The following is a 72089-nucleotide window of genomic DNA, read 5'->3' as shown; positions in this document are numbered from 1 at the left end:
GTTTGGCTTACCGAAAGTTGTTCTTATTAAGACGACGAGATGGGGAACGCACTGACCGTCGACGTGGCTGACCCGATCGTGAGCGACGACCCCCTGCTAAATGTACACGTGACAAATTATGTGATGAATGACGCGATCTGAATCTTATGAATATCGTGTTTTTTGAAAGGAATATAAAGCAGGTTAGTGCGAGCGTGAGGGCGAGACTTGCAAGGTTTAACTGTCTTCTTTTTCTCTAGCAACATTAGATGATTTTCGTGATGCGAAGGAGAACTTTGAAACCTTGCAAGGAACTTTAGGAGACAAGATGAATGTCAATCCAGAAGAGTTTGATGACATTTTCTCACTCATCTGTCAAGATTCACTCGAACATTTTGCACTTTTCGACTCGTGGGAAGTCGGCAAGGCAAGTCAATTATTTCTTTTCTTATAAAAAAACTTTAAAAAAATCTTATAGCTTTTCTTATTTAAAATCAGGTGGATGTGACGGAAGTGTTTGCTGTGATCATCGTGTACTGTAACGCGACGATGGAGGAGAAAGTCCCATTTCTATTTGATCTCTTCGATTTCGACCACTCCAAGATGATATCACAGGATGAATTGGTTCTACTGATGCTTTGCACGACTAGAGGGCTCTGTAAAGTGGTTGGTAAGCCCAGACCAGCCACAGACAGTCTTGAAGCCTTGCTACTGACGCTTTCTCGCGCATTGATCGGGATCAGAATGGGAAAATTTCACTTGACGAACTTACTGAGTGGATAGTACACGAGCGAACAGTGGTGACTTATCTTGCGAAATTCGCGAATACTCGAGTAATTTACGAGAACCAAGTGCAGTATGACTTGATGCTGAAGGAACTATCTACCGCATTCCTGAATTTTGCCGAACCAGAAAAAGATAAACTGAAATTCCAGTGCTCCGAAGATGTCTGTGAGGAACTAATCCAGCGCTACTGCCCCGCAGCTGGGAAATACGAGATCGATTTCTTACTGCAGAAAATGAAGAAAAGTATGAAAAATACGCGGTCACTCGTAAAATACGGAGAAAGCAACGTTTCAGACAATGCGATCTCCATGGACGCGTTCTTTTTCGTTCTTTCACCATTTATCGCGTTCCTTGCTGCTGACGATGACGGAGAGCACTCGATCAATATCAAAGAGCTAAAAATATTGCTCTGGCTTATGTTTGGATCGGAACCGAGCTCAAAAATGGTCGAGAATTTCAAGAACGCGTTGGATAGCAACCACGATGACTCTCTTAACGCGATGGAGTGGGTCTCGTATGCTCTTGAGACCAATGAACAGACCGGAAGCCAGTCAATCGTCAACCAGATCCATCTTCTCTTCGCGACGTCGGACGTCAACGGAGACGCCATATTGACTCTACCAGAACTTCAACGTGGTCTGATTTCTATTTTCACAGACCATTTAGAACCTGTAAACACGCCGTCTAAACCAGTCAAAAGTGTGGAAACGCGACGCCAAGCGCAGTTTTCTACCATTTCAAGTCTTGCCACCGATCTGGTCAAGGAAATCATGGGGGAACTCGATGCAAATGACACGCGGCGTATCGAATGGTACGAGTTCCGACAACATCTCGAGTACCTTGACCGCCGCGTGATGGAGATCAAGACTTACATCGAAACACACGTTTTAGGCTAAATACATACGCTCTATAAATGGAACAGACAAAAGATTAAAAATAAACTGAGGTAAAGCACCTGGAATCTGATATAAATTGTTGCAATTTAAATACCTATCAGTGATAGCTATTTTGCATGTGACATGTACCTCCCGATTAAATAGGCAGCCAGTCAGATTCCACATTGGGGGTAGTTTGGAGGACGATCCAAGACCCGGACACTCCGTGAACGGCCAGCGACAAACAAGCAGCACAAGCTGAGAAAAAGCGTCAAGAAACGCACACAGCAAACAGCTCCGTCGTCTTCCAACAGACAAGGGCGAACCTTTGTTGCAAGCGTCGTGACTGCATCCAGCACTCAAAAATGAGGCCGAACACAGTCGAACGGCAACCCTTTGGAAGATCTCAGCACCGTCACCATGTGCAGCCCCTCGCAGCAATTCCTCTGCACCTCCAGCACCATTTGCACTGAGTTTGCACTCGCCATTCGCCACTCCATTGCGCTCCCCGATATTTGGCAAATACTTGGTGGAAACTTGCAATAAAGTCGAGGAACAAACTCCAAAAGACGCCACAGCAGCACGTGACACACCCGAGCCACAGCCAACCGACATGGAGCCAAGCAGAGAGCAGGATAACAGCACTGTGTATCAATCACCAGACACACTCCAAACAGCAAAACGAGGTAACAAGAGACACTTGGAACAATAGTAAACCAATGTGTAAGCATTGTCTACAACGGAGCAGAGAGCACGTAATATACACATCGAGTCCTACACACACCACTGAAACCCCATCATTTCTTTCTCCTTTTGTCACTTAAATCCTCGTTGTGACCCGAGTGTGAGGAGAAGAAAGAGGTCAACAAACAACATGCAACACACTCGGACGAGGTTTACCCCCTTATTGAAGCCCCAACAAATCGAAGAGAGCACCTACAATAAATAGGGCTCCCCTCACTCTTGTCTAGGGTTACAGGCAGCCCATCAGACCACCTAATATCGGTCGCAGTGCGCGCAAAGCCCAAACTACATGTAAAGTACTGCTCCACTCAATGTAAAACAACACAAATACACCGGTACACTTTGTTCCAGATCTCCACCACCCATCGCTCTGTGACAAGGAGACTCCAATCCCCCTCTCCACTCCATACCGGCAGCCACAAGGTCCAGACGACGTACACACACCACCCTGGCGTCCCTGCAGCAAGTCCATGAGTCTTAAAGTCTCCACACGCACGCTGTCCCTCGCTATAAAGTCTCCATCATCGGCCGCCATGTACAGATCTGCACAAAAAGTATCAAATATCTGTTTCTTAACCGGTTGTCAGAATAGAAACCTGATAAATCGGATTGAATGCAGCCAGACTGACTAAAATGTTTAGCGCTCGTAAATAATATAAACAAATGTTATGATTTCAAGAAGTGGATTCTACAAAAATTAAATTACATTGGGCTACTGGTTCTGCAATCTGTACAGTATTTGCCATTGCAGTTTTGTTTCTTGCTCTCGTAGCCAAACAAATATCACGCTAAGCACGAAGCTCGAGTGTAGATGTAGGTGCATCGGTGGATGGTCTTTCTTCCATATTCCTCAAATGTAGACATTTTGAAGCGTCGTTGGCTGAATCCTACTACGTAGTACTGGAGACGATGACCGAGCCAGCAGTGTTTCCTGCCTTGGCCAGAGCTAAAAAGCTCTTTCTACTTCGTAATCAATCCACAAAACGTCACGAACGGGAAGCCACAGTGTATCATCAAGCTCAAGGTGTTTCGAGCTTCAGCAACCCAAAGGGAAGACGAGTTCGCCCACAAGAACCACATCGTGGTGCAGGACCGCGTCGATACACTCCTGCACTCGCTGAATTCTGCTCGGATTTTGATGATCATTTACGGCTCATTGACAGCGACTTGTCGCTACTGAATACGTCGGTGAGACGGGAGTACCAACGCGAATCGTTAGCTCTCGAGAAGCTAACCTCGGCGCTGCTGGATTCGAAAGTGAACGTTAATGAAGTACCTTACGTAAACCAGGCGGAGGTACGTGTTCGTCGTGTTCGACTACGCGTTAGGAGGCCGCGCATCAAACTTCGAATCATCCTCCAGTCTACACCTAAAATGTCAACTGCAAAGCAGCCACAGCCAAGTCCTAACTCACTTAGTCGAGCTGCTATGCTAGCACATCAAGCGATGAAGGCGTGTGTTCTTCAGTCATACGCTCGGTTTTACCTTTATCACTGCTTGTACTGTGGGGGTCCCAGCCAGCTCGTTGCTGCCAGACAACTAGCCACTCGATGTCGTCGAGCACACGCATTTCGTCACTGGAGACGAATTGTTACTCAGCGTAACAAACTGCGACTTCGCTGTCTTCGAGCTCAACAACGTATCGACCGCTGTGCTGCCTCTTGGGCTCATTCCAGAGCTTTCCAATTTGTTGATACAGAAGGTAAATACGCCATGGCCAAGAAGTTCCACCAGCTCAAACTTCTTGCAAGCAGCTACCACTCGTGGTTGGGCTGGTATCAAACGTAGATTTTTCTAAAACTACTGTTGTGTAAGGCCGCATACACACAACAGTAGTTTTAGAAAAATCTTGCGGCCTTATTTCGACAAACGCGATGCATCTCAATAAATGATATTCTCAAATTTGTGTACTGTATGTGTCATTGTACTACAGCCAATTAATATTATCTCTCAGGTATTAATGCTACTTATTTTGGCGAATTTAAATGTACTACGATAGCTTCCCCCATTTCAACATCACCGGATAACGGATACCGTGGACGCCATGGCGACGGTATCGGGCCAGACGACGCGAGCGCGCTCCATCGTGACAATAGATGGGTACGTGAGTCGCGGAAGGGCTCCACCCGATTCTGTGCCTCGAGATCACGCTATGCTGCAAGATTTCGCTGCGTATTTGGAGCAGCGCCTCAAGTGTGTGAACATGTTGATGCTGCGTCGCATCTTTGCCGATTTCCTTAACGAACACGAGAACACGTTGGTCCCCATGATGCAACACGGCTGTACCATCATCACCATGTACCCGGTGCTGAGCACCAGCTTCCAGAGACGTCGTGAAGCGGCACTTCTCCTTGCCAAACCAAAGCATCATCTGGACACTCGTGGGTGCGTCTTCCTGTATCTACAGCAGCGCGCAGCCACTCGGAACATGGCGCTACTTAAAAATTTGTTCCTTGAGTTCGTGTACAAACGGGAGACGTCGCTAATGGCGTTCGTGGAGAGAGGGTGCCAAGTGATCAGTGTCATCCCCTTTGAACTGCCGCAGATGACGCAGCTGCCACCGCCTCCAGCACCTCAAGAATATCCTTGCGTCGTGGAGAATGCAACTGAGCGGCCGCAAGCTGCGTCGGAGTCTGTGGCGAAGACAAACACAAAAAAACGGAAGCGCAGGACAGTGCAAAGCCGTCGACAGCAGTAGCGTAGATGCCTCGTCGTTGCAGATGAAGTAGCTCCCTTGGTCCACCCAGAAGAGGACGAAAGGGAAACAGAAACAGCTGGGAGTCGGGTGCAGCAGACACCATCCGACACTTGTGATGAGGCCGAGGTTTCGACCAAGCGTAGACGCATAATCAGCAAGAATGCTAGTGTGGCACCAGCCTCTAGTCCTGTTGAATCAACCCCAAAGCGCCCTAAACCGGCAAAAGAAACTACGAAGCCACTACAGGAATCGGCTTCTGGACCTGCTACTAGCTCAAAGCCAGTGCCTGGCAAGACGAGAAGTACTTCGTTGTCGGCTGCTACGTCTACAGTTATACCGGAATCGGTCGAGTCAGGCGAGACGGAGGTTTCTAAGAATACCCCAAAGCGGGGGAGAAAGTCGAAGGCTACCACAGAATCAACACAAGATGGAGCCTCTGTAGCCACAACGGAAGTGGCCAAACCTGTTGTGACACATGCTTTACCACCCGCATCCAAGCGCTGCAGGAAGTCAAAGACTAGCAAAGTGTCCATGCCGGATCTTGTCTCTGCAGCCGTATCGGATTCGGTTCAACCTGCTGCGGCGGACACCTCTACGCCAATTCTGAAGCGTGGAAGGAAGTCAAAGACCTGCACTTTATCCCTGCCAGATGAGGTCTCTGTAGCTACAGCTACTACGGCACCAGCTAAGCCCAATCGCGACAGGAAGGCTAAACCCAACGCATCGCAACTACAGGAGGCAGCCTTTATACCACAACTGGTGGAATCTGTCGTGAAAGACGCTCTAACGACCGATGCTAAGTCGCCCTCGAAGCATGTGAGAATGACAAGGGCTAGCACAGCAGTGCGACAGGATGCAGCCAACATGGAATCTACCATGACGGTAGCTTCTCCGACCCCAAAGAGAGTGAGAAAGCCAAAGACTACTAAGACGTCACTACAAGATGCAGAGTCGGTAGCTGCAGCGCCACCTGCGGAGTCTGCTACGATAGAGGCTTCAAAGGCTACCCGAAAGCGTGGCCGACCATCCAAGATAAGTATTGTGTCAGCCCAGGATACAACATCTGCAACCGCACCAGAACTGGTCGAGCCTGTCGTTACAGAGCTTGCGAAGTGCACTCCGAAGCGAGTGAGAAAGCTAAGGGCTGGCACTGCGTCACCACGTAAAGTTACAACCTCTGTGGCTGCAACGGCAGCGATGGAGTCTGTCGTGACAGAAGATGTGGCACCTAAATAGACTCCAAAGCGTCGAGACAAGTCAAAGGTTGCAACGGTGTCCGCTTCTGTAGCCACATGGATATCAGAAGAGCCTGCTATGACGAACACTGCAAAATCGACGCCAAAACGTGGCAGAGGAGTGAAATCTATCGATGCGTCACTACAAGACGCGGCCTTTGCCACAACGGAAATGGGTGATGCAGTTTCAGTATCTGCAACCGAACCAATCGAGCCTCCGAATACAACTTCAGTCACCGCCGTAGCCACGCCGGAAGTGGTGAGCGCTGTGGTGACAGACGCCCAACCCGCTGCTATATCGACTCCAAGGCGTGGTAAGGAGTCAAAGACGCAGACTGCAGTCGCTACAGCCTCGTCGGACACTGTAAAGCCTACCGTGAAACGGGGTAGAACGCCGAAGATTAGTACTTCGCTACTACATGATGTCGTAGCCACGACTGCAATGGCGAAAGCGGTCACGACAGAAGCCCCATCCTCAACTTTAAAATCAACTTCAAGGCGTAGGAAGAGGCCACCAGCGCGCACTCTACTACAGCAAGAAGAAGCTACAACAACCATCACGGAGGTAGTCCAGTCTGTTCTAAACGATCTCGTATCTCGAGTTTCTGGCGAGTTCTCGCTCCCCACGCGACATCGGAAACGCAAGTCCAACGTAGACAAAATAACATCTAGTGAAGGATCCAAAGAAAAGTCACGAAAGCGACTCAAGTCAGCCAATGAGAAACCAGCAAAGCGAGGGAAACCAGTCATGAGTGAGGAAATGTGTCGCAGCCAGCGGGAATTGGCACGCAAGATGGAGAACTTCGAGGCCCAAACACCGTGGCAAGCAGCCTACAGCAACGTGTCGCCTCCATTTGACGAGGAAAAACACCCTGCACTTGCCAAAACGCTCCGCACTTTTTGGCTCAGACACTCGCGCGCTGTGTGGGAGCGCAACTTCTGGGGCCCCATGTCTCGCAAGCTCAATCCCGCCGAGTTCAACAAACGCAACAATCGTCAGCTCAGAGCCAAGACGGCGTTCGAGTCGCTCATTGTTTCTGCGCACGAGGAGCTTGGAGCGGCGTTTTTCGTCACGTTGGACTCGCAGAAGCCACGACATCCTGGCTGGTGGTATCGTGGCCCCGTGGTGGCTCTGTTCGCGCTGCAACAGATCAAGGGCGAGGAGGCAGTGTGGAGCTACGTCATGAACGAAGCTCGTAACCGCTTCCCAGACTGCAACCTGCCTCTGCCTCTGGCAGCTTCGAATTCTGGCGCAATGCGGGTTCGCCACAAGCGGGAGAGTGCGTCTATGTGGGTTGGCAACCACCAGCAAACAGCCGGAATTCTGGAAGAGATGGCTGCACTTCTTAACGCACAGGAGGAAGTGGGTCAAGCGACAATGGAAGCTGGTAGTGCGGCAATGGATCCGGTCGTCGTGTAGATGTGTGTAGCAGTGAAGAGTAAATACTGAACAAAAAAGAGTGCAGGTCGTTGAAGTGGATCAGCCTATAAGAAAACATAGTATTGGGACGTTCTGTACATATGGTTTGGGTTTTCTGTATATGGTGTAACAACTTTGTGATGAGCAAACCAAGACCGTACTTACACAGGATCATTTCTATAGTACCTTCTTTTCTACTTGACTTTCCTCGTAGACAATCTCAATAACTTTGATGATCGTATTCGACTTCATTCATTGACTCGGGATGTCGGTGGCTGCAGTGCTGGGTTCTCTTTTGAACTTGGTCTCCCCCATTGATGAACGTCCGCTGTCGCTATTCCAAGGCAGCGTGAGTGAGTGGAGTGATATGAGAAGTTATTGATATCTTCTTTTTAAAAACTATTTTTTTTAATTTCTTCCAAAAATATTAATTTAGCAGTATTAAATTATGTATTCACAGCTAAAACAATACCTAACCTGCAAAATATGTGTCGCGAGCCCTTGTAACGCATACTCACAGAGAAAAAAATTATACATCAGTATATGTAAATCGATGCCGTCTTTTCTCGTCGCGCTTAGCACCAATCTGTGTCTGATGATATTTAGGTATTTTGCTCATTATGAAATCTGCTGAAAATGATGGAATGCTGGCGTAAAGTACTGCATTACTACGGAGTATTATCTAAATAAGTACTTATAAAAGAAATGTATAGCGTACTTTAGTCGTTGCAAACGCTGTCTCCGAATACGCGGACTCGTTGTGCGATGTTAAACCGCAAAGTGATGTCAAATCAAACATGGAATGGAACACTTCCAAGAATTAAAAAAAATCACAAATGGTCCGCAGAATGCTTAAATTTAGACGTTGATGTGGATTACTCGTGTACTTGATAGCCGGTCGCCGTGGCATTGCATTCAGCCGAACCCCAAAATTTCCAAGTTAGTTGTCAATGGTCACTGACTAAAGTGCATCTGTAGTCACAGCTCGTAGTCTACAACGCTGAACCGAACTGCTTCATCAGTTGAGCGTTGTTAGCTTATTAATCCTATACTAGTACTCTATAGACAGGGCTCGGACAATTAGATATAAAATTAAGCTAGTTTCGAAATAATAAGTATTGCAAAAATATTTTATTAAATCATCGCTAGAGTCAGAACACTAGAGTGGTTTGGAAGCTACCACTAATTCACTACACATGGGCCCGAAATCCGCACCTGTTAAATGCTTGTGGCTGTCAGTAGGCCCTGGTGGTCCTGGTTAGGGTCCCCCGTCAATAAAATGAGCCGACGACGGCACAAGACAGCCAACCAGCGGATATGGGCTTTGTACAGGAAAGTAAATGACCGCCTATTGACCTAAATTCTATTATATTCAAGATAAGAGGTTTATCAGGGTCTGGAATACACCTCCGGGCTGCAGAACGTGAGCATTTTATCTACTCAGTTTCTTGGCTGTCAGAGCTGCTTAATCCCAATAGAGTGGTAAAGTCCCAGAGCTCACGGTTAGCATGCAAGAACATTATCATCCCGAAGTTTGGTGGTAGCTAACTAGAAAATAGAGGGCTCGGCACCAACTTGCACTGAGAGAAGAGGCACTCGCACCAATTGCTGAAGGGGGGGGGGCGAAGTAGGGATGCGTACTTGGTCTCGGTACCGCGGCGTGGTCGTTTTGCGTGTCGCAGTATTTCCGTCACAACGTTCGCCTTAATATGGGCCTCAGCCGGGAAAGGAGCGGGGAGAGCAAAATGGGCGACAGTCTCCTCTTCCTTAGCGCTCATGGCTCAGTCCGTTAGCAGCTTGACCACAGCGCTTTCGCGGACAGGTGAATAGATGATTACATCCAAAGAACTGGCGTGGTGTGAAGTAGCTGGATACGTCGCTATAACAGCATCAAATAGGAGCCTCACATCGCTTATAGTACAATCCTCCAATTGGAGCTTGACACAGACGTTATCAAGAACTTTCCAGATTGCAGACAAGTTGCACAATCTTGCGATGTGTACGCGGGCGAAGAAGCAAATTTTCGACCACAGCTACCGTCTTGATGGCATCGCAAATTTACATGAACGGGCGAGCATCTGGTCGGTTGACGACCACCGACACGCGTTTGCTTATAATGGCTTGTAATCGGTATGGCGAGCAAGCTCGGCGTTGTTAGTGCAGTGTTCCGAGGTCCAGCCGTCAAACATGATGCCAAACTTGTCGCCCATATCCACAGCAATCCGCTCTCCCATCTTAGCAGCCACGTGGCGCATATATCGCACAAATATTTTCGACAAGACCGACTTAGCCGCAACCAACGACCGCGTCAGAGGGTCTTCCACCTCACTGAGGGTCCGGTCTCGGTTAACAACCCGCTTTATCTACTTGAAGATCTCTATGGTGCATTGGTTTACGAAGCTATGGGCTTCGAGCGACTAGTCGTACGAATGTGGCGCTCCTGGAAGGTATCATTGTAGCCTGTGTGGCACGCCGCAATATGGCTGATGCGATTCGTGTAGCCCAATCCAGGGGCCTGCTTGCGGACTCTGTCGCAAAGCTTGCAGGAGAACTGGCTGCTACCGTAGTGCATGGTGCTTGGACTTCTCAAAATTGAGAATACGCAACCCGGGAAGGTATCATTGTAGCCTGTGTGGCACGCCGCAATATGGCTGATGCGATTCGTGTAGCCCAATCCAGGGGCCTGCTTGCGGACTCTGTCGCAAAGCTTGCAGGAGAACTGGCTGCTACCGTAGTGCATGGTGCTTGGACTTCTCAAAATTGAGAATACGCAACCCGAGTTAGTGCTAGACGTTTTTGCTTGCTCTCGTATGAACCAGTCATTTTTGGATTGACCACCAGCTTGCTGCTGCCATAGGTTACCTTTAAAAAGGTCAGCATAACTATTACGGGTAAAAATTGCAGATTTTACTGAAACCTTTGCTTTAGCTATCCGTTATTTCGTCAAAACAATAATTCATTTACTATTTTTAGCCCTGTCTATAGTTGTATTCAAGCAAGTACCACTCTGGCCCACTTAAGAATCGACATTTTAATTTAACGTCATTGTAATGTGGGCCACATTTGGCTTTTTAATTGGACAAAAGATTGGTCTATATCATATGATTGGCCACACGTTTCGGGTTTTCCATGTGGCATCGAAATTAGCCCAAAAAACCTGGATCAGTCTAGTGAAGCCCTAAACTACGCTAGACAAATATCACGTATATGAGCATGTAGGAAAATGTATCCGGAATAAATGGATATACGTTTCAATTAATGTCATTAAAAATTGATGGTACTTCGATAAATATCTAATGCTATCCAAAATTGTCGACGCAAATTGAGCCTTTGCATTCAAATTTTCAGCTGTTATCGACAGCCAATTATATCACGCGAAACAGGATAATCTCAGTATTATTTTGAGGTATGGTAGAATATGAAGTTATTTCGGACCTCCCTTAAATTTTGTACTGGTATCTTACAGCCAATGAGATAATTTTGCTGTAGCACTAACCAATAGATTTCAAGATACTAATGTTATTTAACCAATCAAATTGAATAGGGGTAGGCGAGTCCCCTACGGTCGTTGGCATATCACCTGCATATTTTGCTTTTATCGGACCAGTGGGCCAGTGACATGGGCTTAGACGAAGTACAGCTTGGTGACACCGTTTGGGCTAAGGCAACAGCCTTCGGTGCGCTCGTCAAATTTATCAAAGAAGAGGAAGTTGAAGAGGAATACATAAGGAAATGCATAGATAGTGACGAGAGCGGAAAAAATGGTCGTGTGTGTGATGGATAAATTCGGTATGTATCTTGCATTTAAGGAAGGAAAGAAAGATAAGTCAATAGCTTGCAGCACTGCCATGCAGTACTATGGGCAAGCCAAGCTCTGGCTGCTCAATCAGTTCCCTTAGCACCGAACTTCATTGGAAGCCCGGTTGCTGAAAATGAGGAAGACACTAAACAGCTTCTGTCTGAAGCGAGATGGTGGTGGGCTCGTAGCGAAAGCACTACCTTGTACGGAAGATGATTTGAAAAGAATGATGTTGTATTGGTACACTTATGCTAGCTCAGAAAGTGACTATCAAGATGCAATTTTACTACTTCCTCTGGTCGGAAATGATCACGCGAAACCGACAAAATGACCAATCGCTTCAGCTCTATTTATCCAATACGGCATCTGATTGGACCAAACGGAAGCCCTGCACCTCCTCTTTTTAAAGCCACTGGTTGTGCGCAGAACGGACTTCTATAGCCTCTGCAATTTCAGTTTTAGCTCTCAAGGTTTCAAGCCTCGCCTGGAGTGCGACCCGCCACGCCTGCGCTACGCTGTTTCTTCCTCTATAAACATGCCGAAGTCCAACCTTATCGACAACGAGCTTAAAAGCCGTCATTGACGAGCTTCTAAAGATCAGCAACAACCGAGAACTACCCCGTGAAGCGTTTGATGTTCTTATGAGCCGACTTCCGGACACCGTGAAGTTAATTGGAGCTGTACAGCTCTGCAATGACGGCTGGTGTCGTAGGGGTGAGTGACTTAACCGGCTTAAGAAGAACAGCGGCAGAAAGCGGAAGAATCGAGACGAAGTACGTGACAAACTGAAGAGCATTCCTATCGTGGATAGAGCAGTTGAAAGACGTGTCAGTTAGTATAATAGGTTTTTTCAAATTTCTATCGAGGATTGAACAGTTGAAAGACCTATCATACTAACTTCGCGTGATCATTTCCGACCAGAGGAAGTATGTCTTCTCTAGTACTTGCTCGGTCGCGCGTCTGACCTAGCCATCGTCCGCAAACACAACATGTCCGTGGACGCAGGCGACGTCTTATTCCTGCGCTTGGTTCGCGTGAAGACGTCTGAGGAGCAGGGGCTGTCGCTCTTTCCTGGCGCGGAATTGGCTACGTGCCCCTTGCTCTCCATTGCGCTCGCCTTGATTATCCAAGCCGCCCCAGGCTCAGCCATCGTCAGCATCCTCCCAGAACAAGCAGGCCTCGCAAGCACCACGCTTTCTATCGACGTCCCGCTGATCGAGCTGCTCAACGCTCCACAAGTCACCTCTGGTCTTGCCACTCCAGTATCTCCGCCGCGCGTTGCCACAGCCCCTACATTATACGCGCACGTTAGCCGGGTGCTAGACTGTGTAGCGTCTGCTGCTGGTGTGGATGTCGCCTTGACATCGCACTCGTTTCGAAGAGGAGGCGCTCAGTACGTAAACGGCTGTGACGAGATTACTGCACGCTGGATCTTTGACAGAGACACCTGAAATCTAAGCACGACGAACAAGGGTTCAATTACATTTACAATACAAGCAAGAAAGGCCACAAGATAGCGAAAGTACGCAGCGGATACAAACCCAGAACCGCGGTGCCGCTGCAAGACTTGACTGGCTTCGATACACAGACGCGTGAAGCGATGAATCGGGTGCAGCGTGTCCTGTTCGCTACCGGCTTTCAGCTCAAGACCGACAGAAGAAGGTAATGGGTGTCGTCACCGCACGCGTCTTCCGTCACTTCCCGCTACTTAAGGACCTGAACCCCACACGTCCAGCTGTGAAGCGCATCGAAGCGGCTGTTGATCACGCTGGATTCTCACCAGCTGAGCTGCTTGCCCGGCCCTCGCACCTGGCAACCCCATCACTACCTGTGAGGACACCAAAACAAGTAATGCAGCCACTCACAACGACGATGAGCAGCCAAGAGAATCAAGCGAGAACCAGAAGACCATCGACCACCAAGCGGCCGTGATCAAGCATTTTATGGAGCACATCAAGCGACAGAACGCTCGCATAGATGCACTCAAAGCTAAGCAAAACAGCAAGCCTACACCAAAAAAGCGAAGCTGTTCAGATGAAGGCTCAGATGAAGTTAGCACGCTGAGCAAGAAACAACGCCGGGGATCTCCAATTCACCTTCATGTGACCTGGTTTGCTGGTACGCTCAAGATCTACGCTGGTACGCACTGACGTCAAAACAAAAGCGGTCGAGAGCGAAGTTGCTGGTGACCTTCATGAAGCTTTTTCTTCAGGATGGCTTTGTTCTTGTCCAAGATGCTGACGACTATCGTGAATGTGTGCTTGAGGTGGGCAAGAAAGCAGAGAAAGCCGTACTTGCCTTCTTGGATGGCGAGAAGAAGATCAGCTCGCGTGGGTCGAGCGCCGTCCATAAGCATTTGCAGGCTATTCACAGCAAAGGAGACCTATACGACAGAATCAAGCTCCACCAAAAACACCTCCAGTCTGCATCCATTCGCAACCCCGCTCCTGTCTACACCTGAGACGTTTTAGAAGTTTAGGATTAGCAACAGAAATGCATAGCTAGCAAATTCATCATACACGTTTGCCATAACGCACATAGCGTAACCACATCTTACTTAACCCAGATACCTAAGCAGATAGAGCACCACGTTTTCAGCCACGAGCCGCCACCCCACAATAAATAAAATGACGACGGCTGGATTTGAACCAGCGTCCTCAAGGCATAACCCTGTGCTCTTCCACTGAGCTACGTCGTCGTTGGGTGAGGGGTGGGGTGGGGGAGGTGGGTGTGTGGGTGGGCGGGTGGGGTGGAGGGGGAGGGAAGGGCTGAGGAGCAATTCTTGATTGGCCGACAGCCTGAGCTGTGGGGCTTAAGCGGTCGAGTTGGAGGTCTGCGTAGTTGGGCGAAAAAGGTAAGACTGAGCGTTGAGGTCTCGTTGTCGGGGCCAGTTTTGTGTGTTTTGAGCTCTGCTAGGCTGTGAGCCACAGGCTGTGTGCGAGTCTAAACATATTTAGGTGGTAGGATAGGATTGGTGAAAAATCGGCCAACTAGTGCATACATCTGTAACTGGCTGTCGTTGGTGCTCTTAATAGTGGACCTCGGCACGAAAACCGGCGGCTTATTGTTGAATTTACCAGACTAAGAGCACATGGCTTCTGGTTGCAAAATGCATGTTTTTTTTAAAGCTTTTATCAGCCCACAGGCGGTTTCAGGCCATTTCCTTGCGCCTATAAACATGGTTGAAAGTCTCTCTGAAGTTTCTCCTTATCTCGGGGTGTCTCCCCTATCCCCACGCAGTACAGCAGCTATCAGTAAAATGTACATTCAGAAGTGTTCGTATTGTCGTTCGTATTGTTTTTGCACTTTGTACCAGCTTTGAGGTACAGGTCCGATGGTCCGATAAATTTTGGTATGGCAGCTCCCAAACAAAACATTCTGGAGAATCTTATGGCTTGAAACCCAGAATGTCCATTCTTAAGTAGGCATGACTGGTAGTTAAAAGCAGTTAGAGTCAAAATCTGACAGCGTCAAGTATTGAGCTTGACTTTTAAAGGCTTTACTAGCAAAATCCTGTCATATCAGAGCCGTGTACGTGAATTGAAGTACTGTTAGCTGCGAATATCGCAGTCTAATAGATACGGTCAGCCGCCATCACCGGACAGCTATTGTATCACGTTCGCCATCGACAGGTTGATCGGGAATTAATTAAAAGATGCGTTTAGTTTGTATTGTCATCAAAAGCAGCTGTATACAATCAAAGTTTCGCCTTGAAACTTTGGAGACTGCAGTGATCTTTTTAATGATGTTGGTGTGAGTAGACAAACTCAATTAAACTTTTGAGACTCTTGAGTCTTTACTGAGTTTTTTGTGCCTCGTCGGAATTCTGTATCCTGATAAGTTCAAATTATTTTTTACATAAAACGTTTCGTAACATCCCTATTTCTAAATTCAGGAATAAGACCTCGAGTCGAAGAACCGGCATTTACGACTAATAACTGAGAATCCAATTTTGTGTCGGCGACGTACGTGATGTAAGAAGTCTTTATAAAGCCTTACTGCTAAATACGTGATCGATGATAGCAAAGATTTCACAACAAGAATTCAATTATGATACTCGAATAGCTTGCATTGATTCAGTGTGTATTTGTTGAGCGTACCTGGCGCTATCGTACGTTTGGACAGCTGCGAGCAGAGCTGTGGAACTATGTATTGTTTATTGATTAAAATAATCGATCGTAAACAATCAATGATTGCAATCTCAACAATCAATCAACTTGAGACTGCAATCGATTGACAAAGCCTACCCTTGTACGCTAGTTTTTGCTAGGCTTGGATAGGTCGATTGCCTTCGACACATTTACAAGTGTACTAGATCCCAGTTCATCTTCAAGAACAAGATAATTTTGAGTGTCTCTTTGATCAGACGTTTCCTCAGTATCCTATGGTGCTGCTGACCGTTAAAACAATTCGCCCAGCAGCAACAGATGTTGGAGCAATCCAGCTGTATCGATGAGCTTCGACCGTGGCCTATAATCCATGTGAGCCTTTTTATTGATCTTTTCTTCCAGCGCTCCAGCTATACGTTTCCTCGTCGACGTTTTGGCGTCGGCAAAAGCGGAATAGCTGTTTGAGGTTGAGCTTGCCGACTTAACATCTTCCTTTCGTTTCAATTTAGCCTTGAATCGACGTTGACTTGGACGTTTGCCAGCCCACTTTCAAACGCGGGAAATTCAACAATATCAGCGTCTACCGTCAGGTACTTCCCCATGCCGTCATAATCATCCAGAACAGCGTCAAATATATCGCAGACACTTGCTACAGTCATGTCATCGCGGTGTAATTTTTCTGTGATAACGTCGAATGTCGTTATTTCATCCAGAAAAGTACATAATTTCTCTGTTCACTCCCAGACGGTATAAGATCGACCAAACTGACGACACAAAGCTCGTCATCGACAGTATGTAAGCGAAGACTTTGTTCCACCCCGGCTTCGGCTTGGACAAGGTGCAGAGAAGGGAGGTAGACTTCAAAGTGCTGCAGCATCCGATTACAGCCGGTCCAACGAAGTTCAGGTAGGGGCACAGATTTGTAGTCACACCTATTTTGTTTGAGTTTGGAAAAGCATTTCCCCGTTATAAGCTCTCGCATCCGAGCACTCGCCTTTCTGCTACGGTGGAAGAGCGGATTGCTGTGGATATGGGCGACAAGTTTGGCATCACGTGTGACGGCTGGACCTCGGAACACTGCACCAACAACGCCGAGCTTGCTCGCCATACCGATTACAAGCCATTATAAGCAAACGCGTGTCGGTGGTCGTCAACCGACCAGATGCTCGCCCGTTCATGTAAATTTGCGATGCCATCAAGACGGTAGCTGTGGTCGAAAGTTCACTTCTTCTCCCGCGTAGTCCGTGACCATTGACAACTAACTTGGAAATTTTAGGGTTCGGCTGAATGCAATGCCACGGCGACCTTTGCTTCTTCTCCCGCGTAGTCCGTGACCATTGACAGCTAGCTTGGAAATTTTAGGGCTCGGCTGAATGCAATGCCACGGCGACCGGCTATCAAGTACACGAGTAATCCACATCAACGTCTAAATTTAAGCATTCTGCGGACCATTTGTGATTTTTTTTAATTCTTGGAAGTGTTCCATTCCATGTTTGATTTGACATCACTTTGCGGTTTAACATCGCACAACGAGTCCGCGTATTCGGAGACAGCGTTTGCAACGACTAAAGTACGCTATACATTTCTTTTATAAGTACTTATTTAGATAATACTCCGTAGTAATGCAGTACTTTACGCCAGCATTCCATCATTTTCAGCAGATTTCATAATGAGCAAAATACCTAAATATCATCAGACACAGATTGGTGCTAAGCGCGACGAGAAAAGACGGCATCGATTTACATATACTGATGTATAATTTTTTTCTCTGTGAGTATGCGTTACAAGGGCTCGCGACACATATTTTGCAGGTTAGGTATTGTTTTAGCTGTGAATACATAATTTAATACTGCTAAATTAATATTTTTGGGAGAAATTAAAAAAAATAGTTCTTAAAAAAAAGATATCAATAACTTCTCATATCACTCCACTCACTCACGCTGCCTTGGAATAGCGACAGCGGACGTTCATCAATGGGGGAGACCAAGTTCAAAAGAGAACCCAGCACTGCAGCCACCGACATCCCGAGTCAATGAATGAAGTCGAATACGATCATCAAAGTTATTGAGATTGTCTACGAGGAAAGTCAAGTAGAAAAGAAGGTACTATAGAAATGATCCTGTGTAAGTACGGTCATCACAAAGTTGTTACACCATATACAGAAAACCCAAACCATATGTACAGAACGTCCCAATACTATGTTTTCTTATAGGCTGATCCACTTCAACGACCTGCACTCTTTGTTCAGTACTGGTCAATACAAACATCTACACGACGACCGAACCCATTGCCGCACTACCAGCTTCCATTGTCGCTTCACCCACTTCCCTCTGTGCGTTAAGAAGTGCAGCCATCTCTTCCAGAATTCCGGCTGTTTGCTGGTGGTTGCCAACCCACATAGACGCACTCTCCCGCTTGTGGCGGACCCGCATTGCGCCAGAATTCGAAGCTGCCAGAGGCAGAGGCAGGTTGCAGTCTGGGAAGCGGTGACGAGCTTCGTTCATGACGTAGCTCCACACTGCCTCCTCGCCCTTGATCTGTTGCAGCGCGAACAGAGCCACCATGGGGCCACGATACCACCAGCCAGGATGTCGTGGCTTCTGCGAGTCCAACGAGACGAAAAACGCCGCTCCAAGCTCCTCGTGCGCAGAAACAATGAGCGACTCGAACGCCGTCTTGGCTCTGAGCTGACGATTGTTGCGTTTGTTGAACTCGGCGGGATTGAGCTTGCGAGACATGGGGCCCCAGAAGTTGCGCCCCCACACAGCGCGCGAGTGTCTGAGCCAAAAAGTGCGGAGCGTTTTGGCAAGTGCAGGGTGTTTTTCCTCGTCAAATGGAGGCGACACGTTGCTGTAGGCTGCTTGCCACGGTGTTTGGGCCTCGAAGTTCTCCATCTTGCGTGCCAATTCCCGCTGACTGCGACACATTTCTTCACTCATGACTGGTTTCCCTCGCTTTGCTGGTTTGTCATTGGCTGACTTGAGTCGCTTTCGTGACTTTTCTTTGGATCCTTCACTAGATATTATTTTTTCTACGTCGATCTTGCGTTTCCGACGTCGTGTGGGGAGCGAGAACTCACCGGAAACCCGAGATACAAGGTCGTTTAGGACAGACTGGACCACTTCCGTGATGGTTGTTGTAGCTTCTTCTTGCTGTGGTAAAGTGCGCGTTGGTGGCCTCTTCCTGCGCTTTGGAGTTGGTTTTGTAGTGGGCGGCGGGGCGTCTATCGTGACTGCTTCCGTCATTGCAGTCGTGGCTACGACATCTTGCAGTAGCGTAGTACTATTCTTCGGCGTTCTACCCCGTTTCACGGTAGGCTTTACAGTGTCCGACGTGGTTGTAGCGACTGCAGTCTGTGTCTTTGACTCCTTACTACGCTTTGGAGTCGACATAGCAGCAGGTTGAGCGTCTGTCACGACAGCGTTCACCACTTCCGGCGTGGCTACGGCGGTGACTGAAGTTGTATTCGGAGGCTCGATTGGTTCGGTTGCAGACACTGAAACTGCATCTCCCATTTCCGTTGTGGCAGCGGCTGTATCTTGTAGTGACGCAGCGATAGATTTCGGTTTTCGGCCACGTTTCTGAGTTGCTTTTGCAATGTTCGTCTTTGAGGCGGACACCTTTGTAACCTTTGACTTGTCTCGACGCTTTGGAGGCGATTTAAGTAACACAACTTGTGTCACGACAGACTCCAACGCTGCCGTTGCAGCCACAGAGGTAGCATCTTTTCGTGGTGACGCAGTGCCAGTCCTTGGCTTTCTCACACGCTTCGGAGTTGACTTACCAGGCTCTGTAACAACAGGGTCGACTGGGTCTACAGGTGTTGTATCCTGTGGTGACACAGTACTTATCTTGGATGGTCGGCCACGCTTCCGGGTAGCCTTCGAAATCTCCATTGAAGCGGGCTCCGCAGGTGGCGCTGCAGCTACCGACTCTGCATCTTGAAATGACATCTCAGTAGACTTTGGCTTTCTCACTCTCTTTGTGGCTGGGGCAGCTTCCGTCGTGGTTGATTCGACTGCGGCTGCAGCCTGTCCCACTGCTGTGCTAGCCCTTGTCATTCTCACATGCTTCGAGGGCGACTTAGCACCGGTCGTTAGAGCGTCTTTCACGACAGATTCCACCAGTTGTGGTACAGAGGCTGCCTCCTGTTGTTGCGTCGGGCGGGTTTTAGCCTTCCTGTCGCGCTTGGGCTTAGCTGATGACGTAGTATCCGTAGCTGCAGAGACCTCATCTTGCAGCGATAAAGTGCTGGTCTTTGACTTTCTTCCGCTCTTCGGAGTCGGCGGGCCGAATCCGATACGGCTGCAGAGACAAGAGCCTGCATGGGCACTTTGCTAGTCTTTGACTTCCTGCAGCTCTTGGTTACGGGTGGTAGAGTTTGAGGCACGGCAGGTTTGACAGCTTCCGTTGTGGCTTCAGAAACTGCATCTTGTGTTGCTTTCGACTTTCTTCTACGCTTTGAAGTCTTTGAAGCTTTCGTCACATCCGATCCGACCGATTCCGGTACAGCTGTAGACGTAGCATCCTTCGACGACGTAGTTCTAGTCTTCATCTTTTTGCCGCGCTTTGGTTTCGAGATAGTAGAAAGTGCAGAGGCCTCTGTCCCAACAGAGTCACGTTCCGTTGCAGCAACAGAGGCTGTTTGCTGCAGTGACTTCGTAGTTTCCTTTGTCTGTCTAGCGCGCTTTGGGGCCAGTTTAACAGGACTAGAGGCTGGTGCCACACTAGCATTCTTGCTGGTTGTGCGTCTACGCTTGGTCGAAACCTCCGCTCCAGCACGAGTGTCGGATGGTGTCTGCTGCACCCGACTCCCAGCTTGTTTCTGTTTCCCTTTCGTCTTCTTCTGGGTGACCAAGGGAGCTACTTCATCTGCAACGACGGGCGTCGAAGCTACTGCTGTCGACGGCTTTTGCACCGTCTTGCGCTTCCGTTTCTTTGTGTTCGTCTTCGCCACAGACTCCGACGCAGCTTGCGGCCGCTCAGTTGCATTCTCCACGACGCAAGGATATTCTTGAGGTGCTGGAGGCGGTGGCAGCTGCGTCATCTGCGGCAGTTCAAAGGGGATGACACTGATCACTTGGCACCCTCTCTCCACGAACGCCATTAGCGACGTCTCCCGTTTGTACACGAACTCAAGAAATAAATTCTTAAGTAGCGCCATGTTCCGTGTGGCTGCGCGCTGCTGTAGATACAGGAAGACGCACCCACGAGTGTCCAGATGATGCTTTGGTTTGGCAAGGAGAAGTGCCGCTTCACGACGTCTCTGGAAGCTGGTGCTCAGCACCGGGTACATGGTGATGATGGTACAGCCGTGTTGCATCATGGGGACCAACGTGTTCTCGTGTTCGTTAAGGAAATCGGCAAAGATGCGACGCAGCATCAACATGTTCACACACTTGAGGCGCTGCTCCAGATACGCAGCGAAATCTTGCAGCATAGCGTGATCTCGAGGCACAGAATCGGGTGGAGCCCTTCCGCGACTCACGTACCCATCTATTGTCACGATGGAGCGCGCTTGCGTCGCCTGGCCCGAGGCCGTCGCCATGGCGTCCACGGTATCCGTTATCCGGTTGAAATGGGGGAAGCTATCGTAATACATTTAAATACACCTAATTGATACTTCGAATGCACGCGGAAAATATAGACGAAAAATCGTTTTTCACCATTTTTTCTTCCAATCTCAAGCTCTTTCCAAATGAATTTTAGCCAATAAATAGCACGTTAAAACGATTCGTTTGCGGTGCTTCTTGCCTCTATCCGACAACTGACACTCGAGATTCTCTCAAAAAATTGCCTTTGGCTGCGTAGGTGCAGCGCGGAAAACATAGACGAAGTGGGTAAGGAAGACATTTATAACTCTTTGAAGGGGTCTGGGGGAGTGCAGCTCAATGCACACCAGAGAGAGGGCATTGACAAACCTCTACACGTTTTTATTTGCCAAAACGTTTGTTAATTTAGATGGGGCGAGGCAAACCACTGACAGACTTCGAGAAAGGTCAAATTTTGGCGCTGAAGGAGGAACACCAAAAGGAAAATGCTATTGCGAAGCGCATCGGTCGCTCGTGGAAGGTTGTGCACAGCTTTTTAAGCAACCCAGAGACGTACGGCACGAAAAAAAGTCTTGGTAGGCCGAAGAAGCTGACGCCTACTGCCGAGCGTCGGCTGCTTCGTGAGGCATCTAAGACTGGTGTAAGCGCTAGAGCTCTAAAAGATTCGTTACAGCTACCTATCTCTGTTCGTAGCGTACAGGAAGTGCTGCACGACTCAAAGAATATGGTGCATGAGAAGCGGATTGCATGTCCAGTGCTCAAACCCGAGCACATTACGAACAGACTGAAGTGGGCCGAACAGCATGTGGAGCATGGCCGCAGCTGGAACTCTGTGGTGTTCTCAGATGAGGAAAAGTTTAATTTAGACGGACCCGATGAATACCAGTACTATTCGAGAGATCTAAGAAAAGAGAAGCAAATTTATTCGAACCGTTAGTCCGGTGGAGGCAGCGTGTTCGTTTGGGGCGCCTTTAGTGTCAAAGGTAAGTCCGAGTTGGCGTTTCTGGAGGGCAAGCAGAACGCAGAGAAGTACATTGACACATTGGGTGACTACCTATTCCCGTTTGCGCACCTTTATCACGGCTTGGATTTTTAATTTCAGCACGATAATGCGTCGATTCATACGGCCAGAGTAGCTAAATGGTATTTGGAAAACCTGGATGTGCGTGTGATGTGGTGGCCTGCGAAGTCACCAGACCTAAATCCTATTGAAAACCTGTGGGGTATCCTTGCTAGAGCAGTATACGTGAACGGAAAGCAGTATGACACTAAGATGGAGCTTGTAAAGGCTATCAAGAAAGCGCGGGCTGCCATTCCGGTGTCGACTCTGGAAAACCTGGTTCAATCGATGAAAAAGCGTTGCATGGAGGTCTACCGCCTCGAAGGGCTCAAGCCCAAGTACTAGTACACCTACATCAACCATTTTCCGCTTGAATCTCGCTCATCTAGGCATCACTTAGTACTTCGTCTATCATTTTCGCGCTTTGCACACTAAGTCGAGGTCAGTTAATGGGCTGTATCTCGAGTGTCAGTTGTCGGATAAAGGCAAGAAGCACCGCAAACGAATCGTTTTTACGAGCTTTGTATTGGCTAAAATTCATTTGGAAAGAGCTTGAGATTGGAAGAAAAAATGGTGAAAAAGGATTTTTCGTCTATATTTTCCGCGTGTACTTGTATTCATTATCACCCGAAATTTAACTAAATTTTCTTACAAAATCATTGAAAGACACTTCAAATTGATATATAAATCATTGAGATACATTGATTTTACCGTAATTCTTACACTGTAGTCGAGTGGCTACTTAGTTCCACCTATTTGCGATTCATAGCGGAAAATGAAAGCTAGGACGGGGAGCAAGGAGGACGAGGATTACGCGGCTTGGATAACCTCTCGCTGACAATGTTAAGTGACGTGGTCAAGGGAATGCTAGAGTTGGTTACGTATAAGCACATTCGTACCAACTATCAGAAGCTTTACACGCTGTCGGTCAAGAGACAAGCAGTCGCAGAAGTGGAAAGACAGCAGCTAAATCAGGCGCCCATACCGTCAAAATTCCAACTGTCCGACCGGGTTCCAACCTGATACCGGTACGATCTGCCAGTTAAAAATCGGACTTTGCGCGGTACATGTGTTACACATAATAAAAACAAAATTAAAAAATTCTTCTCTCTGGGGGCCCACAGCCATTCTACAAACCACGGCCACGCGCGCGCAGCGGTGAGGGCGGAGCGCAATTCTACGGCCCTCCTGCGACCTCAAGGCCTCGGTCGCACCTCTACGCGCGCGGCATCACTACCAGGGACTCACGCCACACTACTCCCGCCGTTGCCGTCCCCGTAGATGAATCATGTGAAGTGAAATAACCCGTAAGGGTGAGCGGAATGCTGCTGGATGCGGCCGAAGACTATCTACGACCTACATCGAGGCCACAGTACCTATTAAATATGGTAAGTTTTTGCTGCTGCATAACATAAGTGAGCATGTCGTTTCTAACTTGCTGTTGCAGCTTTGTTTGTAATATAAAAAGATGCGTTAGTGCGGAAGCTGTTATCTATTGCCAGGAATTATACAGTTCAAAGTGTAAGGTGAGATCTGGTGCTGTTACTTAACTGTACTATGTGTACTACAGGTTCAGCGCTTGGGGGGGGGCTTGTTACGAATGAATTTTGACAGCGCCGAAGGTGGTGTTGGATCAACAACGTCACCACGCTCAGCACGCTCGTGGAACTGGGTTATATGTGCGTCAAGCTTTCCAGCCTTGTGTAGATTGCGAAGGGCTTTCAGTGCCGTACCCGCTGCTGCTGCTGGGGACCCGTTCGTCTTCAAGAAGTCCCGCGTGCTCACTTGCGCTTTCTCACCAAGCGCGACCACCTCACTCTTGAACGCAGGAGACGAAGCATCAAGTGAAAATCCATGGGGTAAGAAAAGCATCATCTAGCCTGCGGAATGTCTAAGCTCGTACAGCGTCGTTTTCTTCACAGAGCGCGAGGCATAAACGCGGGGCTCGGCCGTAAACCATTCGAACCAGACTGCTGCAAGAGACTGCGAGCCCTTCTTCTTCGGACGAACAGTTCGGATGGCAATTTGTTGGCCAGGCTGTGATACACAACCCGCAACAGGTTTGGCTGGAGCCGACGGTGAGTGCAATTTCGCCTCTACAGCTAACAGTCGCTCCTCTAGGCGCTGATTTTGCAGGATTAAAACGCTGATCTGCTCGGACTGGCGCTTCATGAGGCTTAACACCTCAGCAGAGTGAGAGTCGCTAACGCTGGGCTTAATTATCGCTGATGGTGGCATGAAAGCACGGCGGATTGTGCTGCTCCATGCAAGTACTTCCGCTTCCCCGATGGCCCGTGCTAACATGGCCGCCCGAATGCGGGCAACCAGTGCTTCTTCGCGTGAGAGCAGCAGCATGTCGGGGTAGTGCATGATGAGGGTGGCTGACAAGACCTCTGCAACGTCTTCGTTTAGGTTCATGCCAGGCTCTGCAAAGCCCAGGGAGCTCGTGAAAAGTAGACCATGCAGTGCTTGGGCGCGGAACAGCATAGGCGGCTCCAAGATACGCAACGAAGGAAGACGTGCACCTTCTTTTGGTTTCCATCCGCTCAGGACACGCGCAACTTGCTGATCTGCCTGCGCTGTACCCAACATGTACCCAAACGCCTTATTGACGCGGTCAAGCTGCCAACCGCCCCGCTCTATAATCCAGTTTTCTGCAAGAGCTCCATCGTTGGCGTGCATGGCAGCTCCTCGACGAAAAGAGTGGGAGGTAAGTCCTTGTGTGAGTTTTACCTGCTTCTGATCTGCAATGTTCTTGACTCGAACCAGTAATCGGTTCACGTACGCTTGTGCACCAGGAACCGATCTGGTAGCTGGCGACTGTTGCAGGTCTGGCAAGGATGCGGGGCTGTCGTCTGCCTCGAGAAGCTCTACGAGACTGAGGTCTTCTACATCGCCAGCATTAGCTCCGATATGCCTTGTACTGGTAAACTGAGGAAATAGACGCTTGCTTGGCGCATTCTGTATGGTTAGAGCAGCAGCTAAAACGAATAGTGGACTAGTTAAAAAACTTGTCGGGTCCTTGAACAAGGACACACCTTGTAGCAAAGCTGTTTTAATCCGCTTAAAGCGTTGGAAGAGTACGCCACCTACATATTGCAAGGTTCCAGTTAGCGCGTAATTGTCAATATATAAAGAAATATAATAGTCAATGATCTTACCAGGTAAAATCGAGAGCTGGTTTTTTTCAAGTTGCTCTGCGTCCGAGCTGCGTCCGTATAAATACCACAGCATCACAACCAGAGCTGCATCCGGGTAGATACTCTCAGCAGATTCTGAAGTATAAAGTAGGCGAGCGATATTTTCTAGATCTTGCTTAAAACACGGTGGAGCTTTCTTTTCAAAAGCCCCGTCCTCGCGATTGGTACAGTACTTACCAAGCCCAGACAGGATCTTCTGCAGCTGGGGCTTTACTGTCCCCCTTGCTGTGGGTATTTATCTATCAACCAGTTCTTTACGTTTCCGAAATAGGCTAGACATGTATTGGTAGATCGAGTTTTGTCTGTCGATCTAGCAAGAGAATACGCATATTTATCTAGCACAATTCGAAGTACCCTACCGGTCTTGTCAGCGTCGATAAGCTGTTGAACATGCTCTAGTGTGATGTTTTCTGAAGAAAGAAACGTGTTGAACGAGTTGATCGCCGTCACCCGGGCCTTCTTACTGCTAGATGGCGCTAGCGACGCGATAGACATGGTCACAGCTCTGCAAAATGATGTCTTTTAGGAAACAGCTGCCAACCGTCACCTCGGGCTGGAAATTTCCTGATATTTTTAGAATATGCTACTATATGGATATTTGTAAAGAGTACAACATATTCTGAAAAAATTCCAACTAAATATGGTCGGATTGGTAGGAATTGGTGGTTACTTTTTAAGACTTCGTCATTGGATAAAATCACATTAATCTTCCAATCTAATTGGTGGATTGGCTGAGTGCAGTTCTTCATGGACAATTCATGGTTGGAATCTTGCGGATATTATACCATACCAAAATTTATCGGACCGGATGACCTTATCGGACCTATGTATTGTACACAGTTTATCTCAGATAGGTACGAGGTTTAGGGGAGGGCATGCCTGATGTGAAATGACGCAAAAGGCCAAAGAGCGGTCAAACAGACTGTTTTATAGACGGCACGAAATGGCCTGAAACGCCCTCTGGGCTGAGAAAATCACTATTGTGTTTTTCTATGCATTTTTGGCATGCGAGTCACTTGCGCATGAGCTAGCAAATTTAACAATGAGGCAGAATCGCCACGATCGTCCGGATAATTTTGCATTTGTCCGGTAAATTTAGATTGACGACAGCCAGTTATCATAACTACTATTGCTTATTGATTAATTATCTGCCAGTAAAAACGTGCCACTTGTAATTGCGTTTGACTACACGTATCGAATGGTTCATAGCCTCTCACTTTCAGTCAATCCGTCGCCGACAGCTCACTTTGGCGGTCGGTCTTACTTTTTTCAATGCAACTACGCTGATCTCCCGTACGGGCTGTACGGTCTTCCAAGCCTCCAGGTCGGCTCTGACCCCCCCCCCTTCCAACGATGTAGCTCAACTGGGAGAGCGCAAGGTTTCGGCCTTGAGGATGCCTGTTCAAATTGGGCCATCGTTATTGCTTATGCTTGGGTCCAGAGGCCTTGTAGCGAAGATCAAGTTTCGTGGACAGCTCAGATCAGCAAGAAAGGTGACTGCATACGTGTGTTGAGGTCGACATAGCTTAATGCTGTGAGGAAGGGTGAATGCATTCACATTTAAATGTTTGTTCTACTTACTAACCTCCTCAAAAACATCCTGCGTGTAGCCAGGAGACGGGTCTTGGATTGCAGCTGTCTGGAGCTGTTGACGGTGGCGCTGGATCTTGGCATTTAGCTCGCCGGCGCAGTGGACCCGCTGGAGGTGCTTAAAGACCGCGCTCGATCCGCGAGAGCTGATGCTGTGTTTGCCCTTCAAGTACGCGAGTACGGCATTCTCGGCCCGCTTCCCCAGCTCCAGCACTCGGTCGCGGTAGTCCGCTGAGGTTTGGCTGAGCACGAAGCCGTCGTCGAGGAATAGCTTCATGTACGCGACTAGCAGCTTGGCCCTCGAGCGCTGATGCTTCGGTGCTTCGACGTACCAGCGTGGCTCTTGCGCGTACCAGGTAAACCAAGTCGCATGAAGGTAGGTTGCTGATCCTCTACGCTGTTTTCGCTTGGGTTTTCTCACATCTGTGGCGTCTTCATCTTGAATGCTTCTTTTTCGCGTTTCAGCTACAGGATCACCGTTCAGCTTAGCCTCCAGCAGAGTCCATGCGGGCGTCTTGGCTCTTGGAATTTTCGATAAGGTGTTTAATGACAGAGGCATGGTGCTCGATTATCTTCTGTTCTTGGTTTGGCTCCATTGGCATGGATGGCGAGGTGGATGCTTCTATGTTGGCTTTACAGGAATGCTGCGCTCCTGCAAGATACGTCGACCAGGCTAAGAGGTCCGGAGGCGTACGTCCAGCCTGCGTAACACAGGTTTCGAGTCGTTGCTCCGCTGGACTGTTGGGATTCAAGCCCTTTACGACGGGATAGTGCCTAACGACGCAAGCGGTTAGGACATCCAGAACCTTCCGGTTAATGTTGAAGCTCTCCGTCTCTAGTTGATAGCAAGCTGCGAACAAGACTCGTTGCGGCAATCGCGTCAAGCGTGTCTGCGTCAAAGCTGGACAGGTCTTGGAGAGGGACAACGTCTTCTGGTTTGTATCCACTCAATACCTTGGCAATCATGTGGTCTTCTCTACTTGTGTTGAAGATGCAGTTGAACCCTTTGTTTGTGGTGCTTAGGTTCCAAGATCCGCGATCAAATATCCAGCGCGCGGACATCTTCTCGCAGCCGTTGGCATGTTAGGCCCCACCACGACGAAAAGAGTGCGACGTGAGAGCAGCTGACAACCGGCGGCAGGGGCGACGCGATCAAGCACACGGATGACATGTGCGTAGATTGTCGGGGCCGCAGCAGTACGAGGAGGAGGAAAAGCAGGCGTAGCAAGACCAGAGGTCGTCGGTGGTGCGTTTAGGAGTTCCACGAGCGGCACGTCAGGTGATAGTGTGGTCGGCGTTTGCTGCATTTGGTCGGGAAGGTTCCCGATGAGAGCTGGGCACGGTGCTGCTTGGACGGAGAGGGCGAGAGCAGCAGAGAGCAAGGGGCACGTTGCGAAGTCGGCGTCGGGGTAGAGAGACAAGCCTTGTTCTTCCTACGTCTTCACACGGACCAAGCGAAGGAAGAAAACACGGGCGGCATCTATAGAAATGTTCCGCTTCTTGATCATCGAGAGGTCCGAAGCTCGCCCGAACAGGTACCAGAGCAGACACAGAAGAGCAGCTTCTTGGTAGTCACTCTCAGAACATGCATTGGCATACAAAAACACAGCCCTTTTTTTCAAGTCAGCTGGAGCCTTTGCTACGAAGCCACCACCATCTCTTTTCAGACAAAAGTTATCTAGAGTTTTTCCCATTTTAAGCAGCCGCGATTCTAGCGAAGCTCGGTGCTGAGGAAATTGCTTTAGGAGTCAAATTTTGGCTTGGCGATAGTACTGCATTGCAGTGTTTCGTGCCAGCAATTTACCCTTCTTTCCTTCACTAAACGCAAGATACATTCCAAACTTATCCATGACGCACACAAAGCTCTTGCCACTCTCATCCCCCTCAATACATTTTTTTACGTATTCCTCCTCAACATCCTCACCCTTTAAAAACTTGGAAAATGCTGGGAGCCCGCAATGTTGCACCTGGTAGCACTTTGTAGTCCTTCCCATGACCAAGTTCACGATGAGCCAAGGTATGACGTCTGAAACCCCAGGGCCGACCCTGGAACATGCTGCTTTCCCTCATCTCACTCGTGTCGAGTGGGAAGCCCTTCACCGCCTCGCGGCGGTGTCTGGTGAGGCTGTAATCGCGTCGCTGCTGAGCTCAGCGACGTCCGACCAACAACGCCAAACAGCCCAAGAGTTCATGGAGCGCGAGCTAGCCGATGCGAATCGGCGAGCAACAACTCCCACGCGTTCCTCGAAAAATGATGTCGTGAAGCTAGAGACGTCTACCTACTCCGGTGAAGGAGCGAATCGCCTCCCGCTGAACTGGTGGTTTCGCGAGATCGACATCGCGATTGATTCGAGAATGATCGAAGCGCAAGGGACAAAGGTCAATTTCTTTTTGTCCCGGCTGTCCGGGAAGGCCAAGGAATGGGCCCTCGGTAAACTTGTCGTAGATCGCGACGCATTCCCCACTCTGGAGTCTCTCCAGAAAGATCTCAGGCTCGCGTTCGAGCCGCCTCAAGACGAATCCCGCGTGCGTGCCGAGTTCTTCGCCCTTCGTCAAGGTAAAATGACTATGCGCGACTACGTTCAAAAGACTCGCCACCTCACGTCATGCATCGTGACAAATCCGATTGACACAGCATCGCAGGTCCATGTATTCGTATTCGGCATGCGTGAAGGCATGACACGGTACTGCCTGACCCGAGCGGAACCTTCCTCTCTCGAGGAAGCATTCGCCCTCGCATTACGCGAAGACTACGTTGTGGCGGCGTCTTACGCGCGCGCGATGTCTACGGCAGCTCGTGAGTCAGCCCCCGAGCCCATGGAGATCGACGCGATTGACGCGTCGAATAGTCACCGTCAGTCGACTTCTCGTGGGCTAAACGGCCGTCCTAATCGCCCGCTCACTTGCTTCCGCTGCCGGAAGATCGGTCATCGCGCGGCGGAAAGCCGCGCGCCAGCGCCGGTACTCGCGCACACCGCCGAAGTCTCACCTGCCGTTCAGTCAAAAACCGGTCAGGGTCAGTAGGTGCGGGGCGCCCTACTGGCTGGAATGGAGGTCCGGGTCCCCCGGTGGCTACCCAACCTTCTAGCCCTCCTGTGCTCCACGCACACTTTAATGCCACCACCACGTCGGGCGACTCGAGGCTGATCATCGTCAGTCTTCATGTCGCCGGCGCCCGGCGCCCACTTCGCGCACTCCTGGCCTCAGGAGCGTCGAATAACTTCTTTCGAGAATCGGGCTTATCGATGCTTCCAAGAGAGATCGCAGTCCGTAATGGTCGAGGTCAGGTCGTCGTCAAACTTGCTGACGGAAAGCCACGCCGCGTTGCGCGGCGCGAGATCACGTTGCCGTACACATTCGACGGCTTCCGCAGCAACGACGACTTCTTCGTGATTGAGATGAGCTACGCGTTCGACTGCATCTTGGGTATCCCGTGGTTGTCACGATATCAACCAGAGATTGACTGGTTGGCTCGGTCGGTTTAACACCGCTCTGGCTTCGATGTGAGTGAGGTGCTCACACACCTTTTGGTTGCCCAAAAGGACTGGCCCTATGTCAGGGTAGTGGACCGGTTGTCCACAATGCAGGTTGAGCAGAAAGCGAGCGATGGCCCTCTCTGTGTGTCTTGCACAGCGCTGTTGCGCGAAAACTCCTCGCTGCGAAGCGAGGTTGATAACACTTTGGCGGTAGAGCAGGGGCTCCCGCAATCTGAGCAGGCGGTCGAGCATGGGTTCCCGCCACGTAACACGACGGTCGAGCATGATTTCCCGTCACGCAACACGACGGTCGAGCATGGGCTCCCGTCACGCAACACGGCGGTCGAGCATGGGTTCCCGTCACGCAACAAGACGGTCGAGCATGGGTTCCCGTCACGCAACACGGCGGTCGAGCATGTGTTCCCGTCACGCAACACGGCGGTCGAGCATGGGTTTCCGTCACGCAACACGGCGGTCGAGCATGGGTTCCCGCAACACACCAAGGCGGTTGAGCATGGGTTCCCGCAAAAAACTCTAGCGGTTGAGCAGAGGTTCCCGCAACGCGATTCGGCGGTCGAGCAGTTGGAGCTCCCGTCATCCACAGCGGTGGTCGAGCAGTTGACACTCCCACCGGCTACGACGGCGATCGAGCAGGGTCTCTCGCCAGTCGATGGCGCGGTCGAGCATCGAGAGCTCCCGCGCACTACCGACACGGTTGATGGTGCCCCTCCGTGTCTAGAGGGGGGTGATCCCTCGTCCAGCGATAGCGAGTCTTCTGTCTCGAGCAGCGGTTCGAGACGCCGCAAGAAGAAATCCAAGCGACGCCGCCTTAAGCGACGTGGTCAGCCCACCGCCGATATCGCAGTGAATGAGTCCATACACGTCCTGGAACACGTGGAAGGAGGCGTCGTTCGCTCACGCACACTTGACATTGAGAGCCCACCTCGCGAAGCTTCTTCCATCACACGCCTTCCGGGTCTTTCCTGGAAGCATTTTCTGCGCGATCTGAAGTCAGGAGACATCGAGCAGGTCTGCTTGATCACCGAGTCTGCCTCGCCGGAAGAGATCCACACGGTCGCTACCGACAATCTTCCACTTCGTCCAAAGAACGCTGAGCCGAAGTCGGCGCGCGAAGAGCGCTTCGCTGCCCAGTCGTGGGAGTCACTCCGCGACTCGGGCAATCCAGTATACGACACCGTCCGCGAGTTCGCGGATGTTTTTCCCGACAAGATTCCAGCTGAGCTCCCTGCTGACAGAGGCATTCACCATGAGATTGATCTCACGCCGGGTTCCAAGTACTGTGTGACGCGACAGTGGCTCCTCCCACGCGATCAGGTTAAAGCCATTGACGACTTCTTCGAGAGCCGCCGCAAAGCGGGTCACGTGCGCGAGAGTACCTCGCCACACTCGAGTTCGACGTTCTGCGTGAAGAAGGCCACGGGTGGTTGGCGCAATGTTCACGCTTTTAACAAGCTAAGCGACGCCACCATCCCAGCACAAACTCCGATCCCTCGGAAGGATATGGTACTTGACACCATGGGCCACAGTGTTATTTTCAGCGCCATCGACCTGACCGATGGCTTCTATCTGATCTTGATGCGACTCAGCGACATCCCGCTCACAGCGGTGAGCACTCCCAGCGGGATGCTGTGGGAGTGGCTTGTCATGCCGCAGGGCCTGAAAAACGCACCAGCCACGGTCAATCGCATGGTTTCCCGCGTTCTGCGCCCACTTCGCGACTTCGCTCCGAGCTACATCGATGACATCTTCGTTCACAGCCGCGCTGAGGGCGATCTCAGCGCCACAGAAGCTCACTTGAATCACTTACGACAAGTGTTCCAAGTCATGCGCGAAAACAAACTGTACGCAAACTTGAAGAAGTGCATTCTGTGCCCCGGAGATTCCGGTGCTTGGCTGTTATGTGAGCAAAAATGGTGTCCGAGCGGATCCTGAGAAGGTCTCGTCCATCCGTGCGTGGCCCACGCCGCAGAATCAGACTGAATTGCGTCAGTGGCCTGGCCTCTCAAATTTTCTCCACAAGTACACGAAAAATTACGCTGGTCGGATCCAGCCATTGTCTTCATTGCTGAAGAAAGACATCACGTGGTCGTGGACTCCCGAACATCAGTCAGCCTTTAATGCAGTGAAGAAAAGCTTGGCGGAGGCCCCAATCCTGGCGCTTCCAGAAGACTCAAAGCCATTCCACGTTGTTTGCGACGCGAGCGACTTCGCCATCGGCTGTGCACTGATGCAGTTCGACGACGTAGGTCGCGAACGCGTCGTGCGTTACCAATCCAGACAGATGAATCCCGCTGAGAAGAATTATCCGGTCCACGACAAGTCACTCTTTGCGATGCGCTACGCACTGATCAAATTCAGAGTGTACTTACTCGGTGAGCAGACATTCGCGATCTACACAGATCACGCGTCGCTGCGAACAGCGACGAAGAGCCCTCATCTCTCTCAGCGCATGGCACGATGGCTGTCATTCTTCTCCGAGTACAACTTCGTCGTTCACTACAAGCCAGGCAAGAATAACATCCTTGCGGATGCCCTATCTCGGCGCCCCGATTACGATCCACGCCGAGATTTGGGTCGTCAGTCACTTGAAGACGCGGACGACGACGAATTGGACTGCGCCACATGTGTGGCTGCAGGTGTCAACCTGATGACGGCGGTATCTCCAATACCTCCCCTGCGGAAAGAGATCTCTGCCGCGTATCGAGATGACTCGATATATGCCGGTATCCTGGAACACTTTCGCACACCAAGTGATGCCACGCTAAAGACACTGAGCCGCTCCACGCGCGACCAGATTCACAGATACCAACTTGACGGTGATCTGCTGATGTACAGTATCGATCGATTCGATGCTCCTCGCGTCGTTGTCCCCAACGACCCCGATCTACGCGCAGGAATTATACACGAATTCCATGACGCTCCAGTGGGTGGCCACTTGGACCGTGAGAAGACTTTCGCAGCGGTATCCCGCGACTTCTACTGGCCTCACCTATACAAGTGGGTGCGCAAGTGGGTCCGCTCCTGCGAAACTTGTCAACGCGTTAAGCCGTCACCGTCATCGCAAGCTCCGCTGCGTTCTCTCCCTCTGGCAACAGAGGCGTGGCGCTCTGTGTCAATGGACTTCATATTCGGTCTCCCACCCGATACTGACGGTCGTACTGGTGTTCTGGTCTTCGTGGATCGCTTTAGCAAAATGTGCTATCTCGTTCCAGTTCCGGACTCAATCACCGCGGCCGATACCGCGGTGCTCTTCGTCGACGCTGTCTTCCGACATCACGGCCTTCCTGAATCAATCGTCTCTGACCGCGATCCTCGATTCACATTGGCGTTCTGGACGAAACTCTTCGACCTCCTGGGCACCAAACTCCTCATGTCGACGGCGGCGCACCCGGAGACTGACGGGCATACGGAACGCGTCAACCGCGTGCTAGAAGATGTTCTGCGCAGTTATGCCCCGTCCTTCGAGAACTGGAGTTCCTTCCTGCCTCTTGCGGAGTTTGCACTCAACAATGCCGAACACGCGTCGACGGGATTGACTCCGTTCTTCGTCAACAATGCGCGTCATCCACGTGTCCCCGCACAACTTGCTGTGGGCCAGCCCACGGCGACTGATGGCTTCACTCTGGAGGGGGAGGAATGTGATAACCCTGCCCAAGCGGTTCCGATACTGGTTCAACCACCGGTTTCCGGTGAGACAACGGTTCTGCCGTCTACGAGTTCAGCTACTCCTGCAGTAGACATCAACGCGGTGACGCGTTTACAGTCGAAGAAGATCCTCGCACCCGCGCAATCCACGTCGTCGCTGTTAGTTGACTGGACACACCGAACGCTGATCGCTCCAGCACAGCCACACTCGACTGTGGCTAACTACGCGCCGAAACCTCCAGTGCGACCCGCTGACAAGGCAGCGGTATCCGACTTGGTCCTTCATCGTCAATCGGTTACCCGATTCGTCCGTGACGCGCTACAACTCGCGGTTGACAAGCAGAAGGAAAACGCTGACAAACGTGGCCGCAAGAACACAAGTGCATTCAAGATTGGTGAGCGTGTAATACTCTCAACGGATGGAATTCGTACCTCTGCTATTACGAACCTAGGCGCGAGCAAACTCGCGCCGCGCTACATTGGGCCATTCAAAGTACTACGAGTTATGGGTGATGCCTACACGCTAGAAATTCCTACGTCGCTACGACTACACCCGACGTTCTACGTCGGGCGACTTAAGAAGTATCTTCCCGCGATGATCCCGGAGGCGGAACAGGAGAATGCGTTGAGCGGCACTCGCGATGAGCCTGTCGAGCTAGCGTCCCATCTGTCCTAGTTCCCCGCTCGCGCGGAAGAGCTCCACCCCTCGGTCGGCCAAACACCTGCGCCTCCAGACTACGCAGTCGCTGCAAGAGTTCACGATTCGCCTCGGCGTTCCGAGAGCTCTCAGCCGCCCGCTCGGCCTCCTCCTGTACGTCCCAAGAAGTGTTCAGCGCCTGCTCAACGTCGTCCTGGTCAACCAGGTCGCGTCGAATTCCACCGCGACGGTCCTCCGCCCATCGTTGACTCGAATAAAGATACGTGCTGGATCGTGGGCCGTATTGTTGATCACGAAGATCCTCCCCACGCGCGTCACTCGACCAAGTCGTCGGCAAAACAAGCGGCTCCCGCCGCGCGGAAGTATAAGGTACGATGGCTCGGGTTTCAACGTGCTGATGACACGTGGGAGCCTCGCGCCAACTTGCTTCGTGACGTTCCTGATGTCGTCCACGACTACGACTCCAGCCTTGAGTCAAACGCGGCCGCGAGCGACCTCGTGGCGATCGAGAACGCGATCGACTACGCGCCCGACGAGACGTCGAATGCGCCGGAGACGGGCTCCGTCGCGAACGCTATCGGCGCGAGCCGCCGCGAATAGCCGCCTGGGTGAGCTCGGAGAGTGAGCGCTTATACTTCTCGATCCAAGCGTGTTCGGTCGGCATGAGCGGATACTCGACAATATGCTGATCCCACTCAGCTTGCTTCGGGCGTTCGCAGATGTCACACGAACTGCAACCTTCGCGTACGTTGACATAGCACAAACGGTCTTCGGTTCAAGCGTCGTCGCAGACTTTCAGGCGCAGATCACCGAGTGAATGCTCGGCTTGTAGGGCTTCGCGATCACCGAGCCAGCCGACGACACTTTCTCCAGCCTCTTGCATCCGATTCCACCGCCGGATGAATGCGTACCATGATCTCTGCAAAGCTTCGTACGACGCGCCGTCGAGTGTTTTGTTCCGGAGACGCCCGAAGCGCCGAAAGTGGTCCTGCATGGTGTCCAGCGCGTCCGGGGTCACCGCCCCGGACAAGTCGTACAGCGCCCACGGGTTCATATCCTCGTTCATTACGCCGGGCCGAACCCCAAGTCGACTCACGCTCTCAGGTGCGATATCAGCGGTCCACCCACTGTTCAGCGTCGTCGCCAACGCTGGAGCCGTCCGCGTTGTTCCGCTTCCTGCCTGGTTCGCCGCCCCCGTCTGCTGCGCCATGTTGTTCTCGTCCGCGTAAGTTGTATTGTGCTGCTCCTGGGCTTCGCAAGAGCTCCCGCCCGTCAAGTTCTCAAGCGTTCTCTTCTCCGCCATTTCCCAGTTTTTCCTGATTGTTCTCCGAAGTGCACCCACATTATTTGATTGCTGTCTTAAGAGGGGGGTGATGTAATGGGCCCTCCCAAGTTACATATGTAGGTAGTTTTATAGGTTCTTTGTAGTGGTTCACACCATTACATAAGTAGGTAGATTTGTATTACAAAAGTAGGTGCAGCAGCACACGAGTAGCGTGTGCTGAACTGCCGTCACCTTATTGCTTGAAATATGGGGAGCCAGACCCATAATCAACCAACAAGCAGTTGACGTGGTCAGGGCAAGCCGCCCTGGACCTAAATAAAAACAGAGTTGATTTTCCTTCAGACTAAGTACTTGGTTTTAGTATCACTGGACTTGTACGCTTCCTCATCACTCAACGGACACCCCAGGCCCGTTACAGTTGCCAGGTTGCAATTCCTCCAAACCCATCGCGAAGGTCCGATAAAGAGGAATATGAAAGTGATATGTCTACCACTTGACAACTGAATGAACATACACATATTTTAGAGTTTTATCGGACTTGATACGTCCGATCGGGTGGCTTGGATGACTCACCTAGACCTACTACATCCGATTGGTTTAAATCATGATTTAGATTAACTGTGATTGGCTGGTGATATTTTCTGACAGGTAATTGGCAGTGTATACCCATACAAAATTCAAGTATGGTCCAATAAACTATCATATTCGTCCATAGGTCGCCAAGCACGCGAGCTCAAAAGAGGGCAGCCAACAGCCGAACCGCGGAAACGTGGGGGGGGGCACAACACGACACGTGATACACTCCGCCACCGCGGACAGGACATCTTCACTACAAGGGTGAACGTTGGCTACGGGATAGCCCAACTGCCGCACCTGAAGAAAAGAAAGAAGCCAGGTCACATAAGAATAAGGCTTGGAAAGTCAAGCGTGCGGCTGAAGGGAAACCGTCGACAGAGATCGCTGGACCCAATGATGGAGAGAAAGTAGTGAGCAAGGTGTTAAATGACGAGGAGTACACAGGTCTGATCAATGGAGCCGTGGGGATCTGAATGTGTCCAGACAGTGTCTGGACTGTGATAGACAAGTCTATCCTTCCAGCAGATGGAATATCCAACAAGGTTTTGCTCGAGGGATGATTAGCGCAGAGTTGTTAGTGCAGTACAGTATGGAGTGAGGACAAAAGTAGAGTGGTCTAGGCGGCCATAGTGGAGAAGAAGTCTTGCGTGTAGAAGGAGAAGACGCTTGTGTCGGACTTGGTAAAAGGAGAAGAGCTTGTGGTGGACTTGGTAAAAAGAGAAGTGATGAATTATAGAGTCTGGTGTTCTGGAGGGGAGTTACTCTCCACCAACCAGTCCAGTTATATACGATTTCTCTATATGAAATAACACAATTATATTCCACCAGATAGTCATCATCACATCGGAGATGCACTTCAACAGCCTCCCACATCGAGGAATGTGTATGATGACTATCTGTCGGATAGTATTTAATGTACCACAGGTGGCTGTTTATAACAGTCCTGTACGTACATGAGCATTTACAAGAAGTAGATCTTGTTTTGATATTGATGGTATTTTTCCTTTGACTTTCATTGTCAGATTTGTCATCTTGTGCCGTTTTGCTTTGGCAGGGACTGTGCTGATTTCTTGTTTTCATTGTTATTTTGGATACTCAGGAAAACCTTAGAGGATTAAACCTGTTCACCGTAGTGATTGTTGGTATTATCGTTTTAGTTATACGAATTTGTAGCAGCTACTTCAGGGAAACCTTTAATTTTAAGGATCAAAACCTGTTCGCTGAATTGTTGCTGTTATCATTTTAGTTATACGAATTTGTAGAAGCTACCTCAGGAAAACCTTTAATTTTAAGGATCAAAAACCTGCTCGCTCTGTTGTTGTTATCGTTTTAGTTATACGAATTTGTAGAAGCTACCTCAGGAGAACCTTTGAGGATACACCTGTTCACCGTATGTGTCTTTATATATTTTGTGTAAGCGTTTTAGCTTTGTTCATTTCTTAAACTGTCATTGTTTTGCTCTTTCATATGTGGATATTTCTTCACAATGTGTGGTTTGGTTTTTGTTTTTCGCTGCTGAGGTCTTATAGAGTTGCCTCCCAATTTCATGAATTTAAAAAAATGAAAATTGGTTGATATAGGTGTTGCAGTCATTTTCAAGTTGTTCTGACTATTATTATTGAGGGTTTATAGGTTTTCAAATATTTTTGAAGAAAGGCTGCAGCTTTTAAGAGCATAAATAACATCAAGCAGTGTCATTGGTAGCGTACGCATCATATTTGCAGTAAGTGCGCAGGCTTTCGTCGTTGGGGTTATTTTTCTCCCTAGAGGCTCATCGAGTTGTTTCTCGTTTGGAAGTTTATAATTTTATTTTTACTTCACAAGCGCTAGCGATAGATTTGCAAACTATCGAATTCATTGTAGATGAAATTGATGCAGTAAAACTATAGTTTGCTTTCTGTAGACAGAGGCTTTTGTAGGCTTGTGTTGTAGTCATAAAGTGCTGAATATTTTTTTTTTTATTCATTCTTTTTGTTCGGTTATGGATATGTTTGAAACTTTTGCCAGTGACAATAAATGTTAAAGTTTGGCGAATGCATGAATAGTTTTTGGCATTGATGCCTCCCAGTTTCATACATTTCTTTAAGTATTTCCCTCTCAACGTTTTTTTTTTTTGTCGTACAAGCTATTAATAGGCAGTCTTTGTGAAATTTGCAATTTTGTATTTGCATCATGCAAATTGCATATTTGTTTTTGTGCATTATATTTCTTTTGTGAATGTAGCATAAATATGTTTTGAGCAGCTAGGTAACAATGCTTGCACCAAAGCAATATTCTCAGTAGGAACACACTTCACTCACATTTTACCTATTATAGCTCACATCTTTGGGGCATTTTTCTCCCTAGTGGCTCTTCGGATTGTAATTCGGATTTTATTATACTTCGAAGTAGTGAGAAGCATGCACACTATTTAGTCAATTGACAGAGACATTGCTCATGCAAAAAAGTGTTATTGCTCGGTAAGCGTAGATGGAGGCATTGTTAGCACATCTTTACTGTTCAGGAAGCTGAATGTCTTGGTAGTATGCCATTCATTATCTGTCGAGACATTTTACGGCAGAGGTTTATACATTTTTGTTCTTGCCTTTCATTTTCACCTTGACTAAGTTATTTTCCAGTTCCTCATTTTTATTTGACTTATCTTTTCAGATTAAAGCCTCCCAAGTTTCTTGAGGATGTTTAACTCAGAGTTCAACACAGTTTTTTTTACTTGGTTGAATTGGGCAGTAGGCATCATTTGTGTTTGCATTGTCAAGTTGACGTTTTCGTGTGTGTAGTGTATTTTCACTCTTTATTCCTTTTTCTTTAGGATTGTACAGCATTTTTCTCCCTAGTGGCTCTTCGGATTGTAATTCGGATTTTATTATACTTCGAAGTAGTGAGAAGCATGCACACTATTTAGTCAATTGACAGAGACATTGCTCATGCAAAAAAGTGTTATTGCTCGGTAAGCGTAGATGGAGGCATTGTTAGCACATCTTTACTGTTCAGGAAGCTGAATGTCTTGGTAGTATGCCATTCATTATCTGTCGAGACATTTTACGGCAGAGGTTTATACATTTTTGTTCTTGCCTTTCATTTTCACCTTGACTAAGTTATTTTCCAGTTCCTCATTTTTATTTGACTTATCTTTTCAGATTAAAGCCTCCCAAGTTTCTTGAGGATGTTTAACTCAGAGTTCAACACAGTTTTTTTTACTTGGTTGAATTGGGCAGTAGGCATCATTTGTGTTTGCATTGTCAAGTTGACGTTTTCGTGTGTGTAGTGTATTTTCACTCTTTATTCCTTTTTCTTTAGGATTGTACAGCGGCTCAGTGGCTTGCCTGGACTTTGATTTCTCTTCTCTATGTTTCTTTGTGAACAATATGCAGCAACATCAATGGCAGTGGCTCGAGGCTTGCCATCTTTGGATTCTCTTCTTTAATTTTTGAATCAAAACTTTTGATTGTTGGATCATACAATTACTACGATAAAATAAATGGCACTTAGCCTGAGTATGCAGAGGCACGGTGGCTTGCTTTCTTTGCACTACAATGGTAGTATACTGCCATTATTGTTTGTAGTAGTAGTGGAGATAGTAATATGATAATTCCAACATTATCGTGGGCGATATTACAGCCCGTATGCTCTGCTCATAGCAAGCTCGTTACGCAGTGCGTATTATAATGGGCGATATTACTGCCCGTATGCTCTGCTTATAGCGGGCCAATGCGTGGGCGACACTTCTGCCCATGTGCTCCGCTTATAGCAGGCCAATGCGTGTGCGTATCATCGTGGGCGCAGTTACAACCCAAACGCGCCGCTTATAGCGGGATCAATACGCAGTGCGTATGATTCGAAGTCTAGGGAGATTTTCCTCTAGCTTGATATCGCGTGGCAGACGTTCTGCTCACCGCGCGCAGGCTCGTTTAGCTGGGCGTAGAGGACAACATGGCCTTGAGGTGCCGGTGGCACATGTAGACTCCGTGCATCCTCTCGTCTGCGTCGAGTTCATGCCCTGTTAAGTCAGGTGGCGCTCTGCGTTTGAGCCGCCCTTATTGGTAGGAAGCGTCGGGCTTATAACCTGTTCGAGGAATGATTAGCGCAGAGTTGTTAGTGCAGTACAGTATGGAGTGAGGACAAAAGTAGAGTGGTCTAGGCGGCCATAGTGGAGAAGAAGTCTTGAGTGTAGAAGGAGAAGACGCTTGTGTCGGACTTGGTAAAAGGAGAAGAGCTTGTGGTGGACTTGGTAAAAAGAGAAGTGATGAATTATAGAGTCTGGTGTTCTAGAGGGGAGTTACTCTCCACCAACCAGTCCAGTTATATACGATTTCTTTATATGAAATAGCACAATTATATTCCACCAGATAGTCATCATCACATCGGAGATGCACTTCAACAGCCTCCCACATCGAGGAATGTGTATGATGACTATCTGTCGGATAGTATTTAATGTACCACAGGTGGCTGTTTATAACAGTCCTGTACGTACATGAGCATTTACAAGAAGTAGATCTTGTTTTGATATTGATGGTATTTTTCCTTTGACTTTCATTGTCAGATTTGTCATCTTGTGCCGTTTTGCTTTGGCAGGGACTATGCTGATTTCTTGTTTTCATTGTTATTTTGGATACTCAGGAAAACCTTAGAGGATTAAACCTGTTCACCGTAGTGATTGTTGGTATTATCGTTTTAGTTATACGAATTTGTAGCAGCTACTTCAGGGAAACCTTTAATTTTAAGGATCAAAACCTGTTCGCTGAATTGTTGCTGTTATCGTTTTAGTTATACGAATTTGTAGAAGCTACCTCAGGAAAACCTTTAATTTTAAGGATCAAAAACCTGCTCGCTCTGTTGTTGTTATCGTTTTAGTTATAAGAATTTGTAGAAGCTACCTTAGGAGAACCTTTGAGGATACACCTGTTCACCGTGTGTCTCTTTATATATTTTGTGTAAGCGTTTTAGCTTTGTTCATTTCTTAAACTGTCATTGTTTTGCTCTTTCATATGTGGATATTTCTTCACAATGTGTGGTTTGGTTTTTGTTTTTCGCTGCTGAGGTCTTATAGAGTTGCCTCCCAATTTCATGAAATGGTTGATATAGGTGTTGCAGTCATTTTCAAGTTGTTCTGACTATTATTATTGAGGGTTTATAGGTTTTCAAATATTTTTGAAGAAAGGCTGCAGCTTTTAAGAGCATAAATAACATCAAGCAGTGTCATTGGTAGCGTACGCATCATATTTGCAGTAAGTGCGCAGGCTTTCGTCGTTGGGGTTATTTTTCTCTTTTAGAGGCTCATCGAGTTGTTTCTCGTTTGGAAGTTTATAATTTTATTTTTACTTCACAAGCGCTAGCGATAGATTTGCAAACTATCGAATTTATTGTAGATGAAATTGATGCAGTAAAACTATAGTTTAGACAGAGGCTTTTGTAGGCTTGTGTTATAGTCATAAAGTGCTGAATATATTTTTTTTTTGTTCATTCTTTTGGTACGGTTATGGATATGTTTGAAACTTTTGCCAGTGACAATAAATGTTAAAGTTTGGCGAATGCATGAATAGTTTTTGGCATTGATGCCTCCCAGTTTCATACATTTCTTTAAGTATTTCTCTCTCAACGTTTGGTTTTTTTTTTGTCGTACAAGCTATTAATAGGCAGTCTTTGTGAAATTTGCAATTTTGTATTTGCATCATGCAAATTGCATATTTGTTTTTGTGCATTATATTTCTTTTGTGAATGTAGCATAAATATGTTTTGAGCAGCTAGGTAACAATGCTTGCACCAAAGCAATATTCTCAGTAGGAACACACTTCACTCACATTTTACCTATTATAGCTCACATCTTTGGGGCATTTTTCTCCCTAGTGGCTCTTCGGATTGTAATTCGGATTTTATTATACTTCGAAGTAGTGAGAAGCATGCACACTATTTAGTCAATTGACAGAGACATTGCTCATGCAAAAAAGTGTTATTGCTCGGTAAGCGTAGATGGAGGCATTGTTAGCACATCTTTACTGTTCAGGAAGCTGAATGTCTTGGTAGTATGTTATTCATTATCTGTCGAGACATTTTACGGCAGAGGTTTATACATTTTTGTTCTTGCCTTTCATTTTCACCTTGACTAAGTTATTTTCCAGTTCCTCATTTTTATTTGACTTATCTTTTCAGATTAAAGCCTCCCAAGTTTCTTGAGGATGTTTAACTCAGAGTTCAACACAGTTTTTTTTACTTGGTTGAATTGGGCAGTAGGCATCATTTGTGTTTGCATTGTCAAGTTGACGTTTTCGTGTGTGTAGTGTATTTTCACTCTTTATTCCTTTTTCTTTAGGATTGTACAGCGGCTCAGTGGCTTGCCTGGACTTTGATTTCTCTTCTCTATGTTTCTTTGTGAACAATATGCAGCAACATCGATGGCAGTGGCTCGAGGCTTGCCATCTTTGGATTCTCTTCTTTAATTTTTGAATCAAAACTTTTGATTGTTGGATCATACAATTACTACGATAAAATAAATGGCACTTAGCCTGAGTATGCAGAGGCACGGTGGCTTGCTTTCTTTGCACTACAATGGTAGTATACTGCCATTATTGTTTGTAGTAGTAGTGGAGATAGTAATATGATAATTCCAACATTATCGTGGGCGATATTACAGCCCGTATGCTCTGCTCATAGCAAGCTCGTTACGCAGTGCGTATTATAATGGGCGATATTACTGCCCGTATGCTCTGCTTATAGCGGGCCAATGCGTGGGCGACACTTCTGCCCATGTGCTCCGCTTATAGCAGGCCAATGCGTGTGCGTATCATCGTGGGCGCAGTTACAACCCAAACGCGCCGCTTATAGCGGGATCAATACGCAGTGCGTATGATTCGAAGTCTAGGGAGATTTTCCTCTAGCTTGATATCGCGTGGCAGACGTTCTGCTCACCGCGCGCAGCTCGTTAGCTGGCGTAGAGGACAACATGGCCTTGAGGTGCCGGTGGCACATGGTAGACTCCCGTGCATCCTCTCGTCGGCGTCGAGTTCATGCCCTGTTAAGTCAGGTGGCGCTCTGCGTTTGAGCCGCCCTTATTGGTAGGAAGCGTCGGGCTTATAACCTGTTCGAGGAATGATTAGCGCAGAGTTGTTAGTGCAGTACAGTATGGAGTGAGGACAAAAGTAGAGTGGTCTAGGCGGCCATAGTGGAGAAGAAGTCTTGAGTGTAGAAGGAGAAGACGCTTGTGTCGGACTTGGTAAAAGGAGAAGAGCTTGTGGTGGACTTGGTAAAAAGAGAAGTGATGAATTATAGAGTCTGGTGTTCTGGAGGGGAGTTACTCTCCACCAACCAGTCCAGTTATATACGATTTCTCTATATGAAATAGCACAATTATATTTCACTAGATAGTCATCATCACATCGGAGATCAACAGGTTTAAATGCAGGAAGACTCAAAGACTCGTGTACCGGTTGGTAATAAAAACTACGCTGAGTCATGAGACTGCTCTGATTGATGGGAAAAAATGTACGACCGGCGGTCGTACAAGGCTGACTTGAAGAGAAAGATAAGAATGACGGGAATTCTGTGGCTAATTTAGAGTCCTGTGGGTCTTCTCGGTTATTTTCGTTGGTCTGTTTCAGCATGCGTTGGCGCTGGCTGAACGTCTATGGATTTCAATTCTAGGATCGGACAAAATAGATGCCTCAGAATGGATGTGTGTTCCATGTACACCGACGGCAACATCAACTGGACAGTGGTGTACAAACGATATCTTCTTAACATTAAGACGCAACAAAATAAGCGGAATAATCCTATCATCACTACTCAAATCCAAAGGTAACCGACTCAGACCCCCCCGTCTGTACGCAAGTGGTATCTTTGACTTGACGCGTCGTCTTCGGAACTCCATGATCCCTATAAATGATCCCAACACGCTATTAACTACAGTGAGTGTAGTAGCGTTTACGCACGCTTCTCCTTTTCCACAGTAAACAGCGACTGCAGAGAAGACCACGGCAAGTGCCATGATAACCAATCCTCCATCAAAGTACCATCGAATCCATCCTGACCTGACATCATCAAGTAGTGCTGCATCAAAATCATGTTACAGTAGTTGTGGGGGAGAATAACGCACTTACGCTTGTACTTGATGCCTTGATCCGGCTCATCCGGACAGTCCACCAGCACATGGATGTCTCTGTCTACTTGCTCGAGGTTGTCACCGAAGTATTCATCATTGTTCAGTCTGCACGTCTCGTCCAGTAGCAAGTGCTCTTGCATGAGGTTTTTGATTCGGTCTGGAATTTTTTTCGCCTTAACCGCCTTGATGTCTGCGTCTCGCGAGTTTAGCCAAGTGTCACCCTCCCGCGCGAGATACAGCTTCAGCAGATCTGCATCAAAGTAGATCAAACCGGGCTTCTCCTCCTTGATCTTCTCTTTCAGATCACCGACCATCTCGCTGAGCTCAATGTCCACAGAGAAGACGCTCCCGACTCCAACCACCGCGCAGAGCAGCTTCACCATCGTGTTTCTTTTTGTGGAATGCCAGATTTTCTTCTCTGAGCCCAATAATCCTTGCAATTCATTCCACAATTCATTAGCTGATAGAAACGAGGATGTGACAATTGTGTTCGATAGTTTGATGGAGTCACCGGATCCAGCAGCTGATTAATTCTTAATTTTTGTTCAAATTCTACAATTTTAGGATGTGGAAGCTGCTTGCAACAAGTTTGAGCTGGTGGAACTTCTCGCCCATGGCGTATTTACCTTCTGTATCGACGATTGGAAAAGCTCTGGAATGGGCCCAAGAGGGAGCACAGCGTTTGATACGTTGTTGAGCTCGATCACAGCGAAGTCGCAGCTGAGTAACACTTCGTCGCCAGTGACGAAATGCGTGTGCTCAACGACGTCGAGTGGCCAGTTGACCGGCAGCAACGAGTTGGCTGGGACCTCCACGGTACAAGCACTGATAAAGGTAAGACCGAGCATATGACTGAAGAATACACGCCTTCATCGCTTGATGTGCTAGCATAGCAGCTCGACTAAGTGCCTTCGGGCTCGTCTGTGGTTGCTTTACAGTTGAGATTTTAGATGTTAACCGGAGGGCGATTTCACTGACGCGTGGTCGAACACGACAAACCCGTACTTCCTCCTGATTTACGGGAGTTACTCCATTTAACGTTTACTTTCAAATCCAACAGCCCTTCTCAAGAGCTAGAGATTCACGTTGGTACTCCCGTCTTACCGACGTATTCAGAATCGACAAGTCGTTGTCAATGAGCCGGAAATGCTTATCAAAATCCGAGCAGAAGTCAGCGAGTGCACAAGGGTATCGACGCGGTCCTGCACCACGATGTGGTTCTTGTGGGCGAGCTCGTATTTCCTTTAGGTAGCTGAAACTCAAAACACCTTGAGCTTGATGATACACTGTGGCTTCTCGTTCGTGACGTTTGTGGATCGATTCCGAAGTAGAAAGAGCTTTTTTGCTCTTGCCAAGGCAGGAAACACTGCTGGCTCGGTCATCGTCTCCAATAGGATTTAACCAAGGACGCTTCGAAATGGCTACATTTGAGCAAGATGAAAGAAAGATCATCCACCGATGCACCTACATCTACACTCGAGCTTCGTGTTTAGCGTCATGATTGTTTGGCTACGAGAGAAAGAAACAAAACTGCAATGGCAAATACAGATTGCTGTCCAGTGTAGTTTATTTTTTGTAGAATCCACTTCTTGACAAATTAACTACAGAGTGGCTGCACTCAATCCGATTTAACAGGTTTCTATCCTGAAAATTGACAAACATTTGATACTTTATGTGCAGATATCTGTATATGGCGGCCGATGATGGAGACTTTATAGCGAGGGACAGCGTGCGTGTGGAGACTTCAAGAATCATGAACTTGCTTTAGGGACATCAGGGTGGCGTGCGTATGTCGTCTGGACCTTGTGGCTGCCGGTATGGAGTGGAAGGGGGATTGGAGTCTCCTTGTCACAAAGCGATGGGTGGTGGAGATCTGGAACAAAGTGTACCGGTGTATTTGTGTTGTTTTACACCGAGTGGAGCAGCACTTTACATGTTATTTGGGCTTTGCGCGCACTGCGACCGATATTAGGTGGTCTGATGGGCTGCCTGTAACCCTAGACAAGAGAGAGGGGAGGCCTATTTATTGTAGGGGCTCTCTTCGATTAGTTGGGGCTTCAATAAGGGGGTAAACCTTGTCCGAGTGTGTTGCATGTTGTTTGTTGACCTCTTTCTTCTCCTCACACTCGGGTCACAACGAGGATTTAAGTGACAAAAGGAGAATGAAATGATGGGGTTTCAGTGGTGTGTGAAGGACTCGATGTGTATTTACGTGCTCTCTGCTCCGTTGTAAACAATGTTTACACATTGGTTTACTATTGGGCCAAGTGTCTCTTGTTACCTCGTTTTGCTGTTTAGAGTGATTGATACACAGTGCTCTTATCCTGCTCTCTGCTTGGCTCCATGTCGGTTCGCTGTGGCTCGGGTGTGTCACGTGCTGCTGTGGCGTCTTTTGGAGTTTGCTCCTCGAGTTTATTGCAAGTTTCCACCAAGTTATTTGCTAAGTATCGGGGAGCGCAATGGAGTCGCGAATGGCGAGTGCAAGTTCAGTGCAAATGATGCTGGAGGTGCAGAGGATTTGCTACGAGGGGCTGTACATGGTGACGGTGCTGAGATCTTCCAAAGGGTTGCCGTTCGACTGTGTTTGGCCTCATTTTTGAGTGCTGGATGCAGTCACGACGCTTGCAACAAAGGTTCGCCCTTGTCTGTTGGAAGACAACGGAGCTGTTTGCTGTGTGCGTTTCTTGACGCATTTTCTCAGTTTGTGCTGCTTGTTTGTCGCTGGCCGTTCACAAAGTGTCCGGTGCTTGGATCGTCCTCCAAATTACCCCCAATATGCTCTCCGGTTAACATCTAAAATCTCAACTGTAAAGCAACCACAGACGAGCCCGAAGGCACTTAGTCGAGCTGCTATGCTAGCACATCAAGCGATGAAGGCGTGTATTCTTCAGTCATATGCTCGGTCTTACCTTTATCAGTGCTTGTACCGTGGAGGTCCCAGCCAACTCGTTGCTGCCGGTCAACTGGCCACTCGACGTCGTTGAGCACACGCATTTCGTCACTGGCGACGAATTGTTACTCAGCTGCGACTTCGCTGTGATCGAGCTCAACAACGTATCAAACGCTGTGCTCCCTCTTGGGCCCATTCCAGAGCTTTTCCAATCGTCGATACAGAAGGTAAATACGCCATGGGCGAGAAGTTCCACCAGCTCAAACTTGTTGCAAGCAGCTTCCACATCCTAAAATTGTAGAATTTGAACAAAAATTAAGAATTAATCAGCTGCTGGATCCGGTGACTCCATCAAACTATCGAACACAATTGTCACATCCTCGTTTCTATCAGCTAATGAATTGTGGAATGAATTGCAAGGATTATTGGGCTCAGAGAAGAAAATCTGGCATTCCACAAAAAGAAACACGATGGTGAAGCTGCTCTGCGCGGTGGTTGGAGTCGGGAGCGTCTTCTCTGTGGACATTGAGCTCAGCGAGATGGTCGGTGATCTGAAAGAGAAGATCAAGGAGGAGAAGCCCGGTTTGATCTACTTTGATGCAGATCTGCTGAAGCTGTATCTCGCGCGGGAGGGTGACACTTGGCTAAACTCGCGAGACGCAGACATCAAGGCGGTTAAGGCGAAAAAAATTCCAGACCGAATCAAAAACCTCATGCAAGAGCACTTGCTACTGGACGAGACGTGCAGACTGAACAATGATGAATACTTCGGTGACAACCTCGAGCAAGTAGACAGAGACATCCATGTGCTGGTGGACTGTCCGGATGAGCCGGATCAAGGCATCAAGTACAAGCGTAAGTGCGTTATTCTCCCCCACAACTACTGTAACATGATTTTGATGCAGCACTACTTGATGATGTCAGGTCAGGATGGATTCGATGGTACTTTGATGGAGGATTGGTTATCATGGCACTTGCCGTGGTCTTCTCTGCAGTCGCTGTTTACTGTGGAAAAGGAGAAGCGTGCGTAAACGCTACTACACTCACTGTAGTTAATAGCGTGTTGGGATCATTTATAGGGATCATGGAGTTCCGAAGACGACGCGTCAAGTCAAAGATACCACTTGCGTACAGACGGGGGGGTCTGAGTCGGTTACCTTTGGATTTGAGTAGTGATGATAGGATTATTCCGCTTATTTTGTTGCGTCTTAATGTTAAGAAGATATCGTTTGTACACCACTGTCCAGTTGATGTTGCCGTCGGTGTACATGGAACACACATCCATTCTGAGGCATCTATTTTGTCCGATCCTAGAATTGAAATCCATAGACGTTCAGCCAGCGCCAACGCATGCTGAAACAGACCAACGAAAATAACCGAGAAGACCCACAGGACTCTAAATTAGCCACAGAATTCCCGTCATTCTTATCTTTCTCTTCAAGTCAGCCTTGTACGACCGCCGGTCGTACATTTTTTCCCATCAATCAGAGCAGTCTCATGACTCAGCGTAGTTTTTATTACCAACCGGTACACGAGTCTTTGAGTCCTCCTGCATTTAAACCTGTTGATCTCCGATGTGATGATGACTATCTAGTGAAATATAATTGTGCTATTTCATATAGAGAAATCGTATATAACTGGACTGGTTGGTGGAGAGTAACTCCCCTCCAGAACACCAGACTCTATAATTCATCACTTCTCTTTTTACCAAGTCCACCACAAGCTCTTCTCCTTTTACCAAGTCCGACACAAGCGTCTTCTCCTTCTACACTCAAGACTTCTTCTCCACTATGGCCGCCTAGACCACTCTACTTTTGTCCTCACTCCATACTGTACTGCACTAACAACTCTGCGCTAATCATCCCTCGAACAGGTTATAAGCCCGACGCTTCCTACCAATAAGGGCGGCTCAAACGCAGAGCGCCACCTGACTTAACAGGGCATGAACTCGACGCCGACGAGAGGATGCACGGGAGTCTACCATGTGCCACCGGCACCTCAAGGCCATGTTGCCCTCTACGCCAGCTAACGAGCTGCGCGCGGTGAGCAGAACGTCTGCCACGCGATATCAAGCTAGAGGAAAATCTCCCTAGACTTCGAATCATACGCACTGCGTATTGATCCCGCTATAAGCGGCGCGTTTGGGTTGTAACTGCGCCCACGATGACACGCACACGCATTGGCCTGCTATAAGCGGAGCACATGGGCAGAAGTGTCGCCCACGCATTGGCCCGCTATAAGCAGAGCATACGGGCAGTAATATCGCCCATTAAAATACGCACTGCGTAACGAGCTTGCTATGAGCAGAGCATACGGGCTGTAATATCGCCCACGATAATGTTGGAATTATCATATTACTATCTCCACTACTACTACAAACAATAATGGCAGTATACTACCATTGTAGTGCAAAGAAAGCAAGCCACCGTGCCTCTGCATACTCAGGCTAAGTGCCATTTATTTTATCGTAGTAATTGTATGATCCAACAATCAAAAGTTTTGATTCAAAAATTAAAGAAGAGAATCCAAAGATGGCAAGCCTCGAGCCACTGCCATCGATGTTGCTGCATATTGTTCACAAAGAAACATAGAGAAGAGAAATCAAAGTCCAGGCAAGCCACTGAGCCGCTGTACAATCCTAAAGAAAAAGGAATAAAGAGTGAAAATACACTACACACACGAAAACGTCAACTTGACAATGCAAACACAAATGATGCCTACTGCCCAATTCAACCAAGTAAAAAAAACTGTGTTGAACTCTGAGTTAAACATCCTCAAGAAACTTGGGAGGCTTTAATCTGAAAAGATAAGTCAAATAAAAATGAGGAACTGGAAAATAACTTAGTCAAGGTGAAAATGAAAGGCAAGAACAAAAATGTATAAACCTCTGCCGTAAAATGTCTCGACAGATAATGAATGGCATACTACCAAGACATTCAGCTTCCTGAACAGTAAAGATGTGCTAACAATGCCTCCATCTACGCTTACCAAGCAATAACACTTTTTTGCATGAGCAATGTCTCTGTCAATTGACTAAATAGTGTGCATGCTTCTCACTACTTCGAAGTATAATAAAATCCGAATTACAATCCGAAGAGCCACTAGAGAGAAAAATGCTGTACAATCCTAAAGAAAAAGGAATAAAGAGTGAAAATACACTACACACACGAAAACGTCAACTTGACAATGCAAACACAAATGATGCCTACTGCCCAATTCAACCAAGTCAAAAAAACTGTGTTGAACGCTGAGTTAAACATCCTCAAGAAACTTGGGAGGCTTTAATCTGAAAAGATAAGTCAAATAAAAATGAGGAACTGGAAAATAACTTAGTCAAGGTGAAAATGAAAGGCAAGAACAAAAATGTATAAACCTCTGCCGTAAAATGTCTCGACAGATAATGAATAACATACTACCAAGACATTCAGCTTCCTGAACAGTAAAGATGTGCTAACAATGCCTCCATCTACGCTTACCGAGCAATAACACTTTTTTGCATGAGCAATGTCTCTGTCAATTGACTAAATAGTGTGCATGCTTCTCACTACTTCGAAGTATAATAAAATCCGAATTACAATCCGAAGAGCCACTAGGGAGAAAAATGCCCCAAAGATGTGAGCTATAATAGGTAAAATGTGAGTGAAGTGTGTTCCTACTGAGAATATTGCTTTGGTGCAAGCATTGTTACCTAGCTGCTCAAAACATATTTATGCTACATTCACAAAAGAAATATAATGCACAAAAACAAATATGCAATTTGCATGATGCAAATACAAAATTGCAAATTTCACAAAGACTGCCTATTAATAGCTTGTACGACAAAAAAAAAACCAAACGTTGAGAGAGAAATACTTAAAGAAATGTATGAAACTGGGAGGCATCAATGCCAAAAACTATTCATGCATTCGCCAAACTTTAACATTTATTGTCACTGGCAAAAGTTTCAAACATATCCATAACCGTACCAAAAGAATGAATAAAAAAAAATATATTCAGCACTTTATGACTACAACACAAGCCTACAAAAGCCTCTGTCTACAGAAAGCAAACTATAGTTTTACAGCATCAATTTCATCTACAATGAATTCGATAGTTTGCAAATCTATCGCTAGCGCTTGTGAAGTAAAAATAAAATTATAAACTTCCAAACGAGAAACAACTCGATGAGCCTCTAGGGAGAAAAATAACCCCAACGACGAGAGCCTGCGCACTTACTGCAAATATGATGCGTACGCTACCAATGACACTGTTTGATGTTATTTATGCTCTTAAAAGCTGCAGCATTTCTTCAAAAATATTTGAAAACCTATAAACCCTCAATAATAATAGTCAGCACAACTTGAAAATGACTGCAACACCTATATCAACCATTTCATGAAATTGGGAGGCAACTCTTTAAGACCTCAGCAGCGAAAAACAAAAACCAAACCACACATTGTGAAGAAATATCCACATATGAAAGAGCAAAACAATGACAGTTTAAGAAATGAACAAAGCTAAAACGCTTACACAAAATATATAAAGACACATACGGTGAACAGGTGTATCCTCAAAGGTTCTCCTGAGGTAGCTTCTACAAATTCGTATAACTAAAACGATAACAACAACAGAGCGAGCAGGTTTTTGATCCTTAAAATTAAAGGTTTTCTTGAGGTAGCTTCTACAAATTCGTATAACTAAAACGATAACAACAACAGAGCGAGCAGGTTTTTGATCCTTAAAATTAAAGGTTTCCCTGAAGTAGCTGCTACAAATTCGTATAACTAAAACGATAATACCAACAATCACTACGGTGAACAGGTTTAATCCTCTAAGGTTTTCCTGAGTATCCAAAATAACAATGAAAACAAGAAATCAGCACAGTCCCTGCCAAAGCAAAACGGCACAAGATGACAAATCTGACAATGAAAGTCAAAGGAAAAATACCATCAATATCAAAACAAGATCTACTTCTTGTAAATGCTCATGTACGTACAGGACTGTTATAAACAGCCACCTGTGGTACATTAAATACTATCCGACAGATAGTCATCATACACATTCCTCGATGTGGGAGGCTGTTGAAGTGCATCTCCGATGTGATGATGACTATCTAGTGAAATATAATTGTGCTATTTCATATAGAGAAATCGTATATAACTGGACTGGTTGGTGGAGAGTAACTCCCCTCTAGAACACCAGACTCTATAATTCATCACTTCTCTTTTTACCAAGTCCACCACAAGCTCTTCTCCTTTTACCAAGTCCGACACAAGCGTCTTCTCCTTCTACACTCAAGACTTCTTCTCCACTATGGCCGCCTAGACCACTCTACTTTTGTCCTCACTCCATACTGTACTGCACTAACAACTCTGCGCTAATCATCCCTCGAACAGGTTATAAGCCCGACGCTTCCTACCAATAAGGGCGGCTCAAACGCAGAGCGCCACCTGACTTAACAGGGCATGAACTCGACGCCGACGAGAGGATGCACGGGAGTCTACCATGTGCCACCGGCACCTCAAGGCCATGTTGCCCTCTACGCCAGCTAACGAGCTGCGCGCGGTGAGCAGAACGTCTGCCACGCGATATCAAGCTAGAGGAAAATCTCCCTAGACTTCGAATCATACGCACTGCGTATTGATCCCGCTATAAGCGGCGCGTTTGGGTTGTAACTGCGCCCACGATGACACGCACACGCATTGGCCTGCTATAAGCGGAGCACATGGGCAGAAGTGTCGCCCACGCATTGGCCCGCTATAAGCAGAGCATACGGGCAGTAATATCGCCCATTATAATACGCACTGCGTAACGAGCTTGCTATGAGCAGAGCATACGGGCTGTAATATCGCCCACGATAATGTTGGAATTATCATATTACTATCTCCACTACTACTACAAACAATAATGGCAGTATACTACCATTGTAGTGCAAAGAAAGCAAGCCACCGTGCCTCTGCATACTCAGGCTAAGTGCCATTTATTTTATCGTAGTAATTGTATGATCCAACAATCAAAAGTTTTGATTCAAAAATTAAAGAAGAGAATCCAAAGATGGCAAGCCTCGAGCCACTGCCATCGATGTTGCTGCATATTGTTCACAAAGAAACATAGAGAAGAGAAATCAAAGTCCAGGCAAGCCACTGAGCCGCTGTACAATCCTAAAGAAAAAGGAATAAAGAGTGAAAATACACTACACACACGAAAACGTCAACTTGACAATGCAAACACAAATGATGCCTACTGCCCAATTCAACCAAGTAAAAAAAAACTGTGTTGAACTCTGAGTTAAACATCCTCAAGAAACTTGGGAGGCTTTAATCTGAAAAGGTAAGTCAAATAAAAATGAGGAACTGGAAAATAACTTAGTCAAGGTGAAAATGAAAGGCAAGAACAAAAATGTATAAACCTCTGCCGTAAAATGTCTCGACAGATAATGAATGGCATACTACCAAGACATTCAGCTTCCTGAACAGTAAAGATGTGCTAACAATGCCTCCATCTACGCTTACCGAGCAATAACACTTTTTTGCATGAGCAATGTCTCTGTCAATTGACTAAATAGTGTGCATGCTTCTCACTACTTCGAAGTATAATAAAATCCGAATTACAATCCGAAGAGCCACTAGGGAGAAAAATGCCCCAAAGATGTGAGCTATAATAGGTAAAATGTGAGTGAAGTGTGTTCCTACTGAGAATATTGCTTTGGTGCTGCTCAAAACATATTTATGCTACATTCACAAAAGAAATATAATGCACAAAAACAAATATGCAATTTGCATGATGCAAATACAAAATTGCAAATTTCACAAAGACTGCCTATTAATAGCTTGTACGACAAAAAAAAACCAAACGTTGAGAGAGAAATACTTAAAGAAATGTATGAAACTGGGAGGCATCAATGCCAAAAACTATTCATGCATTCGCCAAACTTTAACATTTATTGTCACTGGCAAAAGTTTCAAACATATCCATAACCGTACCAAAAGAATGAATAAAAAAAATATATTCAGCACTTTATGACTACAACACAAGCCTACAAAAGCCTCTGTCTACAGAAAGCAAACTATAGTTTTACTGCATCAATTTCATCTACAATGAATTCGATAGTTTGCAAATCTATCGCTAGCGCTTGTGAAGTAAAAATAAAATTATAAACTTCCAAACGAGAAACAACTCGATGAGCCTCTAGGGAGAAAAATAACCCCAACGACGAGAGCCTGCGCACTTACTGCAAATATGATGCGTACGCTACCAATGACACTGTTTGATGTTATTTATGCTCTTAAAAGCTGCAGCCTTTCTTCAAAAATATTTGAAAACCTATAAACCCTCAATAATAATAGTCAGAACAACTTGAAAATGACTGCAACACCTATATCAACCATTTCATGAAATTGGGAGGCAACTCTTTAAGACCTCAGCAGCGAAAAACAAAAACCAAACCACACATTGTGAAGAAATATCCACATATGAAAGAGCAAAACAATGACAGTTTAAGAAATGAACAAAGCTAAAACGCTTACACAAAATATATAAAGACACATACGGTGAACAGGTGTATCCTCAAAGGTTCTCCTGATGTAGCTTCTACAAATTCGTATAACTAAAACGATAACAACAACAGAGCGAGCAGGTTTTTGATCCTTAAAATTAAAGGTTTTCTTGAGGTAGCTTCTACAAATTCGTATAACTAAAATGATAACAGCAACAATTCAGCGAACAGGTTTTGATCCTTAAAGTTAAAGGTTTCCCTGAAGTAGCTGCTACAAATTCGTATAACTAAAACGATAATACCAACAATCACTACGGTGAACAGGTTTAATCCTCTAAGGTTTTCCTGAATATCCAAAATAACAATGAAAACAAGAAATCAGCACAGTCCCTGCCAAAGCAAAACGGCACAAGATGACAAATCTGACAATGAAAGTCAAAGGAAAAATACCATCAATATCAAAACAAGATCTACTTCTTGTAAATGCTCATGTACGTACAGGACTGTTATAAACAGCCACCTGTGGTACATTAAATACTATCCGACAGATAGTCATCATACACATTCCTCGATGTGGGAGGCTGTTGAAGTGCATCTCCGATGTGATGATGACTCTGGTGGAATACAATTGTGTTATTTCATATAGAGAAATCGTATATAACTGGACTGGTTGGTGGAGAGTAACTCCCCTCTAGAACACCAGACTCTATAATTCATCACTTCTCTTTTTACCAAGTCCACCACAAGCTCTTCTCCTTTTACCAAGTCCGACACAAGCGTCTTCTCCTTCTACACTCAAGACTTCTTCTCCACTATGGCCGCCTAGACCACTCTACTTTTGTCCTCACTCCATACTGTACTGCACTAACAACTCTGCGCTAATCATCCCTCGAACAGGTTATAAGCCCGACGCTTCCTACCAATAAGGGCGGCTCAAACGCAGAGCGCCACCTGACTTAACAGGGCATGAACTCGACGCCGACGAGAGGATGCACGGGAGTCTACCATGTGCCACCGGCACCTCAAGGCCATGTTGCCCTCTACGCCAGCTAACGAGCTGCGCGCGGTGAGCAGAACGTCTGTCACGCGATATCAAGCTAGAGGAAAATCTCCCTAGACTTCGAATCATACGCACTGCGTATTGATCCCGCTATAAGCGGCGCGCTTGGGTTTGTAACTGCGCCCACGATGACACGCACACGCATTGGCCTGCTATAAGCGGAGCACATGGGCAGAAGTGTCGCCCACGCATTGGGCCGCTATAAGCAGAGCATACGGGCAGTAATATCGCCCATTATAATACGCACTGCGTAACGAGCTTGCTATGAGCAGAGCATACGGGCTGTAATATCGCCCACGATAATGTTGGAATTATCATATTACTATCTCCACTACTACTACAAACAATAATAACAGTATACTACCATTGTAGTGCAAAGAAAGCAAGCCACCGTGCCTCTGCATACTCAGGCTAAGTGCCATTTATTTTATCGTAGTAATTGTATGATCCAACAATCAAAAGTTTTGATTCAAAAATTAAAGAAGAGAATCCAAAGATGGCAAGCCTCGAGCCACTGCCATCGATGTTGCTGCATATTGTTCACAAAGAAACATAGAGAAGAGAAATCAAAGTCCAGGCAAGCCACTGAGCCGCTGTACAATCCTAAAGAAAAAGGAATAAAGAGTGAAAATACACTACACACACGAAAACGTCAACTTGACAATGCAAACACAAATGATGCCTACTGCCCAATTCAACCAAGTAAAAAAAAACTGTGTTGAACTCTGAGTTAAACATCCTCAAGAAACTTGGGAGGCTTTAATCTGAAAAGGTAAGTCAAATAAAAATGAGGAACTGGAAAATAACTTAGTCAAGGTGAAAATGAAAGGCAAGAACAAAAATGTATAAACCTCTGCCGTAAAATGTCTCGACAGATAATGAATGGCATACTACCAAGACATTCAGCTTCCTGAACAGTAAAGATGTGCTAACAATGCCTCCATCTACGCTTACCGAGCAATAACACTTTTTTGCATGAGCAATGTCTCTGTCAATTGACTAAATAGTGTGCATGCTTCTCACTACTTCGAAGTATAATAAAATCCGAATTACAATCCGAAGAGCCACTAGGGAGAAAAATGCCCCAAAGATGTGAGCTATAATAGGTAAAATGTGAGTGAAGTGTGTTCCTACTGAGAATATTGCTTTGGTGCAAGCATTGTTACCTAGCTGCTCAAAACATATTTATGCTACATTCACAAAAGAAATATAACGCACAAAAACAAATATGCAATTTGCATGATGCAAATACAAAATTGCAAATTTCACAAAGACTGCCTATTAATAGCTTGTACGACAAAAAAAAAACCAAACGTTGAGAGAGAAATCCTTAAAGAAATGTATGAAACTGGGAGGCATCAATGCCAAAAACTATTCATGCCATTCGCCAAACTTTAACATTTATTGTCACTGGCAAAAGTTTCAAACATATCCATAACCGTACCAAAAGAATGAATAAAAAAAATATATTCAGCACTTTATGACTACAACACAAGCCTACAAAAGCCTCTGTCTACAGAAAGCAAACTATAGTTTTACTGCATCAATTTCATCTACGATGAATTCGATAGTTTGCAAATCTATCGCTAGCGCTTGTGAAGTAAAAAAAAAATATAAACTTCCAAACGAGAAACAACTCGATGAGCCTCTAGGGAGAAAAATAACCCCAACGACGAGAGCCTGCGCACTTACTGCAAATATGATGCGTACGCTACCAATGACACTGTTTGATGTTATTTATGCTCTTAAAAGCTGCAGCATTTCTTCAAAAATATTTGAAAACCTATAAACCCTCAATAATAATAGTCAGAACAACTTGAAAATGACTGCAACACCTATATCAACCATTTCATGAAATTGGGAGGCAACTCTATAAGACCTCAGCAGCGAAAAACAAAAACCAAACCACACATTGTGAAAAAAAATCCACATATGAAAGTGCAAAACAATGACAGTTTAAGAAATGAACAAAGCTAAAACGCTTACACAAAATATATAAAGACACATACGGTGAACAGGTGTATCCTCAAAGGTTCTCCTGAGGTAGCTTCTACAAATTCGTATAACTAAAACGATAACAACAACAGAGCGAGCAGGTTTTTGATCCTTAAAATTAAAGGTTTTCTTGAGGTAGCTTCTACAAATTCGTATAACTAAAATGATAACAGCAACAATTCAGCGAACAGGTTTTGATCCTTAAAATTAAAGGTTTCCCTGAAGTAGCTGCTACAAATTCGTATAACTAAAACGATAATACCAACAATCACTACGGTGAACAGGTTTAATCCTCTAAGGTTTTCCTGAGTATCCAAAATAACAATGAAAACAAGAAATCAGCACAGTCCCTGCCAAAGCAAAACGGCACAAGATGACAAATCTGACAATGAAAGTCAAAGGAAAAATACCATCAATATCAAAACAAGATCTACTTCTTGTAAATGCTCATGTACGTACAGGACTGTTATAAACAGCCACCTGTGGTACATTAAATACTATCCGACAGATAGTCATCATACACATTCCTCGATGTGGGAGGCTGTTGAAGTGCATCTCCGATGTGATGATGACTATCTGGTGGAATATAATTGTGTTATTTCATATAAAGAAATCGTATATAACTGGACTGGTTGGTGGAGAGTAACTCCCCTCTAGAACACCAGACTCTATAATTCATCACTTCTCTTTTTACCAAGTCCACCACAAGCTCTTCTCCTTTTACCAAGTCCGACACAAGCGTCTTCTCCTTCTACACTCAAGACTTCTTCTCCACTATGGCCGCCTAGACCACTCTACTTTTGTCCTCACTCCATACTGTACTGCACTAACAACTCTGCGCTAATCATCCCTCGAACAGGTTATAAGCCCGACGCTTCCTACCAATAAGGGCGGCTCAAACGCAGAGCGCCACCTGACTTAACAGGGCATGAACTCGACGCCGACGAGAGGATGCACGGGAGTCTACCATGTGCCACCGGCACCTCAAGGCCATGTTGCCCTCTACGCCAGCTAACGAGCTGCGCGCGGTGAGCAGAACGTCTGCCACGCGATATCAAGCTAGAGAAAAATCTCCCTAGACTTCGAATCATACGCACTGCGTATTGATCCCGCTATAAGCGGCGCGTTTGGGTTGTAACTGCGCCCACGATGACACGCACACGCATTGGCCTGCTATAAGCGGAGCACATGGGCAGAAGTGTCGCCCACGCATTGGCCCGCTATAAGCAGAGCATACGGGCAGTAATATCGCCCATTATAATACGCACTGCGTAACGAGCTTGCTATGAGCAGAGCATACGGGCTGTAATATCGCCCACGATAATGTTGGAATTATCATATTACTATCTCCACTACTACTACAAACAATAATGGCAGTATACTACCATTGTAGTGCAAAGAAAGCAAGCCACCGTGCCTCTGCATACTCAGGCTAAGTGTCATTTATTTTATCGTAGTAATTGTATGATCCAACAATCAAAAGTTTTGATTCAAAAATTAAAGAAGAGAATCCAAAGATGGCAAGCCTCGAGCCACTGCCATCGATGTTGCTGCATATTGTTCACAAAGAAACATAGAGAAGAGAAATCAAAGTCCAGGCAAGCCACTGAGCCGCTGTACAATCCTAAAGAAAAAGGAATAAAGAGTGAAAATACACTACACACACGAAAACGTCAACTTGACAATGCAAACACAAATGATGCCTACTGCCCAATTCAACCAAGTAAAAAAAACTGTGTTGAACTCTGAGTTAAACATCCTCAAGAAACTTGGGAGGCTTTAATCTGAAAAGATAAGTCAAATAAAAATGAGGAACTGGAAAATAACTTAGTCAAGGTGAAAATGAAAGGCAAGAACAAAAATGTATAAACCTCTGCCGTAAAATGTCTCGACAGATAATGAATGGCATACTACCAAGACATTCAGCTTCCTGAACAGTAAAGATGTGCTAACAATGCCTCCATCTACGCTTACCGAGCAATAACACTTTTTTGCATGAGCAATGTCTCTGTCAATTGACTAAATAGTGTGCATGCTTCTCACTACTTCGAAGTATAATAAAATCCGAATTACAATCCGAAGAGCCACTAGGGAGAAAAATGCTGTACAATCCTAAAGAAAAAGGAATAAAGAGTGAAAATACACTACACACACGAAAACGTCAACTTGACAATGCAAACACAAATGATGCCTACTGCCCAATTCAACCAAGTAAAAAAAACTGTGTTGAACTCTGAGTTAAACATCCTCAAGAAACTTGGGAGGCTTTAATCTGAAAAGATAAGTCAAATAAAAATGAGGAACTGGAAAATAACTTAGTCAAGGTGAAAATGAAAGGCAAGAACAAAAATGTATAAACCTCTGCCGTAAAATGTCTCGACAGATAATGAATGGCATACTACCAAGACATTCAGCTTCCTGAACAGTAAAGATGTGCTAACAATGCCTCCATCTACGCTTACCGAGCAATAACACTTTTTTGCATGAGCAATGTCTCTGTCAATTGACTAAATAGTGTGCATGCTTCTCACTACTTCGAAGTATAATAAAATCCGAATTACAATCCGAAGAGCCACTAGGGAGAAAAATGCCCCAAAGATGTGAGCTATAATAGGTAAAATGTGAGTGAAGTGTGTTCCTACTGAGAATATTGCTTTGGTGCAAGCATTGTTACCTAGCTGCTCAAAACATATTTATGCTACATTCACAAAAGAAATATAACGCACAAAAACAAATATGCAATTTGCATGATGCAAATACAAAATTGCAAATTTCACAAAGACTGCCTATTAATAGCTTGTACGACAAAAAAAAAAAAACGTTGAGAGAGAAATACTTAAAGAAATGTATGAAACTGGGAGGCATCAATGCCAAAAACTATTCATGCATTCGCCAAACTTTAACATTTATTGTCACTGGCAAAAGTTTCAAACATATCCATAACCGAACAAAAAGAATGAATAAAAAAAAATATATTCAGCACTTTATGACTACAACACAAGCCTACAAAAGCCTCTGTCTACAGAAAGCAAACTATAGTTTTACTGCATCAATTTCATCTACAATGAATTCGATAGTTTGCAAATCTATCGCTAGCGCTTGTGAAGTAAAAATAAAATTATAAACTTCCAAACGAGAAACAACTCGATGAGCCTCTAGGGAGAAAAATAACCCCAACGACGAGAGCCTGCGCACTTACTGCAAATATGATGCGTACGCTACCAATGACACTGTTTGATGTTATTTATGCTCTTAAAAGCTGCAGCCTTTCTTCAAAAATATTTGAAAACCTATAAACCCTCAATAATAATAGTCAGAACAACTTGAAAATGACTGCAACACCTATATCAACCATTTCATGAAATTGGGAGCCAACTCTATAAGACCTCAGCAGCGAAAAACAAAAACCAAACCACACATTGTGAAGAAATATCCACATATGAAAGAGCAAAACAATGACAGTTTAAGAAATGAACAAAGCTAAAACGCTTACACAAAATATATAAAGACACATACGGTGAACAGGTGTATCCTCAAAGGTTCTCCTGAGGTAGCTTCTACAAATTCGTATAACTAAAACGATAACAACAACAGAGCGAGCAGGTTTTTGATCCTTAAAATTAAAGGTTTTCTTGAGGTAGCTTCTACAAATTCGTATAACTAAAACGATAACAACAACAGAGCAAGCAGGTTTTTGATCCTTAAAATTAAAGGTTTCCCTGAAGTAGCTGCTACAAATTCGTATAACTAAAACGATAATACCAACAATCACTACGGTGAACAGGTTTAATCCTCTAAGGTTTTCCTGAGTATCCAAAATAACAATGAAAACAAGAAATCAGCACAGTCCCTGCCAAAGCAAAACGGCACAAGATGACAAATCTGACAATGAAAGTCAAAGGAAAAATACCATCAATATCAAAACAAGATCTACTTCTTGTAAATGCTCATGTACGTACCGGACTGTTATAAACAGCCACCTGTGGTACATTAAATACTATCCGACAGATAGTCATCATACACATTCCTCGATGTGGGAGGCTGTTGAAGTGCATCTCCGATGTGATGATGACTATCTGGTGGAATATAATTGTGTTATTTCATATAGAGAAATCGTATATAACTGGACTGGTTGGTGGAGAGTAACTCCCCTCTAGAACACCAGACTCTATAATTCATCACTTCTCTTTTTACCAAGTCCACCACAAGCTCTTCTCCTTTTACCAAGTCCGACACAAGCGTCTTCTCCTTCTACACGCAAGACTTCTTCTCCACTATGGCCGCCTAGACCACTCTACGTCTGTCCTCACTCCATACTGTACTGCACTAACAACTCTGCGCTAATCATCCCTCGAGCAAAACCTTGTTGGATATTCCATCTGCTGGAAGGATAGACTTGTCTATCACAGTCCAGACACTGTCTGGACACATTCAGATCCCCACGGCTCCATTGATCAGACCTGTGTACTCCTCGTCATTTAACACCTTGCTCACTACTTTCTCTCCATCATTGGGTCCAGCGATCTCTGTCGACGGTTTCCCTTCAGCTGCACGCTTGACTTTCCAAGCCTTATTCTTATGTGACCTGGCTTCTTTCTTTTCTTCAGGTGCGGCAGTTGGGCTATCTCGTAGCCAACGTTCACCCTTGTAGTGAAGATGTCCTGTCCGCGGTGGCGGAGTGTATCACGTGTCGTGTTGTGCCCCCCCCCACGTTTCCGCGGTTCGGCTGTTGGCTGCCCTCTTTTGAGCTCGCGTACTTGGCGACCTATGGATGAATATGATAGTTTATTGGACCATACTTGAATTTTGTATGGGTATACACTGCCAATTACCTGTCAGAAAATATCACCAGCCAATCACAGTTAATCTAAATCATGATTTAAACCAATCGGATGTAGTAGGTCTAGGTGAGTCATCCAAGCCACCCGATCGGACGTATCAAGTCCGATAAAACTCTAAAATATGTGTATGTTCATTCAGTTGTCAAGTGGTAGACATATCACTTTCATATTCCTCTTTATCGGACCTTCGCGATGGGTTTGGAGGAATTGCAACCTGGCAACTGTAACAGGCCTGGGGTGTCCGTTGAGTGATGAGGAAGCGTACAAGTCCAGTGATACTAAAACCAAGTACTTAGTCTGAAGGAAAATCAACTCTGTTTTTATTTAGGTCCAGGGCGGCTTGCCCTGACCACGTCAACTCCTTGTTGGTTGATTATGGGTCTGGCTCCCCATATTTCAACCAATAAGGTGACGGCAGTTCAGCACACGCTACTCGTGTGCTGCTGCACCTACTTTTGTAATACAAATCTACCTACTTATGTAATGGTGTGAACCACTACAAAGAACCTATAAAACTACCTACATATGTAACTTGGGAGGGCCCATTACATCACCCCCCTCTTAAGACAGCAATCAAATAATGTGGGTGCACTTCGGAGAACAATCAGGAAAAACTGGGAAATGGCGGAGAAGAGAACGCTTGAGAACTTGACGGGCGGGAGCTCTTGCGAAGCCCAGGAGCAGCACAATACAACTTACGCGGACGAGAACAACATGGCGCAGCAGACGGGGGCGGCGAACCAGGCAGGAAGCGGAACAACGCGGACGGCTCCAGCGTCGGCGACGACGCTGAACAGTGGGTGGACCGCTGATATCGCACCTGAGAGCGTGAGTCGACTTGGGGTTCGGCCCGGCGTAATGAACGAGGATATGAACCCGTGGGCGCTGTACGACTTGTCCGGGGCGGTGACCCCGGACGCGCTGGACACCATGCAGGACCACTTTCGGCGCTTCGGGCGTCTCCGGAACAAAACACTCGACGGCGCGTCGTACGAAGCTTTGCAGAGATCATGGTACGCATTCATCCGGCGGTGGAATCGGATGCAAGAGGCTGGAGAAAGTGTCGTCGGCTGGCTCGGTGATCGCGAAGCCCTACAAGCCGAGCATTCACTCGGTGATCTGCGCCTGAAAGTCTGCGACGACGCTTGAACCGAAGACCGTTTGTGCTATGTCAACGTACGCGAAGGTTGCAGTTCGTGTGACATCTGCGAACGCCCGAAGCAAGCTGAGTGGGATCAGCATATTGTCGAGTATCCGCTCATGCCGACCGAACACGCTTGGATCGAGAAGTATAAGCGCTCACTCTCCGAGCTCACCCAGGCGGCTATTCGCGGCGGCTCGCGCCGATAGCGTTCGCGACGGAGCCCGTCTCCGGCGCATTCGACGTCTCGTCGGGCGCGTAGTCGATCGCGTTCTCGATCGCCACGAGGTCGCTCGCGGCCGCGTTTGACTCAAGGCTGGAGTCGTAGTCGTGGACGACATCAGGAACGTCACGAAGCAAGTTGGCGCGAGGCTCCCACGTGTCATCAGCACGTTGAAACCCGAGCCATCGTACCTTATACTTCCGCGCGGCGGGAGCCGCTTGTTTTGCCGACGACTTGGTCGAGTGACGCGCGTGGGGAGGATCTTCGTGATCAACAATACGGCCCACGATCCAGCACGTATCTTTATTCGAGTCAACGATGGGCGGAGGACCGTCGCGGTGGAATTCGACGCGACCTGGTTGACCAGGACGACGTTGAGCAGGCGCTGAACACTTCTTGGGTCGTACAGGAGGAGGCCGAGCGGGCGGCTGAGAGCTCTCGGAACGCCGAGGCGAATCGTGAACTCTTGCAGCGACTGCGTAGTCTGGAGGCGCAGGTGTTTGGCCGACCGAGGGGTGGAGCTCTTCCGCGCGAGCGGGGAACTAGGACAGATGGGACGCTAGCTCGACAGGCTCATCGCGAGTGCCGCTCAACGCATTCTCCTGTTCCGCCTCCGGGATCATCGCGGGAAGATACTTCTTAAGTCGCCCGACGTAGAACGTCGGGTGTAGTCGTAGCGACGTAGGAATTTCTAGCGTGTAGGCATCACCCATAACTCGTAGTACTTTGAATGGCCCAATGTAGCGCGGCGCGAGTTTGCTCACGCCTAGGTTCGTAATAGCAGAGGTACGAATTCCATCCGTTGAGAGTATTACACGCTCACCAATCTTGAATGCACTTGTGTTCTTGCGGCCACGTTTGTCAGCGTTTTCCTTCTGCTTGTCAACCGCGAGTTGTAGCGCGTCACGGACGAATCGGGTAACCGATTGACGATGAAGGACCAAGTCGGATACCGCTGCCTTGTCAGCGGGTCGCACTGGAGGTTTCGGCGCGTAGTTAGCCACAGTCGAGTGTGGCTGTGCTGGAGCGATCAGCGTTCGGTGTGTCCAGTCAACTAACAGCGACGACGTGGATTGCGCGGGTGCGAGGATCTTCTTCGACTGTAAACGCGTCACCGCGTTGATGTCTACTGCAGGAGTAGCTGAACTCGTAGACGGCAGAACCGTTGTCTCACCGGAAACCGGTGGTTGAACCAGTATCGGAACCGGTTGGGCAGGGCTATCACATTCCTCCCCCTCCAGAGTGAAGCCATCAGTCGCCGTGGGCTGGCCCACAGCAAGTTGTGCGGGGACACGTGGATGACGCGCGTTGTTGACGAAGAACGGAGTCAATCCCGTCGACGCGTGTTCGGCATTGTTGAGTGCAAACTCCGCAAGAGGCAGGAAGGAACTCCAGTTCTCGAAGGACGGGGCGTAACTGCGCAGAACATCTTCTAGCACGCGGTTGACACGTTCCGTTTGCCCGTCAGTCTCCGGGTGCGCCGCCGTCGACATGAGGAGTTTGGTGCCCAAGAGGTCGAAGAGTTTCGTCCAGAACGCCGATGTGAATCGGGGATCGCGGTCAGAGACGATTGATTCAGGAAGGCTGTGATGTCGAAAGACAGCGTCGACAAAGTGCACCTCGGTATCGGCCGCGGTGATTGAGTCCGGAACCGGAACGAGATGGCACATCTTGCTTAAGCGATCCACGAAGACCAGAACACCAGTACGACCGTCAGTATCGGGTGGGAGACCGAATATGAAGTCCATTGACACAGAGCGCCACGCCTCTGTCGCCAGAGGGAGAGAACGCAGCGGAGCTTGCGATGACGGTGACGGTTTAACGCGTTGACAAGTTTCGCAGGAGCGGACCCACTTGCGCACCCACTTGTATAGGTGAGGCCAGTAGAAGTCGCGGGATACCGCTGCGAAAGTCTTCTCACGGTCCAAGTGGCCACCCACTGGAGCGTCATGGAATTCGTGTATAATTCCTGCGCGTAGATCGGGGTCGTTGGGGACAACGACGCGAGGAGCATCGAATCGATCGATACTGTACATCAGCAGATCACCGTCAAGTTGGTATCTGTGAATCTGGTCGCGCGTGGAGCGGCTCAGTGTCTTTAGCGTGGCATCACTTGGTGTGCGAAGGTGTTCCAGGATACCGGCATATATCGAGTCATCTCGATACGCGGCAGAGATCTCTTTCCGCAGGGGAGGTATTGGAGATACCGCCGTCATCAGGTTCACACCTGCGGCTACACATGTGGCGCAGTCCAATTCGTCGTCGTCCGCGTCTTCAAGTGACTGACGACCCAAATCTCGGCGTGGATCGTAATCGGGGCGCCGAGATAGGGCATCCGCAAGGATGTTATTCTTGCCTGGCTTATAGTGAACGACGAAGCTGTACTCGGAGAAGAATGACAGCCATCGTGCCATGCGCTGAGAGAGATGAGGGCTCTTCGTCGCTGTTCGCAGCGACGCGTGATCTGTGTAGATCGCGAATGTCTGCTCACCGAGTAAGTACACGTTGAATTTGATCAGTGCGTAGCGCATCGCAAAGAGTGACTTGTCGTGGACCGGATAATTCTTCTCAGCGGGCTTCATCTGTCTGGATTGGTAACTCACGACGCGTTCGCGACCTTCGTCGTCGAACTGCATCAGTGCACAGCCGATGGCGAAGTCGCTCGCGTCGCAAACAACGTGGAATGGCTTTGAGTCTTCTGGAAGCGCCAGGATTGGGGCCTCCGCCAAGCTTTTCTTCACTGCATTAAAGGCTGACTGATGTTCGGGAGTCCACGACCACGTGATGTCTTTCTTCAGCAATGAAGACAATGGCTGGATCAGACCAGCGTAATTTTTCGTGTACTTGTGGAGAAAATTTGAGAGGCCAGGCCACTGACGCAATTCAGTCTGATTCTGCGGCGTGGGCCACGCACGGATGGACGAGACCTTCTCAGAATCCGCTCGGACACCATTTTTGCTCACATAACAGCCAAGCACCGGAATCTCCGGGGCACAGAAAATGCACTTCTTCAAGTTTGCGTACAGTTTGTTTTCGCGCATGACTTGGAACACTTGTCGTAAGTGATTCAAGTGAGCTTCTGTGGCGCTGAGATCGCCCTCAGCGCGGCTGTGAACGAAGATGTCATCGATGTAGCTCGGAGCGAAGTCGCGAAGTGGGCGCAGAACGTGGGAAACCATGCGATTGACCGTGGCTGGTGCGTTTTTCAGGCCCTGCGGCATGACAAGCCACTCCCACAGCATCCCGCTGGGAGTGCTCACCGCTGTGAGCGGGATGTCGCTGAGTCGCATCAAGATCAGATAGAAGCCATCGGTCAGGTCGATGGCGCTGAAAATAACACTGTGGCCCATGGTGTCAAGTACCATATCCTTCCGAGGGATCGGAGTTTGTGCTGGGATGGTGGCGTCGTTTAGCTTGTTAAAAGCGTGAACATTGCGCCAACCACCCGTGGCCTTCTTCACGCAGAACGTCGAACTCGAGTGTGGCGAGGTACTCTCGCGCACGTGACCCGCTTTGCGGCGGCTCTCGAAGAAGTCGTCAATGGCTTTAACCTGATCGCGTGGGAGGAGCCACTGTCGCGTCACACAGTACTTGGAACCCGGCGTGAGATCAATCTCATGGTGAATGCCTTTGTCAGCAGGGAGCTCAGCTGGAATCTTGTCGGGAAAAACATCCGCGAACTCGCGGACGGTGTCGTATACTGGATTGCCCGAGTCGCGGAGTGACTCCCACGACTGGGCAGCGAAGCGCTCTTCGCGCGCCGACTTCGGCTCAGCGTTCTTTAGACGAGGTGGAAGATTGTCGGTAGCGACCGTGTGGATCTCTTCCGCCGAGGCAGACTCGGTGATCAAGCAGACCTGCTCGATGTCTCCTGACTTCAGATCGCGCAGAAAATGTTTCCAGGAAAGACCCGGAAGGCGTGTGATGGAAGAAGCGTCGCGAGGTGGGCTCTCAATGCCAAGTGTGCGTGAGCGAACGGCGCCTCCTTCCACGTGTTCCAGGACGTGTATGGACTCATTCACTGCGATATCGGCGGTGGGCTGACCACGTCGCTTAAGACGGCGTCGCTTGGATTTCTTCTTGTGGCGTCTCGTACTGCTGCTCGAGACAGAAGTCTCGCTATCGCTGGACGAGGGATCACCCCCCCCCTTTAGACACGGAGGGGCACCATCAACCGTGTCGGTAGTGCGCGGGAGCTCTCGATGCTCGACCGCGCCATCGACTGGCGAGAGCCCCTGCTCGATCGCCGTCGTAGCCGGTGGGAGTGTCAACTGCTCGACCAATGCTGTGGATGACGGGAGCTTCAACTGCTCGACCGCCGAATCGCGTTGCGGGAACCTTTGCTCAACCGCTAGAGTGTTTTGCGGGAACCCATGCTCAACCGCCTTGGTGTGTTGCGGGAACCCATGCTCGACCGCCGTGTTGCGTGACGGAAACCCATGCTCGACCGCCGTGTTGCGTGACGGGAACACATGCTCGACCGCCGTGTTGCGTGACGGGAACCCATGCTCGACCGTCGTGTTGCGTGACGGGAACCCATGCTCGACCGCCGTGTTGCGTGACGGGAGCCCATGCTCGACCGTCGTGTTGCGTGACGGAAAAACCATGCTCGACCGCCGTGTTACGTGACGGAAAAACCATGCTCGACCGCCGTGTTACGTGGCGGGAACCCATGCTCGACCGTCTGCTCAGATTGCGGGAGCCCCTGCTCTACCGCCAAAGTGTTATCAACCTCGCTTCGCAGCGAGGAGTTTTCGCGCAACAGCGCTGTGCAAGACACACAGAGAGGGCCATCGCTCGCTCTCTGCTCAACCTGCATTGTGGACAACCGGTCCACTACCCTGACATAGGGCCAGTCCTTTTGGGCAACCAAAAGGTGTGTGAGCACCTTGAAGCCAGAGCGGTGTTAAACCGACCGAGCCAACCAGTCAATCTCTGGTTGATATCGTGACAACCACGGGATACCCAAGATGCAGTCGAACGCGTAGCTCATCTCAATCACGAGGAAGTCGTCGTTGCTGCGGAAGCCGTCGAATGTATACGGCAACGTGATCTCGCGCCGCGCAACGCGGCGTGGCTTTCCGTCAGCAAGTTTGACGACGACCTGACCTCGATTATTACGGACTGCGATCTCTCTTGGAAGCATCGATAAGCACGATTCGCGAAAGAAGTTATTCGACGCTCCTGAGGCCAGGAGTGCGCGAAGTGGGCGCCGGGCGCCGGCGGCATGAAGACTGACGATGATCAGCCTCGAGTCGCCCGACGTGGTGGTGGCATTAAAGTGTGCGTGGAGCACAGGAGGGCTAGAAGGTTGGATAGCCACCGGGGGACCCGGACCTCCATTCCAGCCAGTAGGGCGCCCGGCACCTACTGGCCCTGACCGTATTTTTACTGAACGGCAGGTGAGACTTCGGCGGTGTGCGCGAGTACCGGCGCTGGCGCGCGGCTTTCCGCCGCGCGATGACCGATCTTCCGGCAGCGGAAGCAAGTGAGCGGGCGATTAGGACGGCCGTTGGGCCCACGAGAAGTCGACTGACGGTGACTATTCGACGCGTCAATCGCGTCGATCTCCATGGGCTCGGGGGCTGACTCACGAGCTGCCGTAGACATCGCGCGCGCGTAAGACGCCGCCACAACGTAGTCTTCGCGTAATGCGAGGGCGAATGCTTCCTCGAGAGAGGAAGGTTCCGCTCGGGCCAGGCAGTACCGTGTCATGCCTTCACGCATGCCGAATACGAATACATGGACCTGCGATGCTGTGTCAATCGGATTTGTCACGATGCATGACGTGAGGTGGCGAGCCTTTAAACGTAGTCGCGCATAGTCATTTTACCTTGACGAAGGGCGAAGAACTCGGCACGCACGCGGGATTCGTCTTGAGGCGGCTCGAACGCGAGCCTGAGATCTTTCTGGAGAGACTCCAGAGTGGGGAATGCGTCGCGATCTACGACAAGTTTACCGAGGGCCCATTCCTTGGCCTTCCCGGACAGCCGGGACAAAAAGAAATTGACCTTTGTCCCTTGCGCTTCGATCATTCTCGAATCAATCGCGATGTCGATCTCGCGAAACCACCGGTTCAGCGGGAGGCGATTCGCTATTTCACCGGAGTAGGTAGACGTCTCTAGCTTCACGACATCATTTTTCGAGGAACGCGCGGGAGTTGTTGCTCGCCGATTCGCATCGGCTAGCTCGCGTTCCATGAACTCTTGGGCTGCTTGGCGCTATTGGTCGGACGTCGCTGAGCTCAGCAGCGATGCGATTACAGCCTCACCAGACACCGCCGCGAGGCGGTGAAGGGCTTCCCACTCGACACGAGTGAGATGAGGGAAAGCAGCATGTTCCAGGGTCGGCCCTGGAGTTTCAGACGTCATACCTTGGCTCATCGTGAACTTGGTCATGGGAAGGACTACAAAGTGCTACCAGGTGCAACATTGCGGGCTAAGGCAACTGCTGTCGCAGCATTTTCCAAGTTTTTAAAGGGTGAGGATGTTGAGGAGGAATACGTAAAAAAATGTATTGAGGGGGATGAGAGTGGCAAGAGCTTTGTGTGCGTCATGGATAAGTTTGGAATGTATCTTGCGTTTAGTGAAGGAAAGAAGGGTAAATTGCTGGCACGAAACACTGCAATGCAGTACTATCGCCAAGCCAAAATTTGGCTCCTAGAGCAATTTCCTCAGCACCGAGCTTCGCTAGAATCGCGGCTGCTTAAAATGGGAAAAACTCTAGATAACTTTTGTCTGAAAAGAGATGGTGGTGGCTTCGTAGCAAAGGCTCCAGCTGACTTGAAAAAAAGGGTTTTGTATTTGTATGCCAATGCATGTTCTGAGCGTGACTACCAAGATGCTGCTCTTCTGTGTCTGCTCTGGTACCTGTTCGGGCGAGCTTCGGACCTCTCGATGATCAAGAAGCGGAACATTTCTATAGATGCCGCCCGTGTTTTCTTCCTTCGCTTGGTCCGTGTGAAGACGTAGGAAGAACAAGGCTTGTCTCTCTACCCCGACGCCGACTTCGCAACGTGCCCCTTGCTCTCTGCTGCTCTCGCCCTCTCCGTCCAAGCAGCACCGTGCCCAGCTCTCATCGGGAACCTTCCCGACCAAATGCAGCAAACGCCGACCACACTATCACCTGACGTGCCGCTCGTGGAACTCCTAAACGCACCACCGACGACCTCTGGTCTTGCTACGCCTGCTTTTCCTCCTCCTCGTACTGCTGCGGCCCCGACAATCTACGCACATGTCATCCGTGTGCTTGATCGCGTCGCCCCTGCCGCCGGTTGTCAGCTGCTCTCACGTCGCACTCTTTTCGTCGTGGTGGGGCCTAACATGCCAACGGCTGCGAGAAGATGTCCGCGCGCTGGATATTTGATCGCGGATCTTGGAACCTAAGCACCACAAACAAAGGGTTCAACTGCATCTTCAACCCAAGTAGAGAAGACCACATGATTGCCAAGGTATTGAGTGGATACAAACCAGAAGACGTTGTCCCTCTCCAAGACCTGTCCAGCTTTGACGCAGACACGCTTGACGCGATTGCCGCAACGAGTCTTGTTCGCAGCTTGCTATCAACTAGAGACGGAGAGCTTCAACATTAACCGGAAGGTTCTGGATGTCCTAACCGCTTGCGTCGTTAGGCACTATCCCGTCGTAAAGGGCTTGAATCCCAACA

At 47.8% G+C, this 72089-nt stretch overlaps 4 protein-coding genes across 4 annotated transcripts; 2 read left to right on the top strand and 2 right to left on the bottom strand.

Annotated features, from left to right (window-relative positions):
• Positions 1–39: 39 nt before the first annotated feature.
• On the top strand, positions 40–1661 carry PITG_07473 (EF hand containing protein, putative; the record flags this gene model as incomplete). The annotated part of the gene is made up of 3 exons (XM_002904440.1): positions 40–108; positions 478–649; positions 964–1661. The coding sequence occupies 3 exons, from the start codon at positions 40–42 to the stop codon at positions 1659–1661; spliced, it is 939 nt and encodes a 312-aa protein (XP_002904486.1).
• A 16251-nt stretch (positions 1662–17912) lies between these two features.
• Positions 17913–21193, bottom strand: PITG_07470 (uncharacterized protein; the record flags this gene model as incomplete). Its single annotated transcript, XM_002904439.1, has 2 exons — positions 17913–19793; positions 20144–21193. The coding sequence occupies 2 exons, from the start codon at positions 21191–21193 to the stop codon at positions 17913–17915; spliced, it is 2931 nt and encodes a 976-aa protein (XP_002904485.1).
• A 23429-nt stretch (positions 21194–44622) lies between these two features.
• PITG_07468 (Crinkler (CRN) family protein) lies at positions 44623–45183 on the bottom strand (the record flags this gene model as incomplete). The annotated part of the gene is made up of 2 exons (XM_002904438.1): positions 44623–44729; positions 44799–45183. The coding sequence occupies 2 exons, from the start codon at positions 45181–45183 to the stop codon at positions 44623–44625; spliced, it is 492 nt and encodes a 163-aa protein (XP_002904484.1).
• Positions 45184–48160: 2977 nt separating this feature from the next.
• PITG_07467 (Crinkler (CRN) family protein) lies at positions 48161–48721 on the top strand (the record flags this gene model as incomplete). Its single annotated transcript, XM_002904437.1, has 2 exons — positions 48161–48545; positions 48615–48721. The coding sequence occupies 2 exons, from the start codon at positions 48161–48163 to the stop codon at positions 48719–48721; spliced, it is 492 nt and encodes a 163-aa protein (XP_002904483.1).
• Between the last annotated feature and the right edge of the window lie 23368 nt (positions 48722–72089).

Source organism: Phytophthora infestans, genomic scaffold, assembly GCF_000142945.1.
Source record: "Phytophthora infestans T30-4 supercont1.11 genomic scaffold, whole genome shotgun sequence".
In the NCBI taxonomy this organism is placed as follows: Eukaryota; Oomycota; class Peronosporomycetes; order Peronosporales; family Peronosporaceae; genus Phytophthora; species Phytophthora infestans.
This window is presented reverse-complemented; position numbering and strand designations above follow the sequence as displayed.